The following is a 71,357-nucleotide window of genomic DNA, read 5'->3' as shown; positions in this document are numbered from 1 at the left end:
ACTTCAATCCATACTTCATGCTGCTGCCCGGATTGCCTTTGTCCAGAAACGCTCTGGGCATGTTACTCCCCTCCTCAAAAATCTCCAGTGGCTACCAATCAATCGGCGCATCAGGCAGAAAGTCCTCACCCTCGGTTTCAAGGCTCTCCATCACCTCGTCCCCCCCTACCTCACCTCCTTTCTCTCCTTCTACAGCCCACCCCGCACCCTCCACTCCTCTGCCGCTAATCTCCTCACCGTGCCTCGTTCTCGCCTGTCCCGCCATCGACCCCCGGCCCACGTCATCCCCCGGGCCTGGAATGCCCTCCCTCTGCCCATCCGCCAAACTAGCTCTCTTCCTCCCTTCAAGGCCCTACTGAGAGCTCACCTCCTCCAGGAGGCCTTTCCAGACTGAACCCCTTCCTTCCTCTCCCCCTCGTCCCCCTCTCCATCCCCCCATCTACCTCCTTCCCTTCCCCACAGCACCTGTATATAGGATGTATATATATTTGTACATATTTATTACTCAATTTATTTATTTATTTATTTATCTTACTTGTACATATCTATTCTATTTTACTTTGTTAGTATGTTTGGTTATGTTCTCTGTCTCCCCCTTCTAGACTGTGAGCCCGCTGTTGGGTAGGGACTGTCTCTATGTGTTGCCGACTTGTACTTCCCAAGCCCTTAGTACAGTGCTCTGCACATAGTGAACGCTAAATAAATACGATTGATTGATTGATTGATTTCCAACTCCGCTGCTTCTCGAGGGTGGTGCGAGGTTGTCTCTATGGCGGTGGGGCTCTGGGAATCCAAAGGAGTCGTCCAGGACCAGACGAATCCGGGCAGCTGACCTCTAGTGGCAACTCTCGAGTATTCCATTGGCGATCATCTGATTCATCAGTCCTTTTGTACTTCGTCATCTTCTATGACGTCCTACTACTGGAAAAAAAAATATTTTTTGTTCCTCCTCCCGTCTACATTGTCCAATTACTTGGGCCAGGGACCCTCTGAAATCTCTAGCTCCACTTGTAGAAACCTGTCCTCGTTCTCTTCCAATTCGAACCCTGTCCCGACACCTACTTTTTTCTGGTCTCTTGGTTTTTTTCTACTGCTATTTCTTCATAAGAGCTTGCTATGTACCAGGTACTGTCCTCGGCGCTGGGCTGCAATCACGCTAATCTGGTTGGACACACACCTGCCCCACATGGGACTCACGGTCTTCACCTTCCTTTTTACAGAGGAGGTAACTGAAGTCCCAGAATCCATTCATTTGTTCCTTCATTCATTCATTCAATCGCAATGATTGACCGCTTAATGTATGCAAAGTACTATCCTCAGAGTTTGGGCGAGTACACTATAACAATGAACAGACACAATCCCCGTCCACATTGAGCTCGCTGTATAGAGGGGTAGACAGAAGTGTAATATACAGAAATAGATAAAGAAGGAAAGGAAAAAAATAAATCAATTAGACATATACAGAGAGGGGACTTGCCCACAGGGTGACATACTCAAGAGCTGGAATTAGAGCTCCCGCCCCTAGATCCAGCTGCTTTCCTTTCGCATCACAATAGATCATACGACTTTACTTCCTGTCTCACTAGTCTGAATTTCGGTGTTGTGTTTGACTCAATCAATCGATCGATCTTTCGAGCAATCCTGTTGATTGAGTGCATTCTCTGCATCGAGCACTGAAGGGCTAATGACTGAAGGGCTGGGGAACTGGGAGTTGCGGGAAGAAGCTCAGCAAGGCCCCAGCACTGGCACACCCCCCATTTGCCAGGCTGAATATCTGCTATCCGAGCCTTCTATAAGCCCCAGAACGGCCTCGAAACAGGCCGTGGGGCACGACGGAAATGGTACTGCGGTAGGTGGAGGCGATAGCATTCCAGAGAGAGCATCAGACTCCCAGAGGTTTTTGGGCCTCGAACCTCCACAAGACCCTCCCTCCAAGGGCTGACTGACTAGGTATGTGCCTGGCTTAGGCTCCATGGGGATCTGAGGGAGAGCGCCGGGTAGTAATGAGGATTCGCTCCCGTGGGAGAATCATGGGGAGGGCCAAGGGCAGCTGCCTGGACCAGCAGGGAGCAGGCTCATGCCAATGAAACCCCTCCCGATTCAAGGGGCCGGCATTCAATACTTGGCGCCACTGAGTGTCCTGGCAGTTGATTGTGTGGCAAACTTTCCGTTGAGCCCGATTTGGATTAGTTTGGTGTCTCTGTGTTCTCAGCACTATACCTCACAGGGAGTGGTAGAAAGTACTTTAAAAATACCAAACTTACTATCAATCCCAACGGAAAAACGTCTATACAACCGCCACCAGTGCCTTCCGCGCTCTGGCCCATGGCCTCGGTCCCCGCCGCTGGACACGATGAGACTGGTAGTTCGGGAGTCGGAGGTGAACGCCAGTCAAGAGCGAGCCTCAGACTATGGCTTCCTATAGTCTTTGTGCCCCGATCTGTTACGCCACGCTCCCTCCCACTGCGAAACGACCGGTTTGTTTGGGTGGATGACCTCAGCTGGTCTCTGTCGCCTCTGCTTGCTCGCAGTACTGTTGGCTCAGGTATTACTCTTGGCCAATCGCGGATGTGGAGACCGTATTACCAGAACAGAAGCAGCTGGTGACTCACATCGGTGCTCGGAGCCTGTGGATGAGAGTTAACACGCAGTTCATCCTCAGGTTTTCAGGTGTGGCTGCTGAGGATTCCAGAATGCCTTGGCCAAGGTCACACAGCAAAAAAGTGTTACAATCAGGACTTGGTCCCAGGTCTGCCACATCCCAACTCTACGCCCTTTCCAACTCCCTTCGCTGTTTCTCGAGGGTAATGTGAAGTTGTTTCGATGGTGGCGGAGCTCAGGGAATCCAGAAGAGCCGGCTGGGGCCAGACGAATCCGGGCAGCGGCCCTCTTGTGGCAACTATCGATGTTCCAGTCCTTTTGTACTTCGTCATCCTCTATGACCTCCTACTATTGGGAAAACATATTTTTGTCCCTCCTCCCGTCTACCTTGTCCAGTTCCTACGGCCAGAGACCATGTGTACTAGGGTCCTCCGACACATCCAACTACACATGTCCTAAACCGTCCTCCTTCTCTTCCAATTCGCACCCTGTCCCGGCACCTACTTTTTTTGGTCTGTTTTTTCTTCTACTGATATTTCCTCAGAAGTGCTTGCTTTGTGTCAGGTATTGTCCTCGGCGCTGGGTTAGAATCAAGATAATCTAGTTGGACACACCCCTGTCCCACATGGGACTCACGGTCTTCACCTTCCCTTCTACAGATGTGGTAACTGAGGCCCCGAGAATTCCTTCCTTCCTTCCTTCCTTCCTTCCTTCCTTCCTTCCTTCCTTCCTTCCTTCCTTCCTTCCTTCCTTCCTTCCTTCCTTCCTTCCTTCCTTCCTTCCTTCCTTCCTTCCTTCCTTCCTTCCTTCCTTCCTTCCTTCCTTCCTCCTTCCTTCCTTCCTTCCTTCCTTCCTTCCTTCCTTCCTTCCTTCCTTCCTTCCTCCCTTCCTCCCTTCCTTCCTTCCTTCCTTCCCAATGACTGAGTACTTACTGTATGCAAAGCACTGTCCTCAGATCTTTGAAGATTACTCTATAACGATAAACAGACTCAATCGCTGCCCACAGTGAGCTCACAGTCTAGAGGGGGAGATAGATGTTAATATACAGAAATATATAAAGAAGGAAAGTAAAAAATGAATCAATTAGACATTTGTAGAGAGGGGAATTGCCCACAGGGTGACATAGTCAAGGGCCAGAATTAGAGGTCTTGCCGCCAGATCCAGCCGCTTTCCTTTCGCATCACTGTAGATCGCACGATTTTTTGCCTGTATCATTAGTCTGAACTTTGGTGTTGTATTGGACTCAATCAATTTAACGATCCTCTGATCAATCGTGTTGCTAGAGTGTATTCTGTGCACCGAGCACTGTATTCAGCTTTTGTGGGAGTACAACCCAACAATAAAAGGGACACGTTCCCTGTCCACGATGACCTTTCAGTCTCCAGCGGGAGACAGACACCAATAGGAATCAATTCATTGCGGCTATAGACGAAAAGTCTGGGGATCTGGGGGTTTCGGTGAAAGGTCCAGCACGGCCGCAGCGCTGCGGAAAGCCCCTCTTTGTCAGGCTGATTATAGGCTGCAGGAGACCTCTGCGAATCCCCAAAGGCCGCGAGACAGGTCGCAGGGCAATACAGGGATTGTAGTTCTGTAGGCGGAGGAGAACATTGTCCAGAGAGAGCATCAGAATACGACTCCCTGAGGTCTTTGGACCTCGAGCCTCCACAGGACCCTCCCTCCAGGGTCTCACTGACCGGGTCGGTGCCTGGCCTGGGCTCCATGTGGATCTGACGGAGACCGCGGGTACTAATGAGGGTTTGCTCCCGTGGGAGCAGCTTGGGGAGGGCCAAGGGCAGCTGCCTGGACTAGGGGGGAGTGGGCTTATGTCAGTGAAATGCCTCCAGATTTACGGGTTCGGCCTTCAGTATGTGGGGCTGCTCAGTGCCCTGGCGGTGGTTTGTGTGGTAAACTCTCCCGTGAGCGAATGGGATGAAAGGAGCCCGATTTGGACCGAGTTTGGGGTCTCTCTGTTCTCTGCAGTACATCTCCCAGGGAGTGGTAGCAAGTACTTAAAAATACCATACTTACTATTAGTCTCAATCGGAAAACGTTCTAAACAAACGCCGGTCATGCCTTACGCGCTCTGGCCCATGGCCTTGGGCCCCGCCGCTGGGCACCATGTGACTGGTTTTCGGGAGGCGGAGGTGAAAGCCAGTCAAGAACGAGAGTCAGACTATGACTCCCAGAAGTCTTTGTCTCCGATCCGCCACACCACGTTCCCTCCCAGCGCGACACGGCCGGATTGTTTGGGTTGGTGCCTGGGCTGGACTCTGTCGCCTCCTCTTTCTTGCAGTCCAGTTGGTTCAGTGATTACTCTTGGTCAATCCCGGGTGTGGAGACAGCAGGACCAGAGAAGAGGCGGCCTGCGTCCCATATCGGGGCTCGCAGCCTGGGGAAGAGAGTCAACACGTAGCTCCTCCTCAGGTTTACAGGTGTGACAGCTCAGGCACACAGATTCCCGAGTGTCTTCACCAAGGTCACACAGCAGAAAAGTGTCACAACCGGGACGTGGTCCCAGTTCTGCCACATCCCAGCCCTGCGCCCTTTCCAACTCCCTTCGCTGCTTCTCGAGGGTGGTGCGAGGTTGTTTGGATGGCGGCGGGGCCCTGGGAATCCGGAGGAGCCGGCCAGGGTCAGACGAACCCGGACAGCTGCCCTCTGGTGGCAACTCTCGAGTATTACCTTGGCGGTCAACCGATGCTTCCGTACTTTAGTACTTCGTCATTCTCTATGACGTCCTCCCACTGCGAAAGTATATTTTTTGTCCCTCCTCCCGTCTACATTGTCCTATTGGTAGGGCCAAGGGTCATGTATGCTATGGCCCTCCAACACCTCCAACTCCACATGCCCAAAATCGTCCTCTTTCTCTTCCAATTCGAACCATGTCCCGGCACCTGCCTTCTTATTGGCCTCTTTGATTTTTCTTCTACTGGTATTTCTTCATAGGCGCTTGCTATGTGCCAGTTTCTGTCGTCGGCTCTCGGGTAGATTCAAGCCAATCTGGCTGGAAACACCCCTGTCCCACATGCGAATCAACACCCCTGTCCCACATGCGAATCACGGATTTTACCTTTCCTTTTGCAGATGAAGCAACTGAGACCCCAGGAATTCGTTCATTTGTTCCTTCCTTCATTCATTTACTCGCACTGATTGAGCGCTTAGTGTATGCAAAGCACTGTTCACAGAGCTTGCGGGAGTGCACTATTCATTCATTCATTCGTATTTATTGAGAGATTACTGTGTGCACAACACTGTACTAAGCGCTTGGGAAGTACAAGTTGGCAGCGTATAGAGACTGTCCCTACCCTACAGCGGGCTCACAATAAACAGACACAGTCCCCGCCCACAGTGAGCTCACAGTCTAGCAGGGAGACAGACGTTAATATACAGAAGAGTTAAAGAAGGAAAGAAAAAGCGAATCAATCAGGCATTTGTAGAGAGGGGACTTGCCCACAGGGTGACATAGTCAAGAGCTGGAATTAGAGCTCTCGCTACCAGACCCAACTGCTTTCCTTTTTCATCACTGTAGATCGTTCGACTATCATTTCTGCCTCAGTAGTTAAAATTTCGGTGTTGTGTTTGACTCAGTCATTTCATCCATTCATTCATTCAACCGTATTTATTGAGCGCTCACTGTGTGAAGAGCACTGTACTAAGCTCTTGGGGAGTACAAGTCGGCAACATACAGAGACGGTCCCTTCCCAACAAGGGGCTCACAGCCTAGAAGGGGGAAACAGATAACAAAACAAAACAAGTAGACAGGTGACAAAACTCTCAGAATAAACAGAATTATAGGTATATGCACATCACTAATAAAATGCGGTAGTAAATATGTACAAGTAAAATAAAAAAAGAAATATATATGTACAAATATATACAAGTGCTGTGGGGAGGGGAAGGGGATTCAGCGGGGGGAATGAGGAGGAGGAGAGAAAAAGGGGGCTCAGTCTGGGAAGGTCTCCTGGAGGAGGTGAGCTCTCAGTAGGGATTTGAAGGGAGGAAGAGAGCTAGTTTGGCCGATATGTGGAGGGAGGGCATTTCAGGCCATGGAAGGACGTGAACTAGGGTCGATGGCGGGACAGGCAAGAACGAGGCAAAGTGAGGAGGTTAACGACAGAACGGGGGAGGGTGCGGACTGGCCTGTAGAAGGAGAGGAGGGAAGTGAGGTAGGAGGGGGCAAGGTGATGGAGAGCCTTGAAGCTGAGAGTAAGGAGTTTTTGCTTGATTCGTGGGTTGACTGGCAACCACTGGAGATTTTTGAGGAGGGGAGTGACATGCCCAGAGCGTTTCTGTATAAAGATAATCCAGGCAGCAGAGTGAAGTGTAGACTTAAGCGGGGAGAGATAGGAGGATGGGAGATCAGAAAGGAGGCTGATGCAGTACTCCAGTCGGGATACGATGAGAGATTGAACCAGCAAGGTAGTGGTTTGGATGGAGAGGAAATGGCAGATTTTGCCGATGTGGGGTGATTTGTGGATTGGTGGGGTGAATGAGAGAGCGGATGGTACTGCCGTCTACGGTGAAAGAAAAGGCAGGTAGAGGACAGGGTTTGGGAAGGAAGATAAGGAGCTCAGTCTTAGACATGTTGAGTTTTAGATGCAGGCAGACATCCAGATGGAGATGTCCTGAAGGCAGAAGAAGATACAAGCCCGGAAGGAGGGAGGGAGAGCTGAGGTGGAGATGTAGATTCGGGTGTCATCGGCGTTGAGATGATAGTTGAAACCGTGGGAGCGAATGAGTTCACCAAGGGAGTGAATATGGATAGAGAACAGAAGGGGACCAACAACTGACCCTTGAGGAACCCCTACAGTAAGGGGAGGGGAGGGGGAGGAGGACCCCGCGAAGGAGACCGAGTATGAACGGCCGGATAGTTAAGAGGAGAACCAGGAGAGGATAGAGTCTGTGAAGCCAAGGTTGGATAAAGTGTTGAGGAGAAGGGGGTGGTCCACAGTGTCGAAGGCAGCTGAGAGGTCGGGGAGGATTAGGATAGAGTAGGAACCGTTGGATTTGGCAAGAAGGAGGTCATTTTTGACCTTTGAGAGGGCAGTTTTGGTGAAACGTAGGGGACGGAACCCAGATTGGAGGGGGTCTAGGAGAGAGTTGGTGTTGAGGAATTCGAGGTAGCGCGTGTAGACGACTCATTCAAGGAATGTGGAAAGGAATGGTAGGAGGGAGATAGGGCGATAGCTAGAAGGGGAGGTGAGGTCAAGAGAGGGCTGTTTTAAGATGGGGGGACATGGGCATGTTTGAAGGCAGAGGGGAAGGTACCAGTGTAGAGTGAGCAGTTGAAGATGGAAGTTTAGGAGGGGAGGAGGGAAGGGGCGAGAGAGAGCTTTCATAAGTTAAGAAGGAATAGGGTCCGAAGCACAGGTGGTTGAAGTGGCACTTGAGAGGAGGGAGGAGATCTCATCTGAAGATGCTGCTGGGAAGAATGGGAAAGTAGCGGAGAGGGTGGAGAGTAGCGGAGGGAGTTGAGTGCTGGGGGGTTGGAGAAGGGGGAGGGTGACTTTGGGGAGATCAGACATGATGGTGTTAATTTTACTAATGAAGTAGGAGGGCAGATCGTTGAGGGTAAGGGATGGAGGAGGGGGAGGAACACAGGGCCCGAGGAGGGAGTTAAATGTCTGGAACAGCTGACGGGGGTGATGGGCATGGGTGCCAATAAGGGAGGAAAAATAGTTTTGTCTAGCAGAGGAGAGGGCAGAGTTAAGGGAGCAAAGTGAACAAGTTTGGCTTGGTGTTTAGACTTTCTCCAGCAGCGTTCAGCATCTCTACCATAGGAGCGAAGGAGGCGACAGTGGCAGTGATCCGAGGTTGTGGATTAGTGGCGTGAGAGCGGCGAAGGGAAAGGGGAGTGAGCGAGTTCAGTGGAGTAGAGAGAGTGTAGTTAAGAGCAGTAATCCGGTCATTGAGAGTGGGTAGAGAGGATAGGGAGGCATCTGGAGGGTCTGGTAGAGGCGAATAATGTGGGCTTCATAGGAGGGGAAAGAAAGGGAAGGGGGAGGAGGGATAGTGCGAAAGTGACATTGGGGTGTGAGGATGAAGCCGGTACCTCCTGCTCTTCCGATGAGTCTGGGGGAGTGGGAAAAGAAGAGGCCTAAGCTACAGAGAGCAGAAATTTGGCGGGTTGAGCCAAATTTCGGTATGCGCGAGGAGGAGGAGATGGAAAGGAACAGGTAAGAATGAAAGGGAGCTTACCTATAATGGAGCGTGGGTTCCATAGGCCAAACGTGGCTGCAGCAGTGGAGGGAGGGGAAGGAAGGAAAAGGGTGCGAGTGGTGGGAGGGTTTGGATGGGAATGGGTTGACGAAGGCCTGGGCTGCGAGAGAGGGGTGGCGATGAAAAAGGAGAACTGGGATGGGGGGCGGAGGAGAGGGAGGGGGTTGGAAGGGAGGAATTAAATGGTTGACGCTCGTAAGGTGAATTCTGGGGAGGTGGTGGGGAGGAGAGATGGGAGCGGGGGAAAGGAAGGGAAAGAGCTGGGTGGGAGGGGAAGGGGAAGGCGAGGACTAGGAAGGGCAGATGGGAGCAGGGTAATTGATAGTTCATGTTGAGGTCAACAAGGTAAATGACAGCACAGCTAGCAGTTAACAATTAACATTCAATAGTAATAATAAAATAAGCGGATGATGACGATCACAGAGAGCAGTTAACAATTAACATGCTACAGCAATAATAAAATGAGCAAATGATGGCATTATAGAGAGCAGTTAACAATTAACATGCAAAGCAACAATAAAATAGGCGGATGATGCCCATAGCAGATGGTTGAATTATCCATGGGTCAGTCAAATAAACAAGGCTAATGGGAAGAAAATCCAGGAGCTCTTGGCAGAATTATCTCTGAGGTGGTGGAAGATGGAATCCTGTGGATGGCTGTTCTGGAGTAGGTCGGAATTATTATGGGGATTCATGGGAGAAGAAACGCCTGGGAAGAGGAGGAAACGGCCAAATAGCATGGGTGGGTTGAGTAGGTGCGAGAAGGTTTTTTGCTAAATTAACATGGCGAGAACAAGGGCCTTTTTTCCCCGGGGAGAGGACCGGAGGGAATCAGTCCCGTCCGGTCCGATCCTAACCCAGGGAAGGAGGAAGTGAGGGCTCCCCAAGAAGGTCTCTTATCGATCGATCCTTCAAGCAATAGTGTCGATGGAGTGCATTCTGTGCATCGAGCACTGTTCTCAGCTTCTGCGGGAGTACAACCCAACAATAAAAGGGACACGTTCCCTGGCCACAATGAGCATTCAATCTCCAAGGGGAGACAGACACTAATAGGAATCAATTTATTGCGGCCATAGACGGAAGGGCTGGGGAGCTGGGGGTTGCAGGGAGAAGCTCAGCCCATCCACAGCGCTGCGCACAGCCGCCCTTTGTCAGGCTGAATATCGGCTAGCGAAATTACTGCGAGCAACCCAACGGCCTCGAGATAGGCGGTGGATGATGACTGGGATGGTAATTCGGTAGGCGGAGGCGATCGTTGTCCAGAGAGAACATCATTCTATGACTCCCTGATGTCTACGGACCTCGAGCCTCCACATGACCGTCCCGCCAGGGTCTGATTGATTGGGTCGGTTCCTGGCCTGATTTCCATGGGATCCGACGGAGAGTTACGGGAACTAATGATGGCTCGCTCCGGTGGAAGCGACTTGGGGAGGGCGAAGGGCAGCTGCCTGGACCAGCGGGGAGCGGGCTCATACCAATAAAACTCCTTCCGATTTAAGGGGCCGGCCTTCAGTTCATGGGGCTGCTTAGTGTCATGTCAGTTGGTGTGTGGTAAACTGTCCCGTGAGCGAATGGGATGAAAGGAGCCCGATTTGGACCGAGTTTGGGGTCTCTGTGTTTTCTGTGCTACACCTCATAGAGAGGGGTAGCAAGTACTTAGAAAACACCATAATTGTTATCAATCTCAATCGGAAAATGTTCTAAACAAGCCCTACCCGCGCCTTCTGCTCTCTGGTCCATGGCCTCGGGCCCCGCCGCTGGCCATGCTGAGGCTGGTAGTTCGGGAGGTGGAGGTGGAGGTGAAGGCCAGTCAAGAGCGAGCGTCAGACTACGACTCCCAGAAATCTTTCTGCCCCGATCCGTTACGCCACGCTCCCTCCCACCACGTCACGGCAGGGTTGTTTGGCTCAGAGCCTGGGCTGGCATCTATTGCCTCCGCTTTCTCTCAGTGCTGTTCGTTCAGCGATTACTCTTGGCCAATCGCGGGTGTGGGAACCATACGGTCAGAGCAGATTCAGTCTGGGTCCGACATCAGGGCTCGCAGCCTGTGGAAGAGAGTTAACACGTAGTTCCTACTCAGGTTTATAGGTGTGGCAGCTGAGGCACACAGATTCCAGAGTGTCTTGGCGAAGGTCACACAGCCAAAAAGTGTCACAATAGGGACCTGATGCCAAGTCTGCCACATTCCAGTCCTGCGCTCTTTCCACCTCCCCTCGCTGCTTCTCGAGGGTGATGTGAGGCTGTTTCGATGTTGGCGGGGCTCTTTGAATGCAGAAGAGCCAGCCCATTCCAGGCGAATCCAGGCATCTGTCCTCTCGTGGCCAAACTAGCTCTCTTCCTCCCTTCAAAACCCTACTCAGAGCTCACCTCTTTCAGGAGGTCTTCCCAGACTGAGCCCCCTCTTTTTCTCTGTTCCTCCACCCCTTCCCAACGCCCCCACCCCCTCCCTTTGCTCTACCCCCTTCTCCTCCCCACAGCACTTGGTATATTTGCGCATATTTATTACTCTATTTTATTAATTATGTGTATATAGCTATAATTCTATTTATCTATTCTGATTGCATTGACATCCGTCTACTTGTTTTGTGTTGTTATCTTTCTCCCTCTTCTAGAATGTGAGCCTGTTGTTGGGTCGGGATTGTCTATATCTGTTGCCGAATTGTACTTTCCAAGCACTTAGTACAGGGCTCTGCAAACAGTAAGTGCTCAATGTATACGACTGAGTGAATGAATAAATTTCCAGAAGACTTTGCGCCCCAAGCCACCACAGCCGCAGACCCCAGTTCTCCGTGTGGGGAGGTGGGTGACACTCAAGACCAACGTGAGGAGGCGGGTGACACTCAAGACCAACGTGCCTGGAGCCAGGCTGGTTTTATCCGTTCTGTTCGCGACGCGCTCCAGTGCCAGGAGTCAGGAGCAGTAATGAGCTTACACCGTTACCCGCGGTGGAAGCCAGTGGGGACCGGGGCCCGTGGAGAATGGGGCCAGGGGGACCTCGGAGGACAGGGCCGGGGGCTCAGCGCCCAGAGATGAAGTAGGGACTGCAGGGACGCAGCCTGGAGACCGTGACTCAGTTATTCCTTCGGGAGGAACAGTTACACCGGTCTTGGCCTGGGGGAGGGGAGAGGATCTTCCGCCAGCCCGGTTCTGCCCCACCTTAAAACAGGACCTTCTGGCTGGGCCTGGCTTTCTGGCTTCAACCATTAGTTGCTGAATTGTGCTTGCCAAGAGCTTAGTACAGTGCTCTCCACACAGTAAGCGCTCAATATATACGAATGTGAATGAATGAATGAATGAATGAATTTGCCTCCAGGACTCCAGCTGTTAATATCAGCACTAGACCAACTCAGGAACCGCCCTCGGGGATTCACAGCCACCAGTTCTTTCCCACAACATTCCCAGCAGGAAAACACACAATCCCAATCTATCAGTAGCATTAACTGTGTGCATACCTCCGTACTAAAGGATGACAAAAGGAAAAAAAACCCAAATAAACAAAAAAACCCACAATAGACATAGGAGACCAGGTGTTTACAATCTAACCAAGAAACAGACCCAAAGTGAATTACGGATAAAATAGGAAGGTAGATTTATGGGAAAGTAAGGGCTTAAATAAATGATCTCATACTGTGGTAGTAGTAGTAGTAGTACTAGTAGTACTAGAAGTAGTAGTAGTAGTAGTAGTAGTAGTAGTAGTAGTAGTAGTAATGAGCTTCTCCAGAGTAAAGTCAACTGTATTATTCCTTACCCAATCAATCAGCCAATCAGTGGTATTTACTGAGTGCTTATTGAGAAGTGTTTAATTATTGAGATACTACAGTAGAATAAAGAAACACGTCCCCTCTTCTCAAGAATATTGCAGTCTAATGAGGAAGGAAGATACGAGAAAAATGAGAAGTAGGGTGTCCTAGTGGAAACAACACAGGCCTGGAAGTCCCGGGACCCAGGTTCTAATCCCTGCTCTGACACTTGCCTGATGTGTAACTTTGTGTCACTTCTCTCTGCCTCACTTTCATCATCATCACCATCAGTCGTATTTATTGAGCGCTTACTGTGTGCAGAGCACTGTACTAAGCGCTTGGGAAGTACAAGTTGACAACGTATAGAGACAGTCCCTACCCAATAGTGGGCTCACAGTCTAAAAGGGGGAGACAAAGAACAAAACCAAACATACTAACAAAATAAAATAGATAGAATAGATATGTACAAGTAAAATAAATAAATAAATAAATAGAGTAATAAATATGTACGAACATATATACATATATACAGGTGCTTTGGGGAAGGGAAGGAGGTAAGATGGGGGGATGGAGAGGGGGACGAGGGGGAGAGGAAGGAAGGGGCTCAGTCTGGAAGGCCTCTTGGAGGAGGTGAGCTCTCAGTAGGGCCTTGGAGGGAGGAACAGAGCTAGCTTGGCGGATGGGCAGAGGGAGGACATTCCAGGCCCGGGGGATGACGTGGGCCGGGGGTCGATGGCGGGACAGGCGAGAACGAGGTACGGTGAGGAGATTAGCAGCAGAGGAGCGAAGGGTGCGGGGTGGGCTGTAGAAGGAGAGACGGGAGGTGAGGTAGGAGGGGGCGAGGTGATGGAGAGCCTTGAAGCCGAGGCTGAGGAGTTTCTGCCTGATGCGCAGATTGATTGGTAGCCACTGGAGATTTTTGAGGAGGGGAGTAACATGTCCAGAGCGTTTCTGGACAAAAGCAATCCGGGCAGCAGCATGAAGTATGGATTGAAGTGGGGAGAGACACGAGGATGGGAGATCAGAGAGAAGGTTGATGCAGTAGTCCAGACGGGATAGGATGAGAGCTTGAATGAGAAGGGTAGCGGTATGGATGGAGAGGAAAGGGCGGATCTTGGCAATGTTGCGGAGTTGAGACTGGCAGGTTTTGGTGACGGCTTGGATGTGAGGGGTGAATGAGAGAGCGGAGTCGAGGATGACACCAAGGTTGCGGGCTTGTGAGACAGGAAGGATGGTACTGCTGTCAGTAGAGATGGGAAAGTCAGGGAGAGGGCAGGGTTTGGGAGGGAAGACAAGGAGTTCAGTCTTGGACATGTTGAGTTTTAGGTGGCGGGCAGACATCCAGATGGAGATGTCCTGAAGGCAGGAGGAGATGCGAGCCTGGAGAGAGGGGGAGAGAGCAGGGGCAGAGATGTAGATCTGGGTGTCATCAGCGTAGAGATGATAGTTGAAGCCGTGGGAGAGAATGAGGTCACCAAGGGAGTGAGTGTTGATCGAGAACAGAAGGGGACCAAGCACTGAACCTTGGGGAACCCCCACAGTAAGGGGATGGGAGGGGGAGAAGGAGCCGGCAAAAGAGACTGAGAATGAACGACCGGAGAGATAAGAGGAGAACCAGGAGAGGACGGAGTCTGTGAAGCCAAGATCGGATACCATGTTGAGAAGAAGGGGGTGGTCCACAGTGTCGAAGGCATCTGAGAGGTCGAGGAGGATTAGGACAGAGTATGGGCCGTTGGGGTTTGCAAGCAGGAGGTCATTGGTGACCTTTGAGAGGGCTGTTTCTGTGGAATGTAGGGGACGGAAGCCAGACTGGAGGGGGTCGAGGAGAGAGTTGTTGTTGAGGAATTCTGGGCAGCGCGTGTAGACAACTCCTTCAAGGAGTTTGGAAAGGAATACTAGGAAGGATATGGGGCGATAACTAGGAGGTGAGGTGGGGTCAAGAGAGGGTTTTTTTAGGATGGGAGATACATGGGCATGTTTGAAGGCAGAGGGGAAGGAACCAGTGGAGAGTGAGCGGTTGAAGATGGAAGTTAAGGAGGGGAGAAGGGATGGAGCGAAGGATTTCATGAGATGAGAGGGAATGGGGTCAGAAGCACAGGTGGCCGGAGTAGCACTTGAGAGGAGGGAGGAGAGCTCCTCTGAGGATACTGCTGGGAAGGATGGGAGAGTAGCAGAGAGTGTTAAGAGCCGGGGGGTTGGAGAAGTGGGGAAGTGACTTTGGGGAGGTCGGACCTGATGGATTTAATTTTGTTAATGAAGTAGGAGGCCAGATCTTTTGGGGTGAGTGAAGGAGGAGGGGAAGGAACCGGGATCCTGAGAAGGGAGTTGAATGTACGGAAGAGCTGGCGGGGGTGATGGGCATGGGTGTCAATAAGGGAGGAGAAATAGTTTTGTCTGGCAGAGGAGAGGGCTGAGTTAAGGCAGGAAAGGATAAACTTGAAGTGAACGAGGTTGGCATGGTGTTTAGACTTTCGCCAGCAGCGTTCGGCAGCTCGAGCATAAGAGCGAAGGAGGCAGACAGTGGCAGTGATCCAGGGCTGTGGGTTAGTGGTACGAGAGCGGCGAAGGGAAAGGGGAGCGAGTGAGTCTAGCTGAGTAGAAAGGGTAGAGTTGAGAGCAGTAATCTGATCATCAAGACCGGGTAGAGAGGAGAGGGCGGCGAGGTGGGGTGCGAGGCGCTCCGAAAGACGGATGGGGTCAAGAGAGCGGAGATCTCTGTGAGGGAGTAATATGGATTTACAGGGGAAAGGAGTGTGAGTGAAAAGGCAGGTGAGAAGATAATGATCAGAGAGAGGGACTTCAGAGTTGGTGAGGGTGGACACATTGCAGCGATAGGAGATGATGAGGTCGAGGGTATGACCAAGTTGGTGAGTGGGTGAGGTGGGGTGGAGCAAGAGGTTGGCAGCGTCGAGGAGAGATAGAAGGCGGGCGGCAGAGGAGTCATCAGGCATATCCGTGTGGATGTTGAAGTCTCCGAGGATCAGAGTGGGCATGGAGAAGGAGAGAAGGAAGGTGAGGAAGGGGTCAAAGTCGTTAAAGAAGTTGGAGGTGGGGCCGGGAGGGCGGTAGATGATGGCTACAAGAATCTGGAGGGGGTGGTAGAGGCGAATAATGTGGGCTTCAAAGTAAGGGAAGGAAAGGGAAGGGGAGGAGGGATAGTGCGAAAGCGACATTAGGGGGCGAGAAGGAAACCGACACCTCCTCCTTTTCCGGTGAGTCTGGGGGAATGGGAGAAGAAGAGGCCTCCACTGGAGAGAGCGGCAGAAGAGACCGTGTCGTCTGGAGACAGCCATGTTTCAGTTAGGGCGAGGAGGAGTAGAGGGCTGGAAAGGAATAGGTCCAGGATGAAAGGGATCTTACTTAAAACGGAGCGGGAGTTCCAGAGGCCACACTTGGCAGCAGCTGTCGAGGGAGGGGAGGGAGGGGGAAGGGTGCGAGGGGTGGGGAGGGTTTGGATTGGGATGAGTTGGCGGGGGCCTGGGCGGGGAGAGTGAGAAGAGGGGTGGCGATGGGAAAGGAGAACTGGGATGGGGTGGGGGCGGGGAGAAGAGGAGGGAGGGGCCGGGAGGGAGGAGTGGAGGACTGGCGCTGGTACAGAGGGATCCTTGGTAGGGGGTGAGGGGGAGTGGTCTTGGTGGGTGAGAGGGATGGAAAAAGCTGGGTGGGAGATGGGAAGGGGAAGGTGAGGAATGGGAATGGCATTTGGGAGCAAGGGAATTGAAAGTTCATGGTGAGGTCAGCAGGGCGAGTTACAGTACAGCGGGAGGTTAACAATTGAGATGCAGAAGCAATAAAACAGTAGCAATGATATAAGTAGGCGATGGCATCACAGGGTGTAGTTAAACAATCAATATGCTATGGCAATAATAAAATTGGCATATAATGATGTTACATAGAGCAGATACAAACTATTATGTGCCGGAGTAGGGTGGGCCTGTTAAGGAGGGTCAGGGAGCAGAGATACCTGGGGAGAGGAGCGAACAGCCAACTAGCATGGGAGAGCTGAGTAGGTGCGAATGAGGTTGTCGGTAATGTAACATGGTGCTAACAAGGGCCTTTTTCCCAGGATGGGGGGCGGAGGGGAGAGTCAGTCAGGACCGGACCGGAATAGGGGGGTGGTGTGGGGCACTGTAAAGAAGGTCGCTTAAGTGGGGGGAGGTGGAAGCATGGGGCGCCTATGGGGGAGCTCTGAGGAGGGGAGCCTTCCGGGAGCAGCGGGGGCCACGTGGTGTGATGGCGGGCGGGCGGGCGGGCATTTCGGGAACGGAGTCCCGGGCGTCTATGGCGGCGCTCTGAGGAGAGGATCCCTCCGGGAGCAGCAAGGCCGCGCGGTGTGATGGGGGGCGGGCGGGCGGGCCTCTCGAGAACGGAGTCCCGGGCGTCTATGGCGGCGCTCTGAGGAGAGGATCCTTCCGAAAGCAGCAAGGCCGCGCGTTGTGATGGCGGGCGAGCGGGCGGTCCTCTCGGGAACGGAGTCCCGGGCGTCTATGTCGGCGCTCTGAGGAGAGAATACTTCCGGGAGCAGCGGGGGCCACGCGGTGTGATGGCGGGCGGGCGGGCGGGCTTCTCGGTAACGGAGTCCCGGGCGTCTATGGCGGCGCTCTTTCCTTAGCTGTTCAATGGATATTCAATACCTCTTCTACCTCAGTATAGACTATGAGCTTAGTGTGGAACAGGGTCTGTATCTGACTTGATGGTCTTGTACTTACCCTAGTGCTCAGTACAGTGCTTGGCACCCAGTAAGCAATGAACAAATACAACAATAACAATAATAATAATTTACCACTAGAATGGCCAAATTAAATAATCGAATGCACAGTTGAATAAAGATTAGTGTACAAGTGCTCGAGATGGGTTTAAATAAAGTCTTCTGTGTTACAGCTGGCTGAATTTAAGTTGGAGGGAGATTAACTGGGAGAGATTAAATTGATAGGAACAGACGTGCTATGGGTTGTTGGAATTGAATACGTGCTGAGGTGGTAGTTAGGAGGGTAAAACCTAAGTAAAAAAATCTAAATGGGGAAGAACTCCTGTAGGAAGAGGGATTTCCGAAGGGCTTTCAAGACAGAGAATTGTGGTCTGGCAGGTATAAAATGTGAGGGAATTCGAGACAGGAGAAAGGACATAGAGTCAGGGAAAGGAGAAAAAAACACATCACATTGCACCTGTGGTACTCCATCGGCTTCGGGACCGACTTGAAGAGCAGACCTCGGAACGTCTCTATAACACGGAGGGAAAGGGCAACATTCCTCTCTGAATGGTCGAGTTCAGAAGGTCTAGGGTAACAGGGAGAACTGGCGATGGCAGGGATTTCTGGGAAGGCGGGTGCGGGGGCGTACAGAGGGCTGGAGAACGGCCAATTCCTGTTTGTCGGCCAGCAGATGAAGCACCAGGCTAATGTACAGGCACCGAATCTCTGTGGTCGACCTTTTGCGACTCCTGCAGATTTTCCTGTCGTATTTTATGGCAGATGAGCCCTCACTTCCTGGAGGAAAACCCAACCCAGCGCACCAGGGCCCTGAAAGCATGCTTGACCTGCTCGTTCCGCAGCGTGTAGATGAAGGGATTCAGCATGGGGGCAACGGAAGTGTTGAGCACCGCCACCCCCTTGGTCAGTCCCACCCTGTCCTTGGTGGACAGTTTGACATACAGGAAGATACAACTGCCATACATGATGGAGACCACGACCATGTGTGAGGAGCTGGTGGAAAAGGCCTTTCTTCTCTGCTGAGCTGACGGCAGTCTCAGGATGGTGTGGACGATGGCAGTGTACGACGCGGTCATTAGTGCCAGGGTGACCAGGAGCGTTCCCAAGGCCAGGAGGAAAGCCATAAGCTCCAGGTAGCGTGTGTCTGTGCACGAGATCCCCATCATTGGGAAAGAATCACAGATGAAGTGGTTGAGGATGTTGGAGTCGCAAAAGTCTAGCCGGGTGACCATCACAACCGGTGGGAACACGATCAGATAACTGAAGAGAAAGGAGCAGAGGACCAGAAGGGTGCAGACACCCCTGCTCATGACGGTCGTGTAGTGCAGCGGCCGGTAGATGGCGACGTAGCGGTCGTAGGACACGGCGGCCAGGAGGAAGAATTCCGACCCTCCGAGAAAGATGAAGAAGAACAGCTGAGTGAAGCAGTTGGAAAACGAAATGGTTCTGTCTCCGGTGACGATGGTGACCAGGAAACTGGGAATGCAGGCGGATGTGAAAGCGATCTCCAGAAAGGAGAAGCTGCGCAGGAAGAAGTACATGGGGGTGCGCAGGCGGGAGTCCAGGAGGGTGAGGGTGACGATGGTCAGGTTGCCGGTGATGCTTAATGCGTAGGTGAGGAAGAGGAGGAGGAAGATCAGAGCCTGCAGGTGGGGGTCATCTGTGAGCCCCAGGAGGATGAATTCGGTCACCCTCGTGCCATTTCCCATGGTTGATTGGTGGCGTCAGCCGAACCTGTAGGAGCAAAGGGAGAGATGGGGGAGCAGAGGACAGGTACAGGAACAGCCTAAGACGGGGAGAAGAGCCCATGGACCAAACAACAAGCGATTCCCCCACCCCTGGACGGTCAGTGGTTCAGGCTCCGGCTGCTGCACAACCAAACTATGTATACGTTGGCCAGAAAGGGCATGGGGAAATCCCCTGGATTCTGATCCAGGAGATCCATCTACCTTTCCTAGGTGCCGGTCCTTTTGCCCACGATACGGGTGAGGCCAGCCTTCCCTGAAAGTTCACGGTTCCTCTGCCAGCGAGGATCTCTCTGGATCCCACCTCTTTCTTTATTCCTTGCTCCTTCGACTACCTGCTTCTTCTCTTCTGTCTGCTACTGCCTGGTTGAGATAATCATATCCAGTTGCCCTGATCCATGCAGTCTAGAGGGGCCTCTTGGAAACAGGGCAAGAAATGCGGTCCACTACCTGCCTTTAACTCCCTCCAGTCTCACCTTTCTCTGACTCCTCCTTCTCCTCACAAATCTACATCTTCAGCCCATGTCTCTCTCTCTCTCTCTCTCTCTCTCTCTCTCTGTGCAGTCTTGTATTTTCTCCTGCCTTAAAGACATCTCTTCTTGGATGTTCTACCATCACCTCAAACCTGACATATATAAAACAGAACTCCTTATCTTCCCACCCAAACTCTGTTCTTCGCCTGACTTTCACATCACTGTAGACAGCACCACCATCCTTCCTGTTTCATTAGCCTGTAACCTTGGCGTTAGCCTTGACTCCTGTCTTTCACTCAATCCACACATTCAACACATTACTAAATCCTTTCAGTTCGACCTTCACAACATCGATAAAATCCGCCCTTTCCTCTCCATCCAAACTGCTGCCACATTAGTCCAAGCACTTATTCTATCCCGTCTTGACTACTGTATCAGCCTCCTTGATGACCTCCCTGCTTCCTCTTCCCACTCCGGTCCACACTTCACTCTTCCACCCGGATCATTTTTCTACAAAAACGTCCAGTCCGTGTTTCCCCACTCCTAAAGAACTATCAGTGGTTGCCCATCCACCGCTACATCAAACAGAATCTCCTTACCGTCAGCTTTAAAACACTCAATCATCTTGCCCTCTCCTATCTCCCCTCATTACTTTCCTTCTACAACCAAGCCCGCACCCTTTGCTTCTCTAATGCTGTCCTTCTCACTGTACCTTCTCATCGTCAATCTCTCGCCCATGTCTTGTCTCTGACCTAGAATGCCCTCCCTCTTCATATCTGACAAGCGATTATTCTCCCCACTTTTAAAGCATTATTGAAGGTATATCTCCTCTAAGAGGCCCTCCTTTCCCCTTCTTCCACTCCCTTCTGCATTGCCGGCGTACTCCCTTTATTCATTTTCCCTCCCAGTCCCACAGCATATATGTACGAATCTGTAATTTTATTCATTTATATTGTCTGTTTCCTCCTCTAGACTGTAAGCTCGTTGTGGGCAGGAAATGTGTCTCATATTGTTATATTGTACTTTCCCAAATGCTTAGTACGGTGATCCACACACAGTAAGTGCTTAATAAATACGATCGACCGACTGTTTCTTCCTAATCTCATTACGACTTTTTTCTTTACCTCTTCTACCCCTTTCTTTCTCCTTCTACAGCTCTTACTCTTCTTTCTTCTCCTTTTACTTCTCGTTCTTCTCTTCCCCTTCACCTTCTTCCTCTTCCTCCCTTCTTCTGTATTCCTTATCCCCCCATCCCTCTTCTCCTTCCTCCTCCTACTCCTGGTTATACAACATCTTCTTCTTCACTTCTCTGGTGTTCTTTCCCATCGGGCGGTGGTTATACCCAATCCATGAATTATCTTGGGTAATGGATGAATCAATTACAGCAGTACCAAAGCGTGCCCTGTGTGCTAAGCACCACCTGACGTGCTGAGTTAGATTCCGGATGGTCACATCAGACCCAATTTATATCCCTCAGGGGGACTTGAAGTCTATCTTATCCTCATTTATAGAGGAGGAAGCTGAGGCTCAGAGTGGTGAAGTTTTTACCCAGGGTTAGCCAATATACCAGAGGGAGAGTTGGGACTAGAAGCCAGGCGGGACTCCCAATTCCGTGCTCTTTTCATTAGACTGTTCTGCCTCCTTCTGAAGAGTGAAGACAGTCCATCACAGACGAGAACTGAAGGCTGACCTGACTGGGCAACTCCTCTAACAGGGGGCCCGGTTCTCCAGGGTGGGGGTAAGGTCTACCCAGAAGCCACCCCTAACGCCCGTTCGGGGAGATGCCAGTGGCTTACGTTCACGTGGCTTACCCAGACCAGTGGCCTCCTTTGCTGGACTGAAAGACATAAAAGAGGCTGGGTAATTTAGGGGTCAGAACATAGGACTGGCTTCCCATTCTAGATCTGTCCTTTGCCTGCTTTGTGACCTTAGAGAAATACCTTCGCCTCTCTGGGCCTCTGTTTTCTCCTCTGTAAAGTGCGGATGAGATTTGAGTCCATTGTGGGACAGGGAATGTATCTGCTGTGAATGCCATTCATCTACCCAAGTGCTCAGTAAGTGCCATAACAACAACACCAACAACTACAACTAGCACAACAACAATGATAGTAATGATAATCATAAATAATATTCATAATTCATGTCCAGTGTCGCCCCTAATAACAAGAAAAATGCCTTTGAGGGTTCCAGAGCCGACGAAGTCACACGAGTCAGCTCAAACGAGCTCCATATATGCTTTGGAGATGAAGAGAATGAAATCAGGAAGAACGGAGATGAGAGAAGGCACAGACTCACTTTCCCCTGAACAGGTTCGTGATGGCCACCCTCAGAAGGTGAACTCGGGAGGCCTCACTCTTTCCCCCTTGAAGCAGGCCTGCTGGTATACTGCACCAAAGGACAGGAGAGGAGGGACCAGGGAGCACTTTCCCACCTCGCCACATCCAGGCCTTCTCCCTCTGACCCCCGGCTCCGTCCCTGTGGCTCGACGTTAAATAGACCTTCTATTGAGGGGTCTGCCCCAGGCCAGCTGAAGGTCAGCTCCCCGCTCTTTGTCCCCACGGCGCTTCCGAGACCAGATCCGATTCAGAACCCAGAGTGACAGGGCTCATCCCAGATGACCTTACCACGCTCCTGACCCTCTGGGAGTGGGAAAGACTCTTAGAGATCACAGAGACGAGGTCCCCTCCCTCCTCCAGCACCGGAGCAAAGAGGAGCAATAGCGCCTAGCACTGCACTAAGCACTGGGAAAATAACCCAAGGAAGAATTAAACCCGGTCCCTGGAAACTTTCCTATCTAATCATTATTAAGCAGAAGGATGGCGATGGAACCATAAAGGCAATCATAAATAAGACAACAGCAACAGGGGACGGTGGCCTGAAGAGAAGTTTCAAAGCTACTCGTGGCCCGGATTCCAACAGCCACGGCAACAGACCCGGTTCTCCGTGCGGGGAGATGGGTGACTCTGAAGGCTGTCATGGCAAGAGCCAGCCAGGTTTTTATCCGCTCTGTTTGTGATCAGCTCCCGGGACCGGGTCCCGGAGTTACAGCAGGGCCGCGGGGAGCAGCGCTCAGGAGCACTAATGAGTCTACACCGTTATTCTCGGTGGTGTCCAGCGGAGACTGGGGCCCGTGGAGAACGGGGCCGGGAGGGCCTCCGAGGGCAGATTCGGGGGCTCAGCAGTTAGAGATGATACAGGGACTGCAGGGACCCAGTCTGGAGACCTTGGCTGAGTTTTTCTCTAGGAAGGGGCAGCGACTCCATCTTTAGCCTTGGGGAGGGGAGAGGTTCATCCATCAGCCCGGTGCTGCCCCACCCTACATCAGGACCTTCTGTCTGGGCCCCGCTCTCTGACTCCATCAACACTGGTCCTCCCCAGCGACTGCCCTCGGGGATTCACAGCCACTAGTCCTTTCCCAAGCCCTTCTAGGAGGAAAACACATAATCCCAATCCATCAACAGCACATACGGTGTCCAGACCTCTGTGCTAAACGCTGAGAAAATAAAAATAAAAAACAGAGGCAGAAGACATGGTCTCTCCTCAAGGAGTTTACAATCTAAGAGGGAGAGAGAAACAAAATGAATTACGAATAAAATAGGAAGATATGTTTATGGGAAAGTAAGGGCTTAAATAGACGATCACATACTGCAGTAGTATTAGCCATGAGGGCCTCCTGGGAGCAGTGAGCAGTACTATTTCTTATACAACCAACCGGTCAGTGGTATTTACCTGGTGGTTATTGAAAGGTGCTAAATTCTTGAGAGAATACAATACAGTAAATATACATGTCCCCTGTCCTCAAGAATATTTCAATCTAACGAGGAAGGAAGGTATGAGAAGAAGAATCATTGTCGGCCAGTGGAAAGAGCACAGGCCTGGAAGTTACAGGAACCAGGTTCTGATCCCTGCTCTGCTACTTGTCTTCTGTGTAACCTTGGGCATGTCACAACGAATCTCTGCCTCACTTTCCTTAGCTATTCAATGGGGATTTGATACCTATTCTACCTCCAATTTAGACTGTGATCTTAGTGTGGAACAGAGACTGCGTCTGACCTGATGGTTTTGTACGTACTTCAGTACCTAGCACAGTGTCTGGCATCCAGTAAACGATTAGCAAATACAACAACAATGATGATAATAACGAACACAATAATAATTTACCACTAGAGTGGTCAGTTTAAATAATTGAATGAAAAGATGAATATGCAAGTGCTGAAGATGAGTTTAAAAAAAGTCATATACGCTAGAGATGGCTCATCTTAAAATGCTGAGAGGGTACCTGAGAGAGACTAAATTGATATGATCAGATGTGTTATGGATAATTTGGATTGAAGAAGGGCTGAGGTGGTAATTAGGAAGATGAGACCTCGGTAAAAGAAAAATAAGTGGGGAAGGACTCCTGCAGGAAGAGGGATTTCAGAAGGGCTTTAAAGTGAATAATGGTCTGTCAGGTATGAAATGGGAGGTTATTCAAGGTAGGAGGAAGGGCATGGCGCCGGGGTCAGCGATGAGAGAGTTGAGAATGAGGCACGGATATTAGGTTAATTTGGAAGGCGCGAAGAGTGAAAACGGGTGTGGTGGGAGAAGAGAATGCATAAGCAGAAGAGCAGGAATATTGAGCGATAGCCTTGAAATTCATGGTCAGGAGTTTCTGCTTGATGTGGACAGGAATGGTCGACAGTCGGAAGGATTTGAGCAAAGGAGAGACCTGGTACTCCGGTACTCCCTCCTTTCCCATGTCAGACAAACCACAGCTCTTCCCACGTTGACCACCCTCCTAAAATCTCATCTCCTCCAACAAGCTTTCTCCAATTAATTTCTCACTCCCTAGAGCCATATCATTCCTTCAGCCAATTCCAGCACATATGGATTTATTTATTCCCTACTGACTACTCATGTATATTTGTTGGATTACATATATATGTTCGATTAACATCCTCCCTGTCTCACAAGCCCATAACTTTGGTGTTATCCTCGACACATCTCCTTCATTCAGTTCACGGTGCAATGTACTGTATTAACCACTTGGAAACTTCAGTGGACGTGCTACATCCAATTAATTTCTCCCCTGATTTCTCATTTAACCAACTGTCACTTTATTATTCCCAAGTCACCTAAGAATCTGTTTAAACATACTCACATCTTTATTCTCTATTACCTCTTCCTACCTGTAATCAATTGTAGTGTCTGCCTTTCCTGCTAGGTTACAAACTTCCTGAGGGTAGGAATTGTCTCTACCAATTCTGTTGTACTCTCCCAAGAGCTCAATACAGCATTTAGCATCCAGTTAGTGCTCAATCAAACTATTGGTTGATTGATTGGTCGAGACATGTTTGTTGCCAACAAGGAGCTCCCACGTCACCGAGGAAGAGAGACTGGAAAGCTAATGGTGTAGATGCAGGCAGGTCAGACTGGTTGATCAGGTAGAACTCTAGGAAATGGTTATTTTGTCCCCATTTTACAGATTACAAATGAGGATGGAGTTTGGAGCCTTGGTATTCTAGTTTTTCTAGCCAGTGTTTGATCAAATTATTCAAACAGCAGGATTGAGGTGATTCCAATAAAAGCTTAAAATGTCTGATGTTTTATTGCAGAACCCTCGGTGTGGCCTATCCTCTTGGATCTGCACCCTTTAAGCATGTAATCATCACACCCCCTCAGCATCACTGCACTAAGGTACATATCAGTAATTTATTTCTTTATATTAATGTTATTATATTAGAGAAGCAGCGTAGCTTAGTGGAAAGAGCACGGCCTTGGGCGTCAGAAGACGTGGGTTCTAATCCAGACTTTGCCACTTGTCGCTATGCGACCTTTGGCAAGCAGCTTAACCTCTCTGTGCCTCAGTTACCTCATCTGTAAAATAGATATTAAGACTGTGTGCCCCATGGGGGACAAACTGATTACCTTGTTATTTACCCAGCGCTTAGAACACATCGTTTAGAATAGTGCTTGGAACATAGTAAGTTCTTATCAAATACAATTATTACTATTAATGTCTGTCTCCCCCTCAGGATTGTAAATTCCTTGTAGGCCGGGAACGTGTTTACCATCTCGATGTACTGTACTCTCCCAAGCGCTTAACTCAGTAAGCACACAGTAAGTGCTCAATAAATGCCATCAGTTGATTGACTGGAATACTGTGGCCCCCGTGTTGCTTGACTTCTCCTTCTCGCCCCACCTCATCACACTTTCCAGAGGAAAACGCAACCCTGGGAACCTACTGTTTTGCAGGATGTAGATGAAGTGGTTGAATTGAACATCCCTGCCCCTTTGGTCAGGTCCACCCTTTCCTGGGTGGAAAGTTTTATGGACATAAATATGCAGCTGTTGTATGTGATGGAGACCACTACAATTATGGGAGAAGATGGAAAAGGCCTTTCTTCACTTCTGGGCAGAGGGTGGATGGAGCAGGCTAACAGTAGGGGAGACCATTTATACCCCTGAGACAGGAGATGGACTTCTCTACCTTCTGCAGGAGGAAGAGGGGTTTTCATTCTCCTTGGTTCCCAGTGGGCACATGGGGACCAATTGTGAAACTAATGAAAGTATCTCCAGGGATGAGTCGGGAGACACTACCGAATGGTAGATGCTTTGGTGGCTCTAACTGAACGTTTAGTACTCGGACTGGAGACATATCCGGAGGGATGGGGCACAGCCACAGCCATTCTAAACGATTAATCCCTAGTCCAGGTAACTAAGAGGAGAGTAAGCAAGATGCAACAATGGGGATCTCTCTTCACCCTTCTTCTAGGTCCAAAGGTGGTGAAATATTGGGCTGAGTTTATCTGGGCTCATTGCTCCCTGCACCTCTCCCTGAAAATTAGCTCCCTTGTAGAACCTCCAATGTCATATCGAGATGCTCCCGTCCATACCAAATAGGATGTCAGGTCTAGCAATTATTTACTCAACTGGCAAATAAACCATTCAATGGTAATTATTAGGCACCGACTACTCAAAGATCTCATGGTATTCATTGAGAGCCTAGAGAGTGCAGAACAATCCATCCATCAATCAGATGGCATTTATTGAGCACATACTGAGTGCAAAGCAATCCTTCAATCAATTTTTTTGCATTTATTGAGGGCATACCGAGGGCTAAGGAATTCACCAATCAATCAAATGGAATCTAGTGACTGCCTACTGACTGAATTCTAGGCACTGTATTAAGTGCTTGGGAGAGCACAACTAAAGAAAGACACCGAGTTCCTGCTTTCCAGGCATTTCCAATCAAATAGGAGAGACAGAGAGAAATGATTTCCAGAGTGGGAGTCAAAGTAAGAATAATGATCAGGAAGGAAGCAGAACGAATAAGGCAGATTGGAATGCTGTTTTTTATGGTTTTTTGGTAAGTGCTTACTATGTGCCAGACACTGTAGTAAGCGCTGGGGTACATACAAATTAATTATGTCGGACACAGTCCCTGTCCCACATGGGGCTCACAGTTTTAATCTCCATTTTGCAGATGAGGTAACTGAGATACAGAGATGAGAAGTGACTTGCCCAAGGTCACACAGCATACAAGTGGCAGAGCCGGGATTAAACCCAGGTCCTTCTGACTCTCAGGCTTCTGCCCTATCGACTAGGCTACACTGGTTTTCTAATGACTGCTCAAATGCCTGACCAAATAAAAATATATCACTATAATTAAATCTAATGTTTACCCATGCATACGTGCTAAAATAAGAGGAAGTGGGAATGAGATGGGGAGAGCAAGAGGGTAGAAGTGTAAGAGCAATAGGATAGTAGCGAGAGGTGGTGAGCCTTTGGGTTCCCCTCCGCCGATGACCAGTGACATCAAGTGACTTCAAAGATCAAGGTGCAAGCATTCACTTAGCTCGGACACGGAAGGAGACTTAGAAACACACACACACACACACACACACACACACATACACACACACGCTGCACCTGTGATAGTCGAACAGCTTCGGCATCGCCCTGCAGAGCAAACCTCGGAACATCTCTATCATGTGGAGGGAAAAAGCAAAATTCCCTTCTAAATGGATGAGGACAGATGGGTTGGGGTTCCAGGGGGAACCTGGCCAAGGGAGGGATTTACAGGAGTGCAGGTGTGGGGGCGCACAGATGGCTAGAGAACGGCTAGGTCCTGTTTGTCGGGCAGCAGATGAGGCTAATGTACAGACACTGAATCTCTGTGGTCGACCCTTTGCGACTCCTGCAGATTTTCCCGTGGTATTTTATCGCAGATGAGCCCTCACTTCCTGGAGGAAAACGCCACTGGGTGCACCAGGGCCCTGAAGCCCTGCTTGACCTGCTCGTTCCGCAGAGTGTAGATGAAGGGGTTCAGCATGAGGGCAACGGAAATGTTGAGCACCGCCACCCCCTTGGTCATTTCCACCCTGTCCTTGGCGGACAGTTTGATGTATATGAAGATGCCAAATGCCAACTGCCAAGCGTCATGGAGACCACGACCATGTGTGAGAAGCAGGTGGAAAAGGCCTTTCTTCTCTGCTGAGCTGAGGGCAGTCTCAGGATGGCGCAGATCATGGCTATATAGGACGCGGTCACCAGAGCCAGGGTGACCAGGAGCGTCCTCAAGGCCAGGAGGAAAGCCATAAACTCCACGAACCGGGTATCCGAGCAGGAGAGCTGTAGCATGGGAGAAGAATCACAGATGAAGTGGCTGATGATATTGGAGGGGCAGAAATCATGATGGAAGAGAACAATGACTGGCGGAAAAACGACCCGGAAACCAGTCAGACAGTAGCAGAGGCCCAGGAGAGCTCGGAAGCCCCGGCTGATGACTGTCGTGTAGGGCAGGGGCTGGCAGAGGTCGACGTAGCTGTCGTTGGACATGCGGCCAGGAGGAAGAACTCCTTCATCCCCAGAAAGATGATGGAGAACAGCTGAGTGAAGCAGTTGGAAAAGAAAATGGTTCTGTCTCCGGTGACGTTGGTGACCAGGAATCTAGGAATGCTGGCAGATGTGAAGGCGACCTCCAGCAAGGAGAAACTGCGCAGGAGGAAGTACATGGGGGTGCAGTGGCAGGAGTCACGCAAGGTGAGGGTGACGATGGTCAGATTCCCGGTGACGCTTAATGAATAGGTGAGGAAGAGGATAGAGAGGAGAGGAGCCTGCAGGTGGGGGTCATCGGTGAACTCCACGAGGATGAACTCTGTCACCCCGGTGCCGTTTTCCGTGGTTGCTTGTTCTCGTTGACTGGACCTGTTGATGCAGCAGAAGGGAGAGGGGAAGTGAGGGCTGGCACAGAAGCAGCCTGTGACCCAGGTGGAGAGACCAGGAGCAGTGAACCCCTGCTCTCTCCCTTCTTTCATTCATTCAATCGTATTTTTGAGGGCTCATTGTGTGCAGAACACTGTACTAAGCGCTTGGGAGAGAACAATATAACAATAACAGACATACTCCCTGCCCTCCATAGGGTTACTGTCATTCACCAGCACTAGCTGCAATGTACAAGTGCTGTGTCTCCCCCGTTCTAGACTGTGAGCTCGTTGTTGGGTAGGGATTGTCTCTATTTGTGGCCCAATTTCTAAACGTTTAGTACAGTGTTCTGCACACAGTAAGCGCTCAATAAATACGATTGAATGAGTGAAGTGTCCAAAGAAGAGTATGCGGCAGTGTCTTTGAACTATCTACCCCATCAGCCTCTTTTCTTATCTTATTGTCCTTAATTTCAATCTCTCCTTTACCAACACTTTTCTCTGAATTAATCCATCTCCCCTACAATCTCCCCCGCTAGACTGTTAACTCCGTGAGGACAGGGACATTTTATGGTATTTCTTAAACACTTACCATGACACAGGCACTGTGATAAGCGCTGGGTAGATACAAGGTAATCAGGTTGGATACAGTCCATGTCCCAGTTGAGCTCATAGTCTTAATCCCCATTCTACAGATGCTGTACCTGAGTACATGACTTGCCCAAGGTCACACAACAAAAAAGTGGCCGGGCCGTGATTGGAACTATGTCCTTCTGACTCCGGGGTCCGGACTCTCCTAACTTTGCTTTACTCTCCCACGAGCTCTGAATCGTGCTCTGCACCAATCAGGTAGGTGCTTAGTCAATTCTATGGCTTGATTGATTGACTATTTAAGAGTGGGTTCTAAATTAGCACTATTGATTAATTAATTTACTGTTTGGCTGATGAGTGCACCGACAGAACGTTCGGATCTATTACCTGCAGAACGGCAGGTGGAGGAAAGGGAAAATCTTTCTTGTGTCAAGAAATGACCATACAATTTTCCCACTCTTTCCTATGTCTTTCTCGGGACTTTGACTCGGCATGCAGAGACAGAAGAGAATTTTGTGTTTCAGTCTAGTTCCACCTCTTGAACATACGGAAGCAGCCTCTACCTCACCCAACCAAAATCTCAGCGTGATGGTGATAGAGGGTCGTGGGGAATCCCAGAGGAACACCCCGCCGGTTTTCCCCAGAACTCAACCAGGGCCCTGCCGGCTTTTACCTTTGGGGCCATATCAACGCTGTCGGGATCATCAGGGTGGATCATGGTTTGTCCAGATGAAGGAGTCCTACTCACTGAGCAGGGAGGTGAGAGACTCTGAAGGCCGAGAGTCAGGCTGGCTTTATCCGCTCTGTTCGCGATGGGCTCTGAGGAAAAGGGGGCGAGGAGCCACAACCGAGCGCTGGGCGAAGCCGCGGGCAGCACTAATGAATCTTCGCCGTTAACCACGATGGCAGACTACAGAGACTGGTGCCCTTGGGAAACAGAACGGAGAGCAGAAACAGGTATTCAGAGCATAGAGGCGAGGCGATGGCTGCTGGGACTCAGCCTGGAGAACCCTGGCTAGTTTGTTCCCCTAGGAAGGGCAGAGACACTGGGTTTATCCTGGGGGAGGGGGTGGGGAGGGGCGCGCTTACGAGAGCCCAAATTAGCCCCAGAAAAGTTTCTAGAAAAAGATGCATGTTTTCCCTCCTTTCCCTCTCCTTCCATTTGCTCCAATGTTAAGAGTGGTAGAAAGCTCCTTAGGGACGGTCTGATTTGGGTCAGAATTTTGGACTACAGTTAGCACTTCCTTTCTACGATACAATCTAGAGTATCACGAGAACATCCTCATCTCGCTATCTAGAATATCATTGGATATTTCTGTCCCTCTGATTCCACACAATCCAGTGCTGGATCTAGAAGCAGGGGACGTGGGAATTGTCCAAGGTGCTGAGATATATGGCTTGAGAGTCAGGTTACACAGATGTCCACCTCTATCGAAAAATCGTTTTAATTGAGCACTTACTGCAATCAATCAATCAATCATATTTATTGAGCGCTTACTTTGTGCAGAGCACTGTACTAAGCGCTTGGGAAGTACAAGCTGGCAACATATAGAGACAGTCCCTACCCAACAGTGGGCTCACAGTCTAGAAGGAGGAGATAGAGAACAAAACCAAACATACTAACAAAATAAAATAAATAGAATAGATAGGTACAAGTAAAATAAATAAATAAATAGAGTAATAAATATGTACAAACATATATACATATATGCAGGTGCTGTGGGGAAGGGAAAGAGGTAAGATGCGGGGGATGGAGAGGGGGACGAGGGGGAGAGGAAGGAAGGGGCTCAGTCTGGGAAGGCCTCCTGAAGGTGATGAGCTCTCAGTAGGGCCTCTAAGGGAGGAAGAGAGCTAGCTTGGCGGATGGGCAGAGGGAGGGCATTCCAGGCCCGGGGGAGGACGTGGTCAGGGGGTCGATGGCGGGACAGGAAGGCTGAGTAGGTGCGAATGAGTTTGTCGTTAATGTAACTTGGTGATAACAAGGGCTTTTTTCCCGGGGTCGAGGGGGGGAGGGAGTCAGTCAGGACCGGACCGGGAAGGGGGATTGGGGGCACTGTAAGGAAGGTCGCCTAAGTGGGTGGGGGTGGAAGCAGGGGGCGTCTCTGGCGGCGCTCGGAGGAGAGGAGCCTTCCGGGAGCAGCGGGGGCCACGCGGTGTGATGGCGAGCGGGCCTCTCGGGAACGGAGTCCCGGGTGTCTATGGCGGGCCTCTCTGGCGCTCTGAGGAGAGGATCCTTCCGGGAGCAGCGAGCAGAACACTGCGAGCAGAACACTGTACTAAGGGGTTGGGAGAGTACAGCACAACAATATAAGAGACACATTCCTGGCCCACAACGAGCTTACAGTCTAGAGAGGTAGATGGACATTAATATAAATGAATTCCAGTTATATACATATGTGATGTGCTGTGGTGCTTGGTGGGGCGTGGTGTATAATAAGAGCAAGTCAGGGTAACTCAGAAGGGACGGGGGAAAAGAGGAAATGAGGGTTTAGTCAGGGAAATCCCCTTGAAGGAAATATGCCTTCAATAAGGCTTTTAAGGTGGGAAAAGTAATTTTCTTTCGATTATGAAAGCGTATGGCGTTCCAGGCCAGAGGCAGGACGTGGACGAGAGTTCAGCGGCTAGATAAGGCTAGATCAAAGTACAGTGAGTACTTTGGCATTAGAGGAACAAAGTGTGTGGGCTGGGATGTAGTACGAGAGTAATGACATGAGCCATACATTCTTTTCTTTCCCTTCCTCACTCCCTACTGATTTTTCCATGGCCTCTGGGTGACTGGAGAAAGAGAGATTCATCGCTGCCCAGGATCGTTCATTACATAGGATCATCTATGATCACTTCCAACAGCCCTCACGTTTGAACCCAGGAAGGAGATATTAAATATATGTTCAGTAATGACATTTGTTTTTTTCGAAGTTGAGTTCACTTTTCCTGTGAATGATATCACCATTCTCTTCGCAGAGCAGTTACTCTTTCCTGTTACAGAAACGAAGAAGGCAGCACTGTTCTGCTAACTTCATGTGAGATTATCACTTGGCACTGATCAAGATTAACTTCTTCCCTCCAATTTAGACTGGAAGCTCCGTGTGGCACAGGGACCTGATAAACTTGTATCGGCCCCAGGGCTTAGAACATTGCTTTTTCATTTGTTAATGACTCTCTCCCCCTTCAGACTGTAAGCTCATATTGGGCAGGGAATGTGTCTGTTTATTGTTGTATTGTACTCCCTCAAGCGCTTAGTACAGTGCTCTGCGCACAGTAAGTGCTCCATAACTATGATTAACTGACTGACTGACTACTTCACACATAGTAAGTCCTTATCAAATGCCAGAAGAAACGAGATAGATTACATTCCACGGGATCTGGAGGTTACTTAACCCCATTTTACCGTTTTCTGGGATCCATCATGGTGGAGGTGGGGATTGGAAAATAGTTTGGAGGAGAAGGAGTTATCTTGTCTGCCATAGGTGGAAAGGACAGTCGATTATCTAGGTTTTTGTCCCGGTTCTGTCACTGGTCTTTTGTTCACCTCGGGCAAGTCATTCAAATACGAGTCACAGTCACACTCACCAAATCTACAGGTACACGACTAAAAAAGAAATGCACAAGGTAGTGAAAATGGCTAATGGGACATCCCAACTAGGAAAGGGAGCTATCAATCAAGGAAGGCTTCCTGAAGGAAGTAACATTTGGCTTTGAAGCAAGGTTCTGATGTGTTCTGGCTAAGGGAAGAGGACAGAGTGCTTCTTGGAGCGGGAAGGGAGTAGGATATGGAATATTGCAGGATAGCCAGCGAGGTCCGTTTGGAAGGTTTGCTTGGGAGGAGGAAAGGCCACAATCTGGGTAGGATGCTTGGGAGAAGAGATTAGATTGGTATCGGGAAGATTGCAGGATGACAGTCCACAAGCCGAGAGGATCTCTCATTTCATGTGAGTAGAAATTGGTTGGTAAGACACATGTGACAAATTCTCAGCCCACGAGGAGGTTCTACTCTAATGGGCGAAATAGAAATAAAATATATTTAACAATGGAGTGATCAGAACAAGTTACTGAGTGCTCAGGGAGATTTTCCGCTCAACCACGTGCCTGCTGTGTGACCTTGGACAAGTCATTTCACTTCTCTGTGCCTCGGTTCCTTCATCTGTAAAATGAGGAATAAGACTGTGAGCCCCGTGTGGGACAGGAACTGTGTCCAAACCAACTATCTTGTATCTACCCCAGCGCTTAGAATTATGTCTGGCATAGGGTAAGCACTTAACAAATACTATAATAATAATTAATTAATATTCATTCATTTATTCATTCTATTACTTCTGTTATTACGTATACTGCTCCTATTACTACTATATCTACTATGACTACTTCTATTAGTGTTATTACTTCTGCTACCACTACTGCTGCTTTGCTATTATTACATTTTTTTGCTGCTACAATTATCAATCAATCAAACACTCAGTCAATGACATTTATTGAATGCTTCCTTTTCATTCATTAATTCAATCGTACTTATTGAGCGCTTACTGTATGCAGAGCACTGTACTAAGCGCTTGGGAAGTACAAGTTGGCAACCTATATAGACGGTTCCTACCCAGCAGCGGGCTCACTGTCTAGAAGGGGAAGACAGATAACAAGACAAAACATATTAACAAAATAAAACCAGTAGAATAAATATGTACAAGTCAAATAAATAAATATTGTAATAAATATGTACAAATATATATATATATATATACAGGTGCTGTGCGGAGGGGAAGGAGGTAAGGCGGGGGGATGGGGAGGGGGAGGAGGGGGAGAAGAAGGAGGGGGAGAGGAAGGAGGGGGCTCAGTTTGGGAAGGCCTCCTGGAGGAGGTGAGCTCTCAGTAGGGCTTTTAAGGAAGGAAGAGAGATAGCTTGGCGGATGTGCGGAGGGATGGGCATTCCGGGCCAGGGGAGGACGTGGGCCGGGGGTCGACGGCGGGGCAGGCGAGAACGAGGCACGGTGAGGAGATTAGCGGCAGAGGAGTGGAGGGTGCGGGCTGGGCTGTAGAAGGAGAGAAGGAAGGTGAGGTAGGAGAGGGCGAGGTGATGGAGAGCCTTGAAGGAGAGAGTGAGGAGTCTTTGACTGATGCATAGGTTGATTGGTAGCCACTGGAGATTTTTGAGGAGGGGAGTAACATGCCCAGAGCGTTTCTGCACAAAGACGATCTGGGCAGCGGCGTGAACTATGGATTGAAGTGGGGAGAGACAGGAGGATGGGAGATCGGAGAGGAGGCTGATGCAGTAATCCAGTCGGGACAGGATGAGAGATCGAACGACCAGGGTAGCGGTTTGGATGGAGAGTAAAGGGCGGATCTTGGCGATGTTGCGGAGGTGAGACCGGCAGGTGTTGGTGACGGATTGGATGTGAGGGGTGAACGAGAGAGCGGAGTCGAGGATGACACCAAGGTTGCGGGCTTATGAGACGGGAAGGATGGTAGTGCCTTTAACAGTGATGGGAATGTCAGGGAGAGGGCATGGTTTGGGAGGGAAAATAAGGAGTTCAGTCTTGGACATGTTGAGCTTTAGATCGCGGTCAGACATTCAGATGGAGATGTTCTGAAGGCAGGAGGAGATGCAAGCCTGGAGGGAGGGAGAGGGAGCAGGGCCAGAGATGTAGATTTGGATGTCATCAGCGTAGAGATGATAGTTGAAGCCGTGGTAGCGAATGAGTTCACCAAGGAAGTGAGTGTAGATAGTGAACAGAAGAGGACCAAGAACTGACCCTTGAAGAACCCCTACAGTAAGGGGATGGGAAGGGGAGGAGGAGCCTGCAAAAGAGACTGAGAATGAACGGCTGGAAAGATAAGAGGAGAACCAGGAGAGGACAGAGTCTGTGAATCCAAGTTTGGATAGCGTGTTGAGGAGAAGGGGGTGGTCCACAGTGTCAAAGGCAGCTGAGAGGTCGAGAAGGATTAGAGGATACAGTAGGAGCCGTTGGATTGGGCTAGCAGTTGGTCATTGGTGACCTTTGAGAGGGTAGTTTCCGTGGAATGTAGGGGACGGAAGACAGATTGGAGGAGGTCGTGGAGAGAGTTGGCGTTGAGGAATTCGAGGCAGCGCGTTTAGACGACTCGTTCAAGGAGTTTGGAAAGGAATGATAGGAGGGAGATAGGGCGATAACTAGTAGGTGAGGTGGGGTCAAGAGAGCAAAGCACTGTACAATGCACTTGGGAGAGTACAACACAGTAGAGTAGGTAGTCATGAGCCTTTCCTACAAGGAGCTTACAGTTTAAAGAGGGAGACAGATGGTAAGATTAATTACAGATGGTTATGTATCAAAGTGCTTATGGTGTTAGGATCCAAGTCCGTAGGTGACACAGAAGTGAGGGCTAAGTCACGGAAGGGTTTTTGGAGGAGATATGGTTTAGTAGGGCTTTGAAGGCACAACTCCACCAAGAGGCCTTCCCTGGCTAAGCCCTCCTTTCCTCTTCTCCCAGTCCTTTCCAATTCACCCTGACTTGCTCCCTTTACCCACCCCCATCGAAGACCCACAGCATTCATGGACAAATCAATAATTTATTTATTTATATCGAAGTGTGCCTCCCCCTCTAGACTGTAAACTCGTTGTGGGCAGGGAATGTGTCAGTTTATTTTTATATTGTACTCTCTCAAGACTTAATACAGTTCTCTGCACACAGTAAACTCTCATTAAATTCGATTGAATGAATGAATGAATGAATGAAGTGGGAGTTGTGGTGGCCTGTCAGATATGAAGTGGGAGGGAATTCCAAGCCAGAAGGAGGATGTGGGTAAGAGGTCTGTGGTGAGACCTCTCGTCCCCCTCGTCCCCCTCTTCCCCCTCGTCCCTCTCTTCCCCCTCGTCCCCCTCTCCATCCCCACCGTCTTACCTCCTTCCCTTCCCCACAGCACCTGTATATATGTATATTTGTTTGTACATATTTATTACTCTATTTATTTATTTATTTTACATGTACATATCTATTCTATTTATTTCATTTTGTTAATATGGTTGGTTTTGTTATCTGTCTCCCCCTTGTAGACTGTGAGCCCACTGTTGGGTAGGGACTGTCTCTATATGTTGCCAACTTGTATTTCCCAAGCGCTTAGTACAGTGCTCTGCACACAGCGCTCAATAAATACGATTGATTGATTGCTTGATTGAGAAAGAAGGGATTGAGGTACAATCAGTAGGCTGGTATTAAAGAAGCCAAGTGTGTGGGCTTGGTTGCAGTAGGAGATGAGTGAAGTAAGGTAGAAGGGGGAGAGATGATTAAGTGCCTTAAAGCCTATAGTTAGGTTTTTCTATTTGATTCACAGATAGATGGCCAACAGTTGGAGGTTTTTGAGGAGAAGGGAGATATGGACTGAGCCTTTTTTTAAGAAAAATGATCCGGGCAGCAGAATGAAGTATGGACTGAAGATTACGGAGACAGAGAATCACTATTGCTACTACTACTATTTATTTATTTATTTATTTATTTATTTATTTATTTATTTATTCGTTTAATCGTATTTATTGAGCGCTTACTGTGCACAGAGAACTGTACTAAGCTCTTGGGAAAGTACAATACAACAATAAAGAGTGACAATTCCTGCCCAAAGTGATCTCACAGTCTGAGGTGCGGGAATACTAATACTAATACTAATAATACTACTACTAATAATAATAATGGCATTTATTAAGCGCTTACTATCGGCAAAGCACTGTTCTAAGCGCTGGGGAGGTTACAAGGTGAAGGGGAAGACAAACAGCAATGCAAATAACAGACATCAATACAAAAAAATAAAATTACAGATATATACATACGTGCTGTGGGGCTGGGAGAGGGAGGAAGAGCCAAGGGAACCCGTCATGGCGACGTAGAAGGGAACGGAAGATGAGGAAAAGTGGGACTTAGTCTGGGAAGGCCTCTTGGAGAAGATGTGTCTTCAGTAAGATTTTGAAGAGGTTGGGGGAGAGTAACTGTCTGGCGGATTTGAGGAGGGAGGGCATTCCAAGCCAGATGCAGGATGTGGACTAGGGCTCGGCTGCTAGACAAGCGAGATCAAGGCACAGTGAGTAGGTTAGCACTGGAGGAGCGAGGTGTTTGAGCTGGATTGTAGAAAAAGAGAAGCGAGATGAAGTAGGAGGGGGCAAGGTGATGGAGTGCTTTAATGCCAATGGAGAGGAATTTTTGTTTGATACGGAGGTGGATTAGCAACCACTGGAGTGTTTTTTGAGGAGAAGGGTGACGTGTCCAGAACGTTTTGTTAGAAAAATGATCCGGGCAGCAGAGTAAAGTATGGACCAGAGTGGGGAGAGATAGGAGGCTGGAGGTCAGCATGGAGAGACTGATGCAGTAATCCAGACGGGATAGGATGAGTAGATTGTATTAGCGTGGTAGCAGTATGGATGTTGAAGAAAGGGCGGGTTTTAGCGATGTTGTGAAGGTGGGACCTCAGGATTTCGCGACGGATTGAATTTGTGGGTTGAATGAGAGAGAGGAGTCAAGGATAACACCAAGGTAATGGGCTTGTGAGACAGGAAGGGTGGTGGTGCTGTCTAAAGTGATGAGAAAGTACTACTACTATTGTATCAGCGTGGCTCAGTGGAAAGAGCACGGGCTTTGGAGTCAGAGGTCATGGGTTCGAATCCCGGCTCCGCCACATGTCTGCTGTGTGACCTTGGGCAAGTCACTTAATCAATCAATCAATCAATCAATCGTATTTATTGAGCGCTTACTATGTGCAGAGCACTGTACTAAGCGCTTGGGAAGTACAAATTGGCATCACATAACTTCTCTGAGCCTCAGTTACCTCATCTGCAAAATGAGGATTAAGACTGTGAGCCCCACGTGGGACAACTTGATCCCATTGTATCTCCCCAGCGCTTAGAACAGTGCTTTGCACATAGTAAGCGCTTAACAAATGCCATAGAAGCAGCGTGGCTCAGTGGAAAGAGCCCGGGCTTTGGAGTCAGAGGTCATGGGTTCATATCCCACTCCGCCAATTGCCAGCTGTGTGACCTTGGGCAAGTTACTTAACTTCTCTGGGCCTCAGTTCCCTCGTCTGTAAAATGGGGATTAAGACTGTGAGCCCCCTGTGGGACAATCTGATCACCTTGTGACCTCCCCAGCGGTTAGAACAGTGCTCTGCACATAGTAAGCGCTTAATGAATGCCATCATCATTACTGCTACTATTACTACTATTACTATCCTGAACCCCATGAGCGACAGAGACTCTGTCCAACCCCATTTGCTTGTATCCACCCCAGCGTTTAGTATAGTACCTGACACATAATAAGCAATTAACAAATACCACAATTATTATTGTACTACTCATACGATCACAACTAGTTCTAAAGTTGCTGCCGAAAGGGATGGGGCAGGTCTAGTGGACAAAGTGGTGAGCGGATCAAACTTGGGAGTGGAAACAGAAAAAGATGATGAGGAAGGAAGACCTGAGGGGGAGGTGAAAGTCCATCCTCACCAAGGAAAACTTGGGCCATTTAATTTCGTTTTCTGTTACAGAATCACAAGCAAGTATCAAAGCCTCTTATTTTTTCTTAAAGAAAATCACCTTCTTGGCTACGTCCTTGGTGGCCTGCTTCACCTGCTGGTTTCGTAGGGTGTAGATAAAGGGGTTCAGCATGGGGGCCACGGAGGTATTTAACACCGCCACTCTCTTGTTGAAGTCTAAACCTTCCTTGGGGGATGGCTTGATGTACATGAATATACAGCTGCCATAAGCGAAGGAGATGACGATCATGTGAGAGGAGCAGGTGGAAAAGGCTTTTTTTCTTTGCTGGGTGGAGGGCAGTCTCAGGATGGTGCGGATGATGGCCGTGTAGGACACAGCGACTAGTGCCAGGGTGACCAGGAGTGTCCCAGCTGCAAATATAGAATTCATCTTCTCTAATAATTGCGTGTCAGTGCACGGGATTTCCAGCATGGGGGCATTATCACAGGTGAAATGGTTGATGACGTTTGAGTCACAGAAGTCCACCTGGAGACCCAGGATTAGGCCCGGAACGATGATCAGGAAGCCAACCAGCCAGGAGCAGAGGACCAGCAGGGTGCAGACTCTCCAGCTCATGATGGTCAAATAGTGCAGCGGCCGGCAGATGGCGACATAGCGGTCATAGAACATGGCGGCCAGGAGGAAAAACTCGGTCGCTCGCAGGAAAATGAAGAAGAACAACTGAATGACACAAGCATTATAGGAAAGGGTCCTGTCCCCTGTCAAAATACCCACCAGCAGTTTGGGAATTGTGACCGACATAAATGAAATTTCTAGGAAGGAGAAATTCTGGAGGAAAAAGTACATTGGGGTGCGGAGGTGGGAGCCCAGTAGGGTGAGAGTGAGGATGGTCAGGTTCCCAGTGATGTTTAACAGGTAACTGAGTAGCAGGACTAAAAAGATGACAATCTTCTACTCTGGATTGTCCGTCAGCCCTAGAAGGATGAACTCGGTCACTGAGGTTTGATTTCTCATCGCTGACTCTGGATTTCCTCCGGGTCAAAACTGAGGATGAGAGAGGAAGCAGACGTGAAGTTGGTCAGGGAAGTTTTCTGTTCATTGTTATATTATTCTCTTCCAAGCGCTTAGTACAGCGCTCTGTAAAAGGTAAACGCTCAATAAATACGATTAAATGAGGAGAGAGGCTAAAAAGGGAAACTCAAAGAAACCAGTTGGAATGCTTCTCCTTCTCTCATTGGACCGAATCATTATCATCACCCTGGCTGTCTTTATTAAACCAATCCTCATCAGCGTTTATTGGGCACCTCTCCTGTACACAACACTCTCATAGGCTCTTAGGAAGTAAAATCAATCAGTCGGTGGTATTTATTGAGTGCTTACTGCATACAGAGCACAACAATAGACCACAGACCCCGCCTGTGGGGAGTTTACAATCTAATGGGAGAGATCAGCAATAAAAATTAACTATCGAGGAATTCACCCGGATTTTTGAACCCAGGTTCAGGGAAGTCATCTGTGACGTCAGCCATTTCCAGGCAGAGATGGGCCTAGAATTCCAGGTACTCAAGAGCTGAGAACCATCAAATGGATCCCTAGCAGGGCTCCAGGCCAGGATATGCCTGGTGAAAAGGCAGGGTCAACAGATCACCTGAGGCACGGGCCAATCCCAATACCTCAGAGATCGATCCAGCCAGCAAAAATACTAATCCAGCCGATTCCTTTCCAACTGTCGCTATCTCCTTCCCTGACCAAATCAGAAAGGTCAGATGTGGGACAGGAAAAACCAGCAGAGATCAGATTTCGGGAGGACCGAGGTACTTAAGGAGGAACGTATACTTACTTTTCTGACACTCTCGATGGTTTTGGTCAGAATTCTCCCACTGAATATACGGTTTGTTCGGTTGAAAATCCAAATCGACCTTCTCGCTATTCTCATGGAGAATTGCATACCATTTAGACAGCCCAAATCTCTCCCCATTTTTGTGGTGCCCTGCCAGGCAGGACCGAATTTCCCTTATCCTCGTCCTTCTGCTCCTGCTACTTCCATCGGTTTGTGGAGGGGAGAGGAGTTGAGGGCCTGGGCGACACCCTTCCTGCCAGCCTACCAGCGGTGTTGGAGAAACATATGTTCTAGAGGGAAGGAAAGACAGGATAACTGAGGCTGGAGAAAGCAAGCTGCTTCGTACAGTCACAGAAAGGAGATTTGACATTATTCCTCTCTCCCCCAGCCCTTATTTTACAGGGACAAAATTCAGCCCGTTTATGAGTTCTTCGCAATGTAGATGGAGGGCTCTTTAGATAACGAGACATTCCCTGGAGATGCTTATATCAAGGAACTAATGAACTCGGCTCTCAATCCCCCCGAGCAAAGAACTTTAATTTGCCAGGATAAGCCTCGATGGAGGAGTGATGGGGATCTTGAAGGGTTCTTTCCTGGAAATGGGGCAGGCTTCTCTCATCACCTAGTGGTCCCTGGTGCCTGGGCTACCCGCGGGGCAAAAGTGGCCATTGTACCTCTAGCCGTACTGGGGCGCTCCTGTAGCAGCTTCTGCTGTTGCTCTATTTTCTTCTCCTGCTGTTCTCAAGAAAGTGGAAAATATCCCTCAGGCCCTTAGTCCTACTTCATTCATTCAGTCGTATTTCATTCGATCATATTTATTGAATACAGAGCACTGCACTAAGCGCTTGGGAGAGTACACTATACCAATAAACAGATATATTTCCTGCCCACAGCGATCTTACAGTCTGGAGTGGGAGAAAGACATTAATATAAATAAATAAAATTACAGATATGTACATATGTGCTGTGGGGCCGGGACGGTAGCAATGAATAAAGGAAGCAAGTCAGGGTGATGCAGAAGGAAGTGGGAGAAGAGTAAATGAGGGTTTAGTCAGGAAAGGCCAGCTTGTGACATACTCAGCGATGCCTGACCACATCTGGAAAGCACAGGGGGTGTCTGCAGATGACGAGATCTTGGGCATCTGTAATTCATCTAGCAACGTATCTGTAATTTATTTATTTATTTACATTAATGTCTTTTACCCCTTCTAGACTGTAAGCTCGTTGTGCTCAGGGAATGTGCCTGTTGTATTGTTATATTGTACTCTCCCAAACGCTTAGGACATGCTCTGCACACAGGAAATGCTCAGTAAATATGGTTGACTGGAGATGTTCTCTTCCGTGACTGCAAGTGGCAAACTGCTCTCTTTGCCAGCTCTCTGACAATGCGGGTTGCAGGACAATAGGGGCGAGGTGCTGAGGATGGGGGAGTGGGCGTGAGACTGTGAAGGTTCAGTGCATTGCAATCACCACTGTGGCACACAGTAGCTGCTCAATTGTCCGTGATCTATAGCAGAAACGGTCGTCTCTGCTAGATTATTATTATTATTATTTATTAATAAGAATAATAATTGTTATTGCATTTGTTGAGCGATTACTATGTGCCTGGCACTGTACTAAATGCTTGGGTGGATACAAGCAAATTGGGTTGAACACAGTCCCTGCCCCAAGTGGGGCTCGCAGTCTCAATCCCCATTTTTCAGATGAGGGAACTGAGGCCCAGAGAAGTGAAGTGACTTGTCCAAGGTCACACAGCAAACAGATGGTGGAGCTTGGATTAAAACACATGACCTTCTGACTCCCAAGCCTGTGCCCTATTCCTTACACCATGCTGCTTCCAAGAAAGTGAGATCGGTGAGGGCAGGGAACGTTTTCATACTCATCACCCCACTTATATCAACACCTTTATACTCAGTGGCTTCCCGCTACCTGAAATTTATTAGATTGTAAGATCTTTGAGGACATGGATCATCTTCCCTAGCATGGTGTAGTTTAGAAAGCACGGACCTGGGGGTCAGAAGGTCATGGGTTCTAATTACGACTCTGCCACTTGTCTGCTGTCTGGCCTTGGGTAAATTACTTCACTCCTCTGTGCCTCAGTCCCCTCTTCTGTAAAATGGGTATTAAGGCTGTAAGCCCTATGCAGGACAGAGACTGTGATCGACTTGATTTGCTTGTATCCACCCCAGCGTTTAGTACAGTGCCTAGCACATAGTAAGAGCTTAACAAATATCACAATCATCATTATTATTATTATTAACTCTACTATTCTCTTCCAAGTACATAGTACTTAAACATAGGAAGTATTCAATAAATACCATTGATTGTTTGACTACTAATTCTTGAATATTCTCCCAACTGTTTAGGAGTGCTCAATAAATAATAATAATTGTTAGACTGTGAGCTCCTTAAGGGCAAGTATCATGTTAACTAACTCTACTGTATTCTTCCAAGAACTAATTCAGAGCCCTGCATACAGTAAGTACACTGTCCATTCTATTGACTGACTGATTACTTTATGGATCTATTACTCTGATTCTGGGGGATCTAGGAAAGTTTTTTGCCTCACTGTCACACTTGAGTGTGAGAGCAGGGCTGCGATCACTGCTCTCACCCTCAAAGTGTGGAAATTGAAGTACTGGAGGCAAACGTGCTACAAACACTTGGTAGGTACTAGCACTTGGTAGGTGCTTAATCAATCAATACTATTGACTGGAAAATCTGGACATTCATTCATTCATTCAGTTGTATTTATTGAGCGCTTACTGTGTGCAGGGCATTGTAATAAGCGCTTGTGGCGGCCAGGAGGAAGAACTCGGTCTTCTCCGGCAGGATAAAGAAGAATAGCTGTGTTACACAACTATTGTAAGAAATGGCCCTGTCCCCAGCGATGTTTGCGGCTAGGAATCTGGGAATGCAGGAGGCCATGAAGATCTCCAGGAAGGAGAAAGTGTGCAGGAAGAGGTACATGGGAGGGCAGAGACAGGAGTCAAGAAGAGAAAGGGTGACGATGGTCAAGTTTCTGGTGAAGTTCAGAACATAGGTAAAGAGGAGAAAGGGGCCGATCAGAATACGTTACTGAGGGTCATGATCTGCTCTAAAATAATTCATTCCTTCATTCATTTTAGACTGTGAGCCCACTGTTGGGTAGGGACTGTCTCTATATGTTGCCAATTTGTACTTCCCAAGCGCTTAGTACAGTGCTCTGCACATAGTAAGCGCTCAATAAATACGATTGATTGATTGATTGATTGATTCGACAAGAGGAAGAAGAAAAGAGGATTTGTGCATGAGTTACAATTAATAGAGTTTGTGAGATATGGATAGAGAAGCAGCCTAGTTCAATGGATAGAGCATGAGCCTGGGAGTCAGAAGATCATAGGTTCTAGTCCCGGCTCTGCCACTTATCTTCTGTGTGACCTTGGTCAAGTAGCTCAGCTTCTCTGTGCCTCAATTACCTTATCTGTAAAATTGGGAGTGAGGCTGTGAGCCCCATGTGAACAGGGACTGTGTCCTACCCAATTGGCGTTTATCCACTCCAGTGTTTAGTACCATGCCTGGCTCCTAGTAAGTGCTTAACAAATACCGTAATTATTATTATTATTATCACTATTATTATTATTATTACCGATAGTGAGTACCCAAATGCTTAAATGGGACAGAAGTGCTGAAGTGGCAGTCATGGGGGATATAAAGTGGGGATATCAGTGATCAATCAGGAAAGACTTCCTGGAGGAGATGTGATATCCACAAGGTTTGGATGATGGGGAGAGTAGTAGTGTGCCAGATGTGGAAAGGGAGAGTTCCAGGTAGAAGGAAGGGTTTTGACAGCGGGAGAGATGAGGACAAAGGTGAAAGCTGTAAAAATCACAATCGTTTTCCTACACGGAACAGGGATATGTAGATGGTTAAACACAGGGTTCCCAACTGTGGTTTCTCAGTAGATCTGTGCTGTATTCTTTCAGGAGAGCCTTATCCAGACAAAGCAATCCCCTAGGGCCTGAAGCTCCCCAGCCTGAGTTTACAACAGAAAATACGAATTAGGATTGGTGGAAGCTCTTGTTCTCTGGGTAGCTGTGGGGCTCACTCAAGTATTGCTCTAGTCTCCAAGCTCCGAGGAACCTCGTCCCAACCCCACCCACGCAGAGACATATGTTCCAACTGAACTAATCTCCTTAGTGCCTCAATAGTCACTTCTCAAAGTTTATGTCTCAGGAGAGGACTCAATTTGCCTACCTCTGACAGAACAATGGAATGTTGAACTGTTCCCGAGTGGGTTAGATCACTCCAGAGGGATTGCTTTCGAGAAGCAGCAAGGCCCAGATCAAAGAGTGCGAGCTTCAGGGTCAGAGAACCTGGGTTTTAATCCTTTGTCTGCTGGCTGACCATGGACAAGTCACTTAACTTCTTTGTGCCTTAGTTCTTCGTCTGCAAAATGGGTATTCTATACCTTTTCTTCCCCTTATTTAGACTGCGAGCCCCATACCCTGATTACCTTATGTCTACCCCTGCACTTAGTACAGTATTTGGCACATAGTAATAGCTTAACAACAATAATAATGATGATGGTGGTATTCGTTAAGCACTTACTATGTGGCAGGCACTGTACTAAGCACTGGAGTGGATACAAGCAAATTGAGTTGGACACAGTCCCTGTCCCACATGGGGCTCACAGTGTCAACTCCCATTTTACAAATGAGGTACCTGAGGCCCAGAGAAGTGAATTGACTTGCCTAAGACCACACAGCAAGCAGGTAGTGTATCTAGGATTACAACCCAGGTCCTTCTGACTCCCAGGCCCGTGCTGTATCCACTATGCCATGCTGCTTCTCAATACCAACTACCTAATAATGAAATAACAAATAACAAATGCCACTATTGTTATTATTATTGTTGTTGTCGTTATTAATAATATTTCACTGTGAGAGATTTTTAAAGAATCTGGTGCCGGTCACTCAGAACTCTTTTACATACAATCTCTCCTCAAGGTAGCAGCAATTTGCAACTAGTCAATCAATGGAAAGTACTGAACACTTACTGTGTGTGTACAAATAGCTGGGAGAGTACAATAGAGGTAGAGTACACTTGGGGGAGTACAATAGAGGTAGAAGACATGATCCCCACCCTCAAATGGATTACAGTCTATCAAAGTATTGACTGAGTGTTTATTATGTTTGGACCACTCAACTGAATGCTTGGGAGCATATAATAAAAAAATCCCACAATCCGTGCCCACAAAGAGCTTACAGTCTAGCAAGGGAGAGATGCACTAAAGTAATTTATAAATGAGGAAAGTGCTCTTATAGTAGAGTAGATAATATGGTATGTACTAAAGTGTAACGAGAAGAGGTGAGTGCAAAAAGGCTGAAAAAGAGAGTAGGGATGATGTGACCTAGAAAAAAGAAAATTAATTGGGATAGGCATCCTGGAATTTAAATAATAATAATAGTAGTATTTGTTAAGCACTTACTATGCACCAGACACTGTACCAAACACAGGGGTGGATACAAGCAAATCAGGTTGGACACAGTCCCTGTACCAGGTGGGGCTTACAGTCTTAATCCCCATTTTACAAATGAGGTAACTGAGGCACAGAGAAGTGAAGTGACTAGCCCAAGATCCACGAGCAGACAGGTGGCAGAGCTGGGATTAGAACCCAGCTCCTTCTGACTCCCATGCCCATGCTCTATCCACAAGGCAATACTGCTTCTCTCAAAGGGCTTGGAATATGGAGAGAGCTGTGGACCGGTGGATTTGAAATGGTAGGGGGTTCCAGGTAGGAGGAAGGTTCATGGTACACAGACTGGAGACAAGAGAGTTGGGAACATATCACATGAGAAGGTGTGCTTGTGAGGGAAAAGATAGTGCGAGCTGAAGTGTAGTAGGAGAACGGAGTGGATATATAATAATAATGAAAATAATAATAACTATGGCATTCATTAAGCACTTATATGTCAAGTACAATTTTAAGCACTGGGGTGCAGGAAAATAAATCAGATTGGACACGGTAGCTGTCCCACATAGGGTTCACAGCCTAAGTACTGAACTACTATTTTTCAGATGAAGAAACTGAAACATAGAGAAGTTAAGTGGTTTGTCCAAGGTCTCACAGCAACAAGTGGCAGAGCTGGGTTTAGAACCCAGGTTCTCCGACTCCCAGGCACATGCTCTTTCCACTATACCAGGCTCTCACAAGCTGTGTGTGTGTTGCGTGTGTGTGTGTGCCTATACATGTGTATGTATGAAGAACAAAGACCATGTTAATTTGGCAACAGAAGTGATAATAACACTAGCATGATGAAAATGGAATTTGTTAAGTGTTTTCTAAGTACCAGGCATTGTACTAAGCACTGGGGTAGGTACAAGATAATCAGGTTGGACATAGCACAGGTCCCACATGGAGCTCACAGTTTTAATTCCCATTTTACAGAAGAGGTAACTGAGGTCCAAAGAAGTGAAGTGAAACCCAAGGTTTCACAGGAGACAAGTGGTGGAGCCGGGATTAGAACCCAGGTCTTTTTGACTCCCAGGCCTGTGCCCTATACACCGGGCCATACTGTGTAAGTGCTACTGCTATTACTACTACTATTATTATTATTAATAATATGATAATAATAATAATAGTATTTGTTAAGCACCTACTATGTGTGAAGCACTGTTCTAAGCACTGGGGGATACAAGGTGATTAGGTTGTCCCACGTGGGGCTCACAGTCTTAATCCCCATTTTCTAGGTGAGGTAACTGTGGCACAGAGAAGTTAAGTGACTTGCCCAAAGTCACACAGCAGACAAGTGGCAGAGCTGGGATTAGAACCCATGACCTCAGACTCCCAAGCCCGGGCTCTTTCCACTGAGCCACGCTGTACTACTACTACTGTTGCTGCTGCTACTAGAACTAGATAGCTCTTATTATCATTACTGCTAATAGTATAGTTACTATTATTACTAGTAATACTAGTAACTGTTCTATTAGTAGGTATTATAATAGTAGTCGAGTCGCCTGTTGGCAAGCCTATACTTCAAGCTACCATTGCCTGCAGTGAATGCCAGTTGCTGGGGCAGCTCGGAGTCAATTACTGAGGCCTGGGAGACAAAGCAAGGCCACCTGATAGAAGAAAGGGACAATGGACCCGGTGTTCCAGCAAGTATATGAGTTTCTGGGGTAGGGAGTGAAAGGGAAGCTAGCCAGGAAAATCGAAAGTAGCAGTAGAAATTAGTAGAGTTCAGACCTGAAAAAGCTATACAGAATGTGTCAGGTACCCACCAAAACTTCAGGGAAACAGAAGGGCGTGGACTTCCTATATTAACACTTCCAGGCATAAGAGCTAATGAAGACCCACATCATTATTGTTATTAGTAGTAATAATAATATTCATTCATTCAATCGCATTTATTGAGCACTTACTGTGTGCAGAGCACTGTACTAAGCGCTTGGGAAGTACAAGTTGGCAACATATAGAGACGGTCCCTACCCAACAGTGGGCTCACAGTCTATAATAATAATAATGATAGCATTTGTTAAGTTTTTATTATGTTCCAGGCACTGTACTAAGCACTGCGGTGAGAAGCAGAATGGCGTAGTGGATACAGCACGGGTCTGGGAGTCTAAAGGTCATGGGCTCTAACTCCAGCTCTACCATTCGTCTGCTGTGTGAAGTCACGTTACTTCTCTGGGCCTTCGTTACCTCATCAGACTGTGAGCCCGTTTTCTAGACCATGAGGCCATTGTTGGGTAAGGACCGTTTCTATATGTTGCTGATTTGTACTTCCCAAGTGCTTAAGACAGTGATCTGCACACAGTAATCGCTCAATAAATGCGATTGAATGAATTAACGAATCTGTAAAATGGGGATTGAGACTGTGAGCCCCATGTCGGGTGGGGACAGTGTCCAAACCGATATGCCTTTCTCCACTCCGGCACTTGGTAAAGTGCCTGGCACATAGTAAGTGCTTAACAAATATGCACATTTCACAAATGAGATAATTGAGACCCAGAGAAGTGAAGTGACTTGTCCAAAATCATAAAGCGATGAGTGGCAGAGTCAGGATGAGAACCCAGCTCCTTCTGACTCCCAGGCCCATGCTTCATACACGAGTAAACGCTGTAGTTATCAAGATAATGCTACTAGCAGTATTCAATATACTGCTATCATAATACTTGTCTAAGGACTTTTTCTTTATCCCTAAACCTGTCTCTAACCAGAAGACAACATTAATCAATCAATGATAATTATTCAGCATTTACCGTGCAGAACACTGTACTAAAGCAGTTGGGAGAGTACAATGCAAAATGGTTGGCAGAGAACTTCTTTGCTTACATTTAAACAATTGTCAATCAGTGGCATTTACTGTGTGCTTACTGTATGCAGAGCACTGAACTAAGTGTCTGGGAGAATACAACGGAGTTGGTAGACACGTTCCCTACCCACATATATCAGTCGATAGTATTTACTGAGTGTTTACTTTGTGCAGAGCACTGTACACAGCGCTTGGGAGAGGACAATGCAACAGAATTGGTAGATGTTTTCCCTACCCACAGTGAGCTCTCAGTCTAAAGACCAGTTTAACTTATTTCTATCCCTTACCCAATGCTCAAACCTGCCCCTTTTTCTTACTTTACAATTTGCAAATCAGTAAGATACCTAGATACCTAAGATACCTAGAGTATTTTATAAACACTATGATAAGAATAGATATATTAATATATTATATAGATAATATAATAACAGTAATTGGTATTTGTGGTATATTTGAATGAAAGCACATACTATGTGTCAAGCCTTATACTAAGTCCTGGGGTACATACAAGATAATCAGGTCCCTTTAAGGGCCCCCAGTCTCAGTAGGAGGGAGAACTGATATTGAATCCTCATTTTGCTTCTACTGTATGCCAAGCACTGGGATAGGTATATTGGACACAGTGTCTGGTCTGCCTGAGGCTTACAGTCTAAGAGAGAGGGAGAGTGAAAATGAAATCCTTGCCTTCGAGGAGTTTCCAATATAATGGATTGTTTGATCCCTGCCCACAGTGAATGAAAGAAACCAAGGTTCCAGGCAATTTATGAGTTAAAACACAGGGATTAATAACAATACTATTACTATGGACCAAGCACGGGTCTAAGCTCCGGGGTATATGCAAATTTATCGGGTTGGACATAGTTCCTGTCCCACATGGTGCTCACACTCTTATTCCCCATTTTGCAAATAAGTTACCTGAGGCTCAGAGTAGTGAAGTGACATTCCCAATGTGACACAGCAGACACATGGCAGAGACGAGATTAGAAGCTAGGTCCTTCTGACTTCCAGGCCCGTGCTCTATCCACTAGGCCATGATGCTTTCTGAAAGCAATGATATTTGAATGAAAGCTACAGATTGATTGATCAATCAATGATACTGTTGGGCACTTACCGGACACTAGGCACTGTACTAAGCACTTAGCAGATGAGGAAACTGGAGCACAGAAAGATTAAATGGCTTTCCTGAGACCACACAGCAGGCCAGTGGCGGAGATGGGGGGGGGGGTTACTCTGTACTAAGCACTTGGGAGAGTATAATATAATAAACATAGTCCCTCCCAAAGCGAAAGTACAGACTAGACGGGGAGACAGACATTAATATATCAATAAATGTATTACAGATATGTGCATATGTGTTCTGGGACTGGGCAGGTGAAAAAGGTAGCAAATCAGGGTGACACAGAAAGGAGTGGGAGAAGAGGAAATGAGGGCCTAGCTGAGGAAGGCCTCTTGGAGGAGATGTGCCTTACATGTAGCAGTGCATTCTATGTGGAGTTGAAGATAAACAGTGAGGGTGAGAATTGACTACCTCAGTGATAAAGCAACTGGCTAGGTTGTCATGACTGAGAATGTGAGATAGGGAAGAATTCTATGGAACAGGAACATAATAATAATATGAAGAATAATAATGGTATTTGTTAAGCACTTACTATGTGCCAAGCAATGTTCTAAGTGCTGGGGTAAAAATAAGGTAATCAGTTGTTCCATGTAGGGCTCACTGTCTTCATCTCAATTTTACAGGTGAGCTAACTAAGACACAGAGAAGTGAAGTGGCTTGCCCAAGGCCATACAGCAGACCAGTGGAGGAGGCGGGATTAGAATCCACATCCTTTGACTCCCAAGCCCGTGCTCTTGCCACTAAACTCCCGACATCTCCCGACATCTGAGTCTCCCGACATCTGGTCTCCCGACATCTGAGTGGATGTGCATGTCTGACTCCAGCCTTGACCATGCAGGTCAGGTACAAATAACCCAGAGAGAGAGAGCTGGAAGGCTGTACCTACCTGCACTTGGATGTTCTTAAACCCACCAAAATTCTCCTGGCAACGAAGAAGTTAATGCTGTGTGACCTTGGACTAGTCACTTCACTTCTCTGTGCCTAAATGAACTCATCTGTAAAATGGGGATTAAGAGTGTGAACGCTTAATGAGATAGGGACTGTGTCTAACCAGATTCAGTTGTATCTATCCCAGTGCTTAGAACACTGTTTGGCACATAGTAAGAGCTTAGCAAGGACCATAAAAATGATAATAATAGTAATAATAATAATAGCAATAATAAATGTATGCAGGAAGGGCAGAGAGTCTGGGGCAAGACAGTGAATGGAGCTGTGGGTAGGTCTCAGCTCCGCAACATTGCCAAGATCTGCCCTTTCCTCTCCATCCAAACCACTACCCTGCTCGTTCAAGCTGTCATCCTATCCCGTCTGGACTACCGTATCAGACTCCTCTCTGATCTCCCATCCTCCTGTCTCTCCCCACTTCAATCCATACTTCACGCCGCTGCCCGGATTGTCTTTGTCCAGAAACACTCTGGGCATGTTATTCCCCTCCTCAAAAATCTCCAGTAGCTACCAATCAACCTATGCATCAGGCAGAAACTCCTCACCCTCAGATTCAAGGCTCTCCATCACCCCTCGCCCCCTGCTACCTCACCTCCCTTCTCTCCTTCTACAGCCCAGGCTGCACCCTCCGCTCCTCTGCCGCTAATCTCCTCACCGTGCCTCATTCTCGCCTGTCCCGCCGTCGACCCGCAGCCCACGTCATCCCCCTGGCCTGGAATGTCCTCCCTCCCCACATCCGGCAAGCGAGCTCTCTTCCTCCCTTCAAGGCCCTATTGAGAGCTCACCTCCTCCAGGATGCCTTCCCAGAATGAGCCCCCTCCTTCCTCTCCCCCTCTTCCCCCTCTCCATCCTCCCACTTTACCTCCTTCCCTTCCCCACAGCACCTGTATATATATTTGTACGTAGTCATTGCTCTATTTATTTATTTATTTTACTTGTATATATCTATTCTATTTATTTTATTTTGTTAATATGTTTTGTTTTGTTCTCTGTCTCCTCCTTCTAGACTGTGAGCCCATTGTTGGGTAGGGACCGTCTCTATATGTTGCCAACTTGTACTTCCCAAGCGCTTAGTACAGTGCTTTGCACACAGTAAGTGCTCAATAAATACGATTGATTGATTGATTGATTGAGGGTGGAGAGAAATGAGGGGGGTGGTAGTGAGGGAGGACTGGTGCATCCGAACCATTTTAAAATGGCCACCCCACAGTCGTGAAGCCATTGAAGCCGGTGGGTCACTGACAAAAAAACAAGATGGACACCTCATTGTCATCTCCACAGTTACTCTGGAGGTTCTCCCCGTGAGACACACGTCCGTGGTACGGGCCAGTGGGGTCGTCACGTGGGGCAGGGCCACTACCCCACCCAAGGTCCCCAAGATCCCCGGCGGTGCCGGACCCCCGGAGAGCCAGGTCCGAACAGGACATAATGAGGCCCCTCAGCCCAACGTGTGACCCGTCCCCCGGTGGGAGTCCCGCAGGAGTGGCAGGGAGCTTATCCGGAAAGGCCTGGCTTCACCAAGAGCCCGACACGCTCCAAGCAGGAAGCAAGAAGAGCCCGGACCCAGCAAACCTCCCGGAGATCCTCCTGTGGCCGACGTCCGGGAGCTGAGGGGATGGTTGAAGGAAAACAGAGACCAAAGCCCGCTCGCTTCAATCTGACCAGTGAGTCTGGGCGGGGTGGGGGAGAGAACACGGATGGGTTGGGGTTTTACAGGGGAGACAGCTGTGACAGAGAACTGGAATCTCCTCACGTCTCCATGTGTAAAATGGATCTCTCCCCACGGCGTCTCAGTGGCTCTCGATCCGCTGGATATACTGGGTGGGTGAAGGGAATGGACGGGGATGTATCGGTGAATAACGTTCTGATTGGCCAATAGATCATATTTCTTGAGCACTTACTTTGTGGAGAGCACCGTTCTAAATGCTCAGGAGAGTAAATTATACGATTGACAGTCATATTCCCTGCTCGTAAGGAGCTTACAGTGTAGAAGGGGAGATAAACATGAATGGAAATACATAAATTGTGGATATATACCATCCTTACTCTAGTAAGGATCGAGAGAGAGGTGAAGAAAGGGGGCAAATTCAAGTGAAGGGTGACACGGAAAGGAGTGGGAGAAGAGGAATTGAGACTTAGTCGGGGAAGGCCTCTTGGAGGAGGTTTGATTTTAATAACGCTTTGAAGGTGGGGAGAGTGAATGTCTGTCGGATATGAAGAGGGTGGACATTCCAGGCAGGAGACAGGACGTGAATGAGAGTTGGCTGGCGGGAGAGATGAGATGGAGGTACGATGAATAGATTGGCATTAGAGGGGCGAAGTATGCGGGCAGGCTTGTAGTAGGAGAGTAGCAAGGTAAGATAGGAGGGAGCGAGGTGATTGTGAGCTTTAACGATGATGGTGAGGAGTTTCTGTATGACGCAGAGGTGGACGGACAACTACTGCAGGTTCCAGAGGAGTGGGGAAACATGGTCAGAGCTGGTAATGTCTGCGTCTCAGTGGTGGTTACTATCACCTACTATCTGAAGAACACCGTACTCAGTTCTGAGGAAGAGAACAATTCATTAGACACAGTCCTTTGAGAGGGCAGTCACTGACAACTAGATGAGGGTTAAGCTCATATGGGAGATGAAAGGCTCTCCTACCCCAGATTTGTCATGAAACAGGAGGCTACGTCTGGTGAGAGATTTTTTATTTGGTTGCGGTCAGCACAGCGCTCTGCAAGTGCTCAACATATTTGACCGACTAATTGATTTTGGTTTCCTTCTGCCTGAAGATTGAAGGTTAAAAGGGGCAGTTGCTCATGGTCACCCAGTACACAGAGTTGGGTCGTCTAAAACCAACCTACTCACTGTATTTTGGTCTCATCTATTCTGCTACTGACCCCAGCCCATGCCTTTTCACTGGCCTGGAACTCCCTCCTTCTTCATTTAATAAAAATAATGATTGCATTTGATAGCCCTGCTCTAAGCGCTGGGGTAGATACTAGGTTATCAGGTTGGACACAGGCCTTGTTCCACATGGGACTCATGGGCTTAATACTCATTTTACAGATAAGGGAACTGAGGCACAGAAAAGTGAAGCGATTTGCACAACGTCACACAGCAGGCAAGAGATAGAGCCAGGACTGGAACCCAGGTCCTTCTGACTCTTAGGCCCTTGCTCTTTCAACTAGACCTCGCTGTCTACTCTAACAGACCATCGCTCTCTCCACTTTCAGAGACTTCTTAAAATCACATCTCCTCCAAGAGGCCTTCACCGACTGAGCCATAATTTTCCCTACTTCCTCGACCTTCTGCCTTGCCCTTGCACTTGGATTTGCATCTTTTATTCTCCCCACTCTAATTCCGACAGCACCTATGTACAGATTTGAAATTTATTTCAATGTGTGTCTCCCCCTCTAGCCTGTAAACACCTCTTCTAAAGAAAATATGTCTGTTAATTCTGCTATATTACACTCTCCCAATCGCTTGTTATAGTGCTCTGCACAAAGTAAGTGCTTAATAAATGCCATTGATGGATTGATTTGACTGTCACTGCTGAGGCTCTGAAATAACTTCCTCCCTTTTTTTGTAGGTGGTCTCAGCAATCCTTGGGAAATGGCTAACCTCACTGCAGTGAGAGGATTCCTGCTGTTGGGATTCTCCGAGGTGAGGGAGCTGAAGCTGGTCCACGCTGCGCTGTTCCTCCTTGTCTACCTGGCCGCCCTGACGGGGAATCTCCTCATCGTCGCCATCACCATCCTCGGCCGGCGCCTCCACACCCCCATGTATTTCTTCCTCAGGAATCTGTCCGTCCTCGACCTCTGTTACATGTCCGTCACCGTCCCCAAATCTTTCTTCAACTCCCTGACCAACCACAGAGAAATCTCCTATCTGGGCTGTTTTTTCCAGGTCTTCTTCGTGGTTCTTTTTGACGGCACAGAGTTCTGCATGCTCACGGTGATGTTCTACGACCGATACTTGGCCATCTGCAGTGCTCTGTACTACGAGGTCATCATGAACCACAGGACCTGTCTTGAGATGGCAGTCGGGTCCTGGCTTACCGGGGCAATGTTCGGAGTCTTCATTTCAGCTGCGACATTCTCCCTGCCTTTCTGCAGGTCCCATGTGATCACACAGTTTTTCTGTAACATCCCGTCGGTAATAAAACTTTCCTGTTCTAAAACGTATGCTGCTCTCAAGGTGGCTGTAGCCACTGGTGCCTGTTTCAGTATCTTCAGCTTAGTGTCCATCGTGGTCTCGTATGTGCGCATCTTCCGGACCGTGCTGAGGATGCCGGCCTCCGAGGGCCGGGCCAAAGCCTTCTCCACCTGCCTGCCCCATATCGTCATCGTCACCGTTTTTTACTCCACGGCCTCCTTCGCTCACTTAAAAACCGACTTCCAGCTCCTCCTTTCAGCTGAACCTGCTGGTGTCCGTGTTCTACACCGTGGTGCCCCCCACCTTGAACCCCCTCATCTACAGCCTGAGGAACAGGGACGTGAAGATGGCAATGGGGAGAGACCTCTTTGGGAGTCTTTTCACCGGAGATAGAAAATTCCATTTCACGCTCTGACCCTGTTATTTCTCTCCCCAAGGACAGACTCTAGACAGACTTGGGCAGCCTGCAAAGATCTGTGGCATTTGTCATTAGAGCTTTTTCCTGGCTGCACGCTGCCTATTATCAATGGCTTTGACTAGTTTGGTAGAAGAGCTTTTACCAGTTGTTCTTCTCTGGCATTTAAATCTAGCTCCCATGCCTGGGGATGGATATCTGCACTTGGATTCACCCCCTTTATTCACCATCAGCAAAGGGTAGAGCACGGGCCTGGGAGTCAGAAAGGCCTGTGTTCTAATCCTGGCTCTGCCACCTGTCTGCTGGTTGGCCTTGGGCAACTCACTTCACTTCTCAGTTCCTTCATCTGTAGAATGGGGATGAATACTGTGGGCCCCATATGGGACATGGACTGTGTCCAACCTGATTACCTTATATCTAACCCAGTGGTTAATACAATGCCTGGTACATAGTAAGTGCTTCACAAATACAATTAAATAAAATGGAAGAGGTAGCTGCAAAAGGGTGTTTTAGGCTTAATTTTGATCCTCAAATCTGCCCCAGACACCAGGAGCAGGGTTACAGGCTGAATTTTTCCAACCACTTAATGCTCTCAGTTGTCACTCAATAAACACCATTATGATTTCTCTTCCAACTTTTACTGTTGTTACGATTATTATTCATTGCATAATATTCTTCAATATTTAAGTATTAATTCAATCAATCAAATCAAATTGAAGCACAACAGAAGGCCAAGGTACATTCTTTGCAACCAAGGAGCGTAAACCTTTTAAAAATGTTACAGGTGCCTGTGACACACAGTCATTCAGGGGCAGAACTAGAAAGAGATCTTGGGGTCCTTTTCTTTTTTTTCCTAGTCAGTCTGAATATTGCATTTAACCATGTCTAACCAAATGGGCTAGGGTGTCTATTCTTCCTACCACGAAATATCTCCCATCCCCTGAGTTGAAACATAAAGCTAGTATTAATCATTGGAAAAGAATGATGAGTCCGTTGTGGTTGTTCTACGAAGGAGTCCCAGAGTGGGAGCCACCTGGGACTGGGCAGTCATTCATGTTGTTGGGGCCAGGACCACAGAGAGCCCATGATCTCGGCTTTCCAAGATTCCCAGATGGTCAACCGTCTCAGCGGAGCCCCGGGTCCATCCGCTTACGGGAAATCTCCCAGGAAATGACCCTGTCATCTTCTGAGGGGGCGGCGCAGGCATCTGGAGACCTGAGAGGGGGAGGGAGGATCCTGACAGCTCCCACCCCCTATCCAGACATTCCTGTCAGCTCCACCAGCGTCCAGGACCGATGAGATGAAAGGAGCCTCTTTCTCAGCAGAGGTTGGTGCTTCCCAGCCCAGGACAGGCCATGTGACTCTGGAAAGGAACAGGGGAAAGGTGAGGGCCAGGGAAGGGAAATTTCACTGTAAACCCAGATTAGGAAGATCAGAGTTAGAATTTCTCCTATTCTTTCACGTTACCTCCATGAGGAGAGATGAACCATTCCAGCTAGTACCCTCTCCAGGGCCAGATGAGGTGACACGGATCTCTGTGAGTGAAGGGAACTCAGATACCAATCGCTTGTCAGTGGAAAGAGCCAAGTTCTGGAATTCAGAAGACCCCCATATCCGCCACTGGCCTGCTGTGTGATCTCGGGAAAGCCGCTTAATCTCTCTGTGCTCCAGTTTCCTCATCTGCTATGTGCTTAGTACAGTGCCTAGTATCCGGTAAGTGCTCACCAGGTATTGTTGATTGATCAATCCATCTGTAGCTTTCATTCAAGCATCTTAGGTTTCAGCAAGCATCATGGCCCAGTGGATACAGCACGGGCCTCGAAGTCAGTAGAACCTGGATCCTAATCTCGGCTCTGCTATGTGTCTGCTGTGTGACATTGGGAAAGTCACTTCACTTATCTGTGCCTCACTTACCTTATTTGCAAAATAGGGATTAAGAGTGTGAGCGTCATGTGGGACAGGGACTGTGTCCAAACTGATTAATGTGCATATACCCCAGAGCTTAGATCAGTGCTTAGTCCACAGTAATATTATCGTTACTCATTAGTTGCCTGGAACCTTGGTTTCTTTCATAAACTGTGGGCAGAGATCCAACAATACATTATATTTTCAACTCCTCCAAGGCAAGGATTTCATTTTTGCTCTTCCTCTCTCTTAGATTGTAAGCCTCAGGCAGACCAGAGACCGTGTCCAAGGTACTTATCCCAGTGCTTGTCATTCAGTAGGAGCAAAATGGGGATTCAACATCAGTTCTCCCTCACACTGAGAATGGGGCCCTAAAAGGGAAGTAATCTTCTTTTCTGTACCCCAGGACTTAGTATAATGCTTGACACATAGTATGCACTTAACAAATACTTTAATCATTGTTATTATATTATATATATCATATATTAGTATATCTATTCTTATTAAACTCCTTATAAAAGACTCTAGGTATCTTACTGATTTGCAAATTGTAAAGTAAGGAAAAGGAGCAGGTTTGAGCATAGGGTGAGGGATAAAAATAAATTAAACTGGTCTCTACACTGAGACTTTATTGTGGGTAGGGAAAAAAATCTACCAGTTCTGTTGCATTGTCCTCTCCCAAGCGCTGAATACAGTGCTCTGCACACAGTAACTGTTCAATAAATACTATCGACGGGTTGAATGTGGGTAGGGAACGTGTCTACCAACTCCACTGTATTGTATTCTCCCAGCCACCTAGTTCAGTGCTCTGCACACAGTAAGCACTCAGTAAATACCATCGATTAATTAATTGTTTGAATGCGGGCAGGGAGGTTCTCTGCCAACCATGTTGTATTGTACTCTGCCAAGTGCTTAGTACAGTGTTCTGCACTGTAAATGCTCAATAATTATCATTGATTGATTAATGTTGTCTTCTGGTTTGAGATGGGTTTAGGGATAAGGAAGAAGTCATAATTAAGTGTTGGTCTATCGGAAGCATAAGACCAGTAATGACACATTCCCTGCCCACAAAGATCTTAGACTCTGATCAATCAATCAATAAATGATATTTATTTAGCGCTGATTGGGTGTAGAGTACTGTTCTAAGCACTTGGGAGAATACAATACAGCAGAGCTTCTAGGCATGTTCCCTGATCACAAGCTTACAGTCAAAAGGGGGTGACAGACATTAATAAAAATAAAGGAAAGGGGAGATAGACATAGAAGTATTTTCAGAAGAGCAAACTAGAGAGGTGGCTTTGCAATGGAGTAAGCAATATACATGTCTAGGAGGAGTATCAGTCTGCCCATGATGGGTAGAGATGGTGGATGGGTTTGTCTGCCTGAGAGTTAACTGGGAAAAGCTCGTTGGAGGAGACAGGCTCTCGTGTGGGAATTGGAACGTGGAAGGATTGTGATCTGTCAGGAGGAGCAGCATGGTGGAGTGGGTAAACCACGAGTAGTGGCATCAGAATGTCATGGGTCCTAATCCCGGCTCTGCTACTTGTCTACTGCGTGACCTTGGGCAAGTCACTTCACATCTCTGGACATTCAGTTACCTCATCTGGAAAATGGAGGTTGAGACTGTGAGTTCCACGTGGGACCTATCCGATTTGCCTGTATACGCCCCAGAGTTTAATACAGTGACTCACACAGAGTAAGCGCTTAGCACATACCGTAATTATTATTTGACAACGTAATCGGGTTGTCCAACCTGGGGTATACAGTCTTAATGCCCATTTTCCAAATGAGGTAACTGAGGCCCAAAGAAGTTAAGTGGTTCACCCATAGTCATGCAGCAGACAAGAGGCGGAGCTGGGATTAGAATCCACTTCCTCTGACTCCCAAGCCTGTGCTCTTGCCACTAAGTCATGCTGCTTTTCATGCTACTTCTCTGGGTTGATTCATTCATTCATTCATTCAATCGTATTTATTGAGCGCTCACTGTGTGTAGAGCACTGTACCAAGCGCTTAGGAAGTACAAGTTGGCAACATATAGAGACGGTTCCTACCCAACAGTGGGCTCGCAGTCTAGAAGGGGGAGACAGAGAACAAAACAAAACATATTAACAAAATAGAATAATTAGAATAAACATGTACAAATAAATAAATAGAGTAATAAATACATACTAACATATATACATATATACAGGTGCTGTGGGGAGGGGAAGGAGGTGAGGCGGGGGTGATGGGAAGGGGGAGGAGCAGGGAGGAAGAAGGGGGCTCAGTCTGGGAAGGCCTGGAGGAGGTGAGCTTCAGTAGGGCCTTGAAGGGACGAAGAGAGCTAGCTTGGCGGGTGTGTGGAGGGAGGGCATTCACGGCCAGGGGGATGACGTGGGCCGGGGGTCGACGGCGGGACTGGCGAGAACGAGGCACGGTGAGGAGATTAGCGGCAGAGGAGTGGAGGGTGCGGGCTGGGCTGTAGAAGGAGAGAAGGGAGGTGAGGTAGGAGGGGGCGAGGTGATGGACAGCCTTGAAGCCGAGGGTGAGGAGTTTCTGCCTGATGCATAGGTTGATAGGTAGCCACTGGCGATATTTGAGGAGGGGAGTAACATGCCCAGAGCGTTTCTGAACAAAGACAATCCGGGGGCTGATACAGTAGTCCAGATAGGATGAGAGCTTGAACGAGCAGGGTAGCGGTTTGGATGAAGAAGAAAGGGCGGATCTTGGCAATGTTGCGGAGCTGAGACCGGCAGGTTTTGGTGACGGTTGGATGTGAGGGGTGAACGAGAAAGCGGAGTCGAGGATGACACCAAGGTTGCGGGCCTGTGAGACGCGAAAGGATGGTAGTGCCGTCAACAGTGATGGGAAAGTCAGGGAGAGGACAGGGTTTGGGAGGGAAGACAAGGAGTTCAGTCTTGGACATGTTGAGTTTTAGGTGGCGGGCAGACATCCAGATGGAGATGTCCTGAAGGCAGGAGAAGATGCGAGCCTGGAGGGAGGGAGAGCAGGGGCAGAGATGTAGATTTGGGTGTCATCAGCGTATTGATGATAGTTGAAGCCGTGGGAGCGAATGAGGTCACCAAGGGAGTGAGTGTAGATCGAGAACAGAAGGGGACCAAGAACTGAACCTTGAGGAACCCCTACAGTAAGGGGATGGGAGGGGAGGAGGAGCCTGCAAAAGAGACTGAGAATGAACAGCCCGAGAAATAAGAGGAAAACCAGGAGAGGACGGAGTCTGTGAAGCCAAGGTTGGATAGCGTGTTGAGGAGAAGGGAGTGGTCCACAGTGTCAAAGGCAGCTGAGAGCTCGAGGAGGATTAGGATAGAGTATGAGCCGTTGGAATTGGCAAGAAGGAGGTCACTGGTGACCTTGGAGAAGTCAGTTTCCGTGGAATGTAGGGTACGGAAGCCAGATTGGAGGGAGTCGAGGAGAGAGTTGGCGTTGAGGAATTCGAGGCAGCGTGTGTAGATGGCTCGTTCAAGGAGCTTGGAAAAGAATGCTAGGAGGGAGATAGGGAGATAACTAGAAGGTGAGGTGGGGTCAGCAGATGGTTTTTTTAGGATGGGAGAGACGTGGGCAGAGGGAAAGGAACTAGTGGAGAGTGAGCGGTTGAAGATGGAAGTTGAGGAGGGGAGAAGGGACGGAGCGAGAGATTTCATAAGATGAGAGGGAATGGGGTCAGAAGCACAAATGGCTGGAGTAGCACTGGAGAGGAAGGGGGAGATTTCCTCTGAGGACACTGCTGGGAAGGATGGGAGAGTGGCGGAGAGCATTGAGAGCCGGGGGGTTGGAGAAGGGGGGGAGTGACTTTGGGGAGATCAGACCTGATGTATTTAATTTTATTAATGAAGTAGGAGGCCAGATCGTTGGGGGTGAGGGAAGGAGGAGGGGGAGGAACCGGGGGACTGAGAAGGGAGTTGAATGTACGGAACAGCTGACGGGGATGATGGGTATGGGTTTCAGTAAGGGAGGAGAAATAGCTTTGTCTGGCAGAGGAGAGGGCTGGGTTAAATTAGGAAAGGATAAATCTGAAGTGAACGAGGTTGGCATGGTGTTTAGACTTTCGCCAGCAACGTTCAGCAGCTCGAGCGTAAGAGCGAAGGAGGTGGACAGTGGCAGTTATCCAGGGCTGTGGGTTAGTGGTACGAGAGAGGCGAAGGGAAAGGTGAGCGAGTGAGTCAAGCTGAGTAGAAAGGGTAGAGGTGAGAGCAGTAATCTGATCATCAAACTGGGTAGAGAGGAAAGGGAGGCGAGGTGGGATGTGAGGTGCTCAGAACGATGGATGGGGTCAAGCGAGCGGAGATCTCTGTGAGGGAGTAATATGGATTTACAGGGGAAAGGAGTGTGAGTGAGGAGGAAGGTGAGAAGATTATGATCAGAGAGAGGGATTTCAGAGTTGGTGACAGTGCAGCGGTAGGAGATGATGAGGTCGAGGGTTGATCCCCCAAGCCAGTCCAGGGAAGGGTCTTAGGATGCATTTAGAGTCATTTCTCGTTCTCCCTAGTCCTGCAATCAGAAGACGTCAGAAAATGTAGCTGATTAAATGATGAACCGATTGTTTGAGGTTATAAACAAGATAAACCTCAGAGAAGCAGCGTTGTCTAGTCGATAGAGCATGGACCCGGGAGTCAGAATAACCTGGATTCAAATCTCGGCTCTGCTACCTTTCTTCTTTGTGACCGTGGGCAAGTCTCTTCACTTCTCCGGCCCTCAGGTCTCTCATCTGGAAAATGGGGGTTGAAACTGTGAGCCCATGTGGGACAGGGACATGTCTGACACAATTTGCTTGTGTCCACTCCAGCGCATAGTATGGAATGGCATGGGATGAAGCTCCAAACCTCAGAGTTTAACCAGAACGCTAGTATTAATCACAGAAAGGGATTGATGATCAGTCTGTTGATGTTTTCATAGGAAGGAGTCCCAGAGTGGGAACCATGTGGGACTGAACAGTCATTTAGGTTGTGCGGGATGGGACCACAGAGAGCCCACGATCCCAGCCTTCCGAGATTGCCGGACAGTCAGCTGTCTCAGCGGAGCCCCGGGCCCATCCTCCTACAGGGAATCCCCCAGGAAATAACCGGGCCATCGCCTGGTGGGACAAAGCAGCCAAACAGAGAGCCGAGATGGGTAGCGAGGATACTGACAGCTCTCATCCCACGCCCAGACCTTCCTGTCACCGCCACAAGAGTCCAGGACCGACGAGATGGAATGAGCCGCTCTCTTACCAGAGGTAGATGCTCTCCAGTCCAGGACAGGCCCGGTGACTCCAGAATGGATCAGGGGAAAGGTGAGGGAAATTTCAATAAGGAACTGGGATGACCAGAGTCAGTCACAATTTCTGTAAATTAAAAGCAGTGTCACTTAGTTGAAAGAGCATGGGCCCGGGAGTCAAGAGGACCTGGGTTCTAATCACGCCTCTGCCACTTGTCAGCTGTGTGACTTTGGGCAAGTCACTTAACTTCTCTGTGCCTCAGCTACCTCAACTGCAAAATGGGGATGAAGACTGTGAGCCCTACATGGGACAACCTGATTACCTTGTATCTACCCCTGCGCTTAGAACCATGCTTGGCACATATTAAGCGCTTACAAATACCATTATTATTATTACTATTGTTACTAATCCAAGTTCTGCCACTTATCTGGTGTGTGACACTGGGCAAGTCACTTAAATTCTTTGTGCCTCAGTTACCTCATCTGTAAAATAGGGATTAATACTGTGAGCCCCGTGTCAGACAGGGACTGTTTCCAACCCGATTTGCTCGTATCCCACTCAGTGCTTAGTACAGTGCTCGGCACATAGTAAGCACTTAACAAATACCATTAAAAATCCTGAGAATAAGAGTTTGTTGATACATTCAATTTTGCCATAATCCTTGTTTCTCTGCACACAGTAAGAGCTCAATAAATACCATTGATTGATTAATGGATTGATTGAGGTTCATCCCCAGAAAAGGGCCATGTGAGTTTCTCCCTGAATGTTTTTCATCTCTGTCTGAAATCAGGTCCTATCACATGATGCCGAAGGACATCTTGCATGACATGCCCAACGTCTCCACGGTGATGAGATTCCTCCTGCTGGATTTCACTTGTATCTATCTCATGGCTTAGAACAGAGTTCTAAGCTAGAACAGTGCTTGGCATATAGTTAGCGATTAACAAGAACAGGAATAATAATAATAATAATATTAACAATAATAATTGGATGCAGGAGGGGCAAAGGGGCTGGTGCTGGACAGTGAATGGAGCTATGGGGAGAAGAGTGGGGAGAAGTGAGGGGGGTGGCAGTTGACTGAAGGAGCATAATTTTAGATAGGGCAGGGAAGGTAGCAAGCAGGATCAGGAGTGGGAGGGTTAAAGTGAGGTCTGGAGGAGGGAGAACTAGTACAACGAAACCATTTTAAAATGGCCGCCCCACAGCTGTGAAGCGGATGAAGCCGGTGGGTCACTGATATATAACGAAGATGGACAACTCATTGTCATCTACGCAGTTACTCTTGAGGTTCTCCCTGTGCAACGCACACTGGTGTGATGGGTCACATGGCCCAAGTGGGGTAGCCACGTGGGGCAGGGCCACTACCCCACCCAAGGTCCCTAAGGTCCCCAGCAGTGCCGGACCCCCGGGGAGCCAGGCCCGAACAGGACATAATGAGGCCCCTCAGCCCAACGTGTGACCCGTCCCCCGGGAGGAGTCCCGCAGGAGGAGCAGTGAGCTTTTCCAGAATGGTCTGGCTTCACCGAGAGCCGACACTCTCCAAGCAGATAGCAAGAAGAGTCAGGACCCCGCACGCCTCCCGGAGATCCTCCTTTGACCTACCTCCAGGAACTGAGAGGACGGGGAACGGTTGAAGGACAACAGAGACTAGAGCCCACTCGCTTCAGTCTGACCAGTGAGTATAGGCCGGGGAGAACACGGATGGGTTGCGGGTCTTACAGGGGAGCCGGCGGTGACAGAGAACTAGAATCTCCTCACGTCTCCGTTCGTAAAACCGACTTCTCCCCCGGGCATCTCCATGGCTCGCCGTACACTGGATCTACTGGGTGGGTGGAGGGGGTGGACGGGGATTGATCGGTGACAAACGTTCTGGGTGGCCAATCGATTAGATTCATTGAGCACGTACTGTGTGGAGAGCACCGTACCGTACTAAGTGCTTGGGAGAGTAAAATATTAGATTGGCAGGCCTATTTCCTGCCGGTAAGGAGCTTACAGTCTAGAAGAGGAAACAAACATTAATAGAAATACATAGATTATGGATCTATACATAAGTGGTGTGGGATCGAGAGAGTGGTGAATAAAAGGGGCGAAAAAAGTGAAGAGCGACAAGAAAGGAAGTGGGAGGTGAGGAAATCAGGATTTAGTGTAGGAAGGCCTCTTGGAGATGTGATTTTAATAAGACTTTGAAGGTGGGGAGAGTAAATGTCTGTCGGCTATGAAAAGGGAGGATATTCCAGGCAAGAGACATGACGTGGAAAATAGGTCGTTGGTGAAAGAGAAGAGATGGAGGTAGGGTGAATAGTTTGGCATTAAAGGAGGGAAGTGTGCGGGCTGGCTTGTAATAGGAGAGTAGGGAGGTGAGATAGGAGGGGTCGAGGTGATTGAGAGCTGTAAAGATGTTCGTTAAGAGTTTCTGTTTGATGCAGAAGTAGCTGGACAACCACTGGAGGTTCTGAAGGAGTGGAGAAACAGGGTCATAGCTGGTAATGTCTGCCATTCAGTAGTTTTTACTAAGTACCTACTCTCTGAAGAGCACCATGCTCAGTTCTGTGGAAGAGAAAAATCGTGGTTACATTAGACGTGGTCCTTTGAGATGGCAGTCACTGACAACTAAATGAGGTTTAAGCTCAGATGGGAGATAAAAGTCTCTCCTACACCAGATTTGCCATGAAACAAAAGGCTACATCTGGTGAGAGATAATTTATTTGGTTGTGCTCAGCTACATAGTAAGTAGTATTTGATCGATTGACTTTGGTTTCCTTCTGACTAAAGGTTGAAGATTAAGAGGGGCAGCTTCTCATGTCGACACATTTGGCTTATCTAAAACCAACCTACTCACTGTATTCTCGTCTCATCTATCCCGCTACTGACCCTTAGCCCATGCCCTTCCACTGGCCTGGAAATCCCTCCCTTTTCATATAATAATAATAATAACAATAATAATAATAATAATAATAATAATAATAATAATAACAATAATAATAGTGTTTGATAGCACTGTTCTAAGCGCTGGGGAAGATTCAAGGTTCTCAGGTTGGACAGGGTCTCTGCTGCACATGGAGCTCATGGGCGTAAACCCCAATTTACAGATGAGGGAACTGAGGCCCAGAGAAGTCATGTGACTTGCACAAGGTCACACAGCAGGCATGTGGCAGAGCAAGGACTGGAACCCAGGTCCTTCTGACTCTCAAGCCCTTGTTCTTTCAACTAGGCCTCGCTGTCTATTCTGACAGACCATCGCTCTCCCCACTTTCAAAGACTTAATAAAATCACATCGCCTCCAAGAGGCTCTTCCCAACTGAGCTTTCATTTTCTCTACTTCCTTTCCCTTCTGCCTTGCCCTTGCACTTGGATTTACACCCTTTATTCTCCCCACTCACATCCCCACAACACTTATGTACATATTTGAAATGTATTTCAATGTATTTCTCCTCCTCTAGCCTGTAAGCACCTCGTCGATAGCAAATATGTCTGCCAATTCTACTATATTAGAATCGCTTAGTATAGTGATCTGAACAAAGTAAATGCACAATAAATACCACTGATGGATTGATTTAGCTGTCATTTTCTGTTGAGGCTCTGAAATATCTTCCTCCTAATTGCTTTTGTAGATGGTCTCAGCAATCTTTGGGAAATGGTCAACCGCATGGCAGTGAGGTGATTCCTCCTGCTGGGATTCTCGGAGGTCCGGGAACTGCAGCTGGTCCACACCGCACTGTTCTTCCTGATCTACCTGCTGGCCCTGGCGGGGAATCTCCTTATCATCGCCGTCACCGCTCTCGACCGGCGCCTCCACACCCCCATGTACTTCTTTCTCAGGAACCTGTCTGTCCTCGACCTCTGCTACCTCTCCAACACCGTCCCCAAATCCATCCACAACGCCCTGACCAACCGTAGAGAAATCCCCTACGCTGTGCAGCAGGTCTGTCTGGTGATTTTCCTTTTGTAGGTGAAGAATAATTTCACCTCACGGTGATGTCCTATGACCGCTATGCCGCCCTCTGCCTCTCCCTGCGTTACGAGGTCTTCATGAACAGAGTAGCTTGTGGGAAGATGGAGGCCGCCTCGCGGCTCAGTGGGGGCCTGCTTGGAGTCTTGTTTTCAGCTTTGACCTTCTCCCTGTCCTTCTAAGGGTCCAACGTCGTCCTGCAGTTTTTCTGCGATGTCACGTCCCCTGTGAAGATACCTGATCCGGGGACCACAACGCTGTTGACGTGAGCATTACCGCTGGGTTAATGTTAGGTGACGTCTGCTTCATTCTCATCATCGTCTCATATGCGCGCATCTTCCGGGCCGTGTTGAGGATGCCGGCCGCCATCGTCATTCTCTTTGTTATCACTTGTTTCTATGCTTTCTTGAAGCAACCCTCAGATTCCCCCTCAGTCCTGGACTTGCTGACGCCTGTGTCCTACACCATAGTACCCCCCACCCTGAACCCCCTCATCTACAGCCTGAGGAACAGGGACATGAAGGCCACCCAAGGGAGAGGGCTAGGCAGGGAATGGCTTCCATCTTGGGGATGTGAAGTCACCATTCTTTGCCTGCTGGAGTTTACATGGCCACAGTAACTGACCCCAGCATCTTTCAGAGACCGGATCTTTGTGTGTTACACCAACAGACCACCCTAGAAGAATGGAAAACCATGTATAACACTTATTTAGAACAGGCTCCTCGTTTCCACAGACCGACTGTATCAAGCTAGATTCGTCTTCTGCCTCCTGAGCTGAAGGCCACCCTTAGAAAGAGGACACAAGTCTTAATGGAAGGTGACATTCAAAATCGTATCATTGTCAGTTGGAACTAATTTTCCCCGAGAAATAATGTCATCGGAGGGGGGTTAGCTCCTTAATTGACTCATAACCCTTCCTTGGAACCCGACCTCAAACTTCTAAACTTTGCACTGCCCAATTACCACGTTGCAGAATGTACCTTGCTCCTATTCTTGCATGTCTGTACAGTGTTTCATGTCTAAATGTGTGTGTGTGTGTGTGTGTGTGTGTGTGTGTGTGTGTGTGTGTGTGCATGTGCACAGTATGGCTCAAACAAAAGTAATTTTCCCCTGCGTGATTAATTAATTTTTGTTTTGTTTCTGTTTTTCACTGTCACTCATATTGATAATCAAATGCTTTTTTGTGTTGTTATTTTTAAACTGGTATTTGTTAAGCACTTACTATGTGACAGGCACTGTAGTAAGCAATTGGGTAGATACAAGTTAATATGTTTGGACATCGTCTCTGTCCCTCCTGGGGTTCGTGGTTCGTGGTAAAAAGTCCCCATTTTACAGATGAGGAAACTGAGGGATGGAGGAATGAAGTGACTTGCCCAAGATCACATAGCAGGGAATTGGCAGATTTAGGATTACAACCCAGGTCCTCTGACCTCTGGGCCCATGTTCTATCCACTAAATCATCCAGGCACCACACCTGTTGAAGCAGAGTTCCACCAGCACCACTAATTATTCAGGACTAACTCTCAAACTACAAGAAAAGATCAGTGAAGCAGCATGGCCTAGTGGAAGGAGCACGGGCCCAGATGTCAGAGGACCAGAGTTGTAATCCTAGCTCTGCCAATTCCGTGCTATGTGACCTTGGGCAAGTCACTTCATTTCTCCATCCCTCAGTTTCCTCATCTGCAAAATGGGGATTCAGTACCTGTTCCTCGCCCGACTTAGACTGTGAGCCCGGTGTGGAACCTGATTGTTTTTTACCTACCCCTGTACTTAGAACAGTGCTTGACACATTGTAAGTGCTTAATGAATTCCATGAACAATGAAGTTCTGGATACTAGTCAGTCTCCAAGCATCAATGTTATACTCACCTGGACACTACTATGTGGGTGGTGATCAGAGTTCCGCACACAGAAACATGTAATAAATACTATCGATTGATTGATTGAGTGATAAAAGGAAAATGAGCAACAGCAGATTAATCAAACAGCTGCTGAATGGAAAGCAGAAACTGAGAAACTGAAAACAAGGAGGCTGACGGCTGAAAAACGTCTGAGACGATATTTCATCCTGTAGACCAGTATCAAGGACCAAGAAACACGTGACCAGAGGGTTCTCTTGTCGCCTGGGCCTCGAGGACCCTGGGTAGGGCCCCGATCCGGTCCTCCAGGGATTCCCCTCAGAGTTGTGCCAGCTTTATCTTTGGGGACGGGGTCTGTCTGGAGAAGCATCTCGGTGTCCGCGGGAGAGTGGAGAGGGGATGAGGGCTGCTCTTTGTCCCTCCTTGGCTGACCGAACCCAGGAATCCGAGGGGAGACAGGGGACCAGCCCAACATGGCAGAGGTCGGCGACCCCCAGTCCCACGCTGCCCTGGTGAGTGTGCTCTGGGGTGGGGATGGAGGGGCGGGGAGAGGCCAGCAGCCCGTAGTGAGTCTATGAAGAATCTCGCACTCGGCCCCCAGGTTGAAGTTCGGATTAGGGCTGCATTGCAGGCGGGTTTGCAGGAGCAGAAACCAGGCTCCAGCAGGGACGAAACAGTGGCAGGTATCACAGCACAAGCCACTAGTACTGGAATTACTTCTTCCGCTCAGGTTCTTAGTCGCATTGTCTTTGTACCTGGACCAGCACTTATCTGCTGTTTGTTCTAGGACAGCTCCTTCATCGTCTCGCTTACAGCACTCCACCGGCCCTCTGTCATCCCTCCATCATCTCTTCGTCGCCCCTTCGTCAACGCTCCATCTTCCTTCCATCCCCCTAGACTATCAGCTTGTTATGGGCAGGGTACGTGTCTACCAACTTCGTTGGATTGTCCTCTCCTTAACGTTTTAGTCCAGTGCTCCAAGCACAGTAAGCGCTCAGTGAATATCATTGATCAATCATTTCTTCCAGCACTCTGCCAAGACCGAGTTGACATGTGTAATTGGGGTCTCACTTCAGACCCTTCCCTGTTTAACCAGACTTCACTCTGCAGTTCATTTTCCTCGTATTGAGACAGCTGCATTCGGATTCCCTGGACCCGCAGCTGTGTGTGTGTGTGTGTGTGTGTGTGTGTGTGTCTGTCTGTCTGTCTGTCTGTCTGTCTGTCTGTCTGTGTCTGTCTGTGTGTGTCTGTGTGTGCGCGCGCACGTGCTCCTGTGTGTACGAGCTTAGGGCAGGGTAAGAGAATCATGGGGCAAATCCCAGACTTTAGAGAAGGGGTACATCTTGGTAGGGAACAGAGGGTAATGTTCTCCGTTTCACCCTAGGGAACAGGTTTGGAGGTCACGGAAGAGCTGAATGAGTGGCTAGATACGCTTATGAGTGTATGCGTCTACCTACCTGTTTGTATTTTACTCTCCCAAGTGATTAGCACAGTGCTTTGCAAAAAGTAAGCGCTCAATAAATAGGATAGACTCTGTGCGACTGTCTGTGTTTGGGAGAACCCCGGTCTGTGAGTAAGTGGGAATACATGTGAGGGCATTATGTGTTTGGATACATGTATGTTTAGCTGTAATTTTGTAGGTGAGAATGAATTTCTGTGCTTCAGGGTGCCTTGTAGGGTTGGTATATCCTTGCTTTCTGTGTCCACGGGGGGCTCAATAAACACTGTTATTACTATTACCAGCCAGTTAATCAGCTTAGTACAGTGCTCTGCACACAGTAAGTGCTCAATAAATACGATTGAATTAATGAATATTTATTGAGCTCAGAGCAGAGCTCTGTGTGTAGAGCACTATACTAAATGCTTGGGAGAGTACAATATAACAATGTAACACACTCCCTACCCACAATGAGCTTACAGTCCTATTATTAATTTATTTTATATTAACATCTTTATACCCCTTAAGACTGTAATGCTGTTGTGGGGAGGGAACATGTCTACCACCTTTGTTACATTGTATTCTCCCAGGTATTTAGTACAGTGCTCTGCACACAGTAAATGATCAAAAATACGATTTCCCAATTGCTTGATTGACTGATAGTACAACTTCTAGAAGGGCTTTTGCTGTTATTACTGCTATTATTACCATGATTGCTTTCCCATCTTATATCTTGGTCATTTTGTTGTCCCCACCTGGAGAATTATGGGTCAATCCTCCTAGTTCCCTCCTAGTTTCGTGGCTCCTAGCTACGTGGAAGTCTTTTACCAAGTTTCTAGGTCATTTTGTAATTGATAACTCACTTCCAATATGCCATAAGCTTCTCCTTCCATAGACTTAGCGGCAAAATTCTTGTTGATTTCTTCACCTCATCAAGATCTTTGTCCTGTGCATGGAGTCATCATCATCTACCAATGACCAGCATCTCCATGGTGAGGGAACTCCTCCTGCTGGGTTCCTCCGTGGTCCGGGAGTTGCAGCTGGTCCAGGCGGCGCTGTTCCTCCTGGTCTACCTGGCAGCCCTGAAGGGGAATCTCCTCATCGTCACCATTACTGCCCTTGACTAGCGCCTCCACACCGCCATGTCCTTCTAAATCAGGCAGCTGTCCGTACTCGAACTCTGCTACATCTCCGTCATTGTCCCCAAATCCATCAAGAACTTCCTGACCAACAAGAGATCCATCTCCCAAGCGGGCTGTGCCGTCCAGGTCCTCTCCGTGGTCTGGGTTGGCGGCTCATAGCTGTCCATCCTCACGGTGAAGACCTAGAACCGCTATGCTGCCATCTGCCTCCCCCTGAGCTACGAGGTCGTCAGGGCTCGAGGGTCCTTTGGGAAGTTGACTGCCACTTCCTGGCTCAGCTCAGGCCTGTTTGCAGCAATGTGTTCAGCTGGAACGTTCTCTCTGTCCTTCTGTGAGTCCAACACCTTCCCCCAGTTCTTCTGTGACATCCCCGCGCTGCTGAAGATCACATCCTCCGAGAAGCACATCGGCAT

At 48.4% G+C, this 71,357-nt stretch overlaps 2 protein-coding genes and 1 pseudogene across 2 annotated transcripts; all 3 read right to left on the bottom strand.

Moving 5' to 3' along the window:
- Window positions 1-18,038: 18,038 nt before the first annotated feature.
- LOC119923318 (olfactory receptor 6C75-like) lies at window positions 18,039-18,977 on the bottom strand. Its single transcript, XM_038742755.1, has one exon. The coding sequence runs from the start codon at window positions 18,975-18,977 to the stop codon at window positions 18,039-18,041; it is 939 nt and encodes a 312-aa protein (XP_038598683.1).
- Window positions 18,978-21,193: 2,216 nt separating this feature from the next.
- On the bottom strand, window positions 21,194-29,980 carry LOC119923319 (olfactory receptor 6C75-like). The gene is made up of 7 exons (XM_038742756.1): window positions 29,936-29,980; window positions 29,606-29,649; window positions 28,402-28,675; window positions 27,898-28,273; window positions 27,398-27,527; window positions 21,782-21,871; window positions 21,194-21,323 (listed from the first exon to the last, which is right to left on the bottom strand). The coding sequence occupies exons 1-7, from the start codon at window positions 29,978-29,980 to the stop codon at window positions 21,194-21,196; spliced, it is 1,089 nt and encodes a 362-aa protein (XP_038598684.1).
- An 8,797-nt stretch (window positions 29,981-38,777) lies between these two features.
- On the bottom strand, window positions 38,778-39,716 carry LOC119923323 (annotated as a pseudogene).
- Window positions 39,717-71,357: the final 31,641 nt, after the last annotated feature.

This window comes from Tachyglossus aculeatus, unplaced genomic scaffold (genome assembly GCF_015852505.1).
Source record: "Tachyglossus aculeatus isolate mTacAcu1 unplaced genomic scaffold, mTacAcu1.pri scaffold_174_arrow_ctg1, whole genome shotgun sequence".
Taxonomy (NCBI): domain Eukaryota; kingdom Metazoa; phylum Chordata; class Mammalia; order Monotremata; family Tachyglossidae; genus Tachyglossus; species Tachyglossus aculeatus.
The sequence above is the reverse complement of the archived record's forward strand: the minus strand, read 5'-3'. Positions and strand labels throughout refer to the sequence as shown.

What these genes read in the sequence shown, in the direction of transcription:
- LOC119923318 (XM_038742755.1), bottom strand. Translation starts at nt 18,977, where the DNA reads ATGGGAAATGGCACGAGGGTGACCGAATTCATCCTCCTGGGGCTCACA.
- LOC119923319 (XM_038742756.1), bottom strand. Translation starts at nt 29,980, where the DNA reads ATGATCCACCCTGATGATCCCGACAGCGTTGATATGGCCCCAAAG. An exon ending in CTAGATTCCTGGTCACCAAC is followed by an intron (nt 28,274 to 28,401) that starts GTCACCGGAGAC and finishes GACCTCTGCCAG; the next exon opens with CCCCTGCCCTACACGACAGT. An exon ending in AAGCTGTTCGACTATCACAG is followed by an intron (nt 21,872 to 27,397) that starts GTGCAGCGTGTG and finishes CCTTTGGTGCAG; the next exon opens with TATACCAGCAGGCCTGCTTC.